The sequence below is a fragment of the Micrasema longulum genome, unplaced genomic scaffold (assembly GCF_059751315.1).
Source record: "Micrasema longulum isolate JH-2025_06_02 unplaced genomic scaffold, ASM5975131v1 h1tg002608l, whole genome shotgun sequence".
Classification (NCBI taxonomy): domain Eukaryota; kingdom Metazoa; phylum Arthropoda; class Insecta; order Trichoptera; family Brachycentridae; genus Micrasema; species Micrasema longulum.
Window position 1 is genome coordinate 15,346 of NW_028279743.1, and position 72,089 is coordinate 87,434.

The following is a 72,089-nucleotide window of genomic DNA, read 5'->3' on the forward strand; positions in this document are numbered from 1 at the left end:
AGTCCTGACATTAACTGCCAACAAACCGTCAGCAGTGGATGACCAGGACGTCAAGAACCTGATGCGTTGTAAAGTAGGCAAGGGTGGTTAAGGCTCTCAGGAGCCATCCGCAGTGTATGGCCTAGCCAACCGTATTGCCTCCGCTTGACGACAGTTGTCACCGGAGTTTGCTACGAACATTCTCTTATTACCCTATTTCTCACAAAATCAAACCCTTTTAAGTCATTTTTTTTTCTTATACAAGGTAGTAAATTAAACAATGTTCTGAGTTTGTTGAAATGTTTGCAGACAAAATGGATTAATTATAAAGTTATTTAGATCTGAAGTTGCAACAAATTTAGATTTAAATTACCCTCCAATGAAGAAATCCAGCCTGTCAGCAAACATTTGGACACACTCAAAACATTAAAAACAAATTTTTTTTCTTGAGTTTTTTTTTTTTTTTGACAAACAAAACAAAAAAAAAACCTAATAACGAAAGTAACGCATGTAATTTCGCATTCATAAAATAAATATCAAACGGGAGTATGAGGAATACTCCCTGTATTTTTAGAAAAAAAAATCATTACTTTTTTAAGTATGGCATGGAGTATTGTGCTGGTGGAAGTAAATGCTTTTTTGGGAATTAGTACTGTACAATTTAATGATAGAAGGTTCCAAAACAAAATCCCGCTTGATAGTATTCGTGTCGGAATCATTGGTCCTTTTTTTAATACACGTCGTACATAATTTTACACAATTTTATACCCCGACTTTTACCAAAAAAAAAACCAAGGTAACCCCTCCGAATTAAAAAAAGTTATCTCTTATTTGTCTAATTTTCACAACTCGCGTTTTAAGCATTGTAATATGTAATTACATATTACAATTACATGCAATTACTTTTTTTTTTAATGCGCTTCTAGACCATTTAAACTGACTGCAGAGCATTGTTTGACTCTTAAAAACCTGAAAAATAATTCCTTTGCGCGTGGTGATGTATCATCATGTTACTACAAGAAAAAGATGGAATATTTTAAAGTTCAGACATTTGAAAAAAAAAACATTGATACAAACTGTTAAATAATCTATGTTCCATTATTTATAATTATAAACATATAATTCAGCCCTGATGTAGAATAATAAATTAAAAATCATATATACGCCAGTTATCTTACGTGCGTGCGTGCATCCCCCATCACTCTCAATAACCGACTGAACCTATATTCTCACAAACACCTGTCACAGAAAAGCGTTTCTGTCTTTCTCGTTATGAATTCTATTTTTGTGCTTTATCTAGTACATATTTTTTTATGTACTGACGTTTCATTAATTCTTCGCGTTACAAGGATAAATATTTTTTGTTTTAAAATCCAGCACAGTTATACAAATTTTACTTTCCAAATCCGATGTGAATATGGATTTCTAAAGGTTAAAAAAAATACAACTTCATCATCATTAAAAAAAAGAGGTATATTTGTAGACTAGTGTGACATCACGGTCACACAAGAGTTAACATATAGAAATGACTGGCGGAACAAGTGAATTAAGTATTTCTAAATAAACCATGCCCCTGATTTAAGGAAATAGGGTTTGCAGGTGAAAAAAATCCGTAAAGAAACAATCCAAGACAAGATGATTACAAAGATTACGAAGATTTCAAAAATTTTAGTTCACAAACCAATTATGTAGAGGGTGCCAAATACATATGGCCAAACCTGTAGTTTCGGTGGCATTTTCAAATTGAACGACTTTCTCGGCTCCATCTTGTGTCATTAATCACTCACTTCTTGCGGGTGACAAATCTTAAAACCAATTTCGTGTAGGGAATTTCATTGAAACTCTCCAATGATAACTTCCCTCCGAAAGCAGAGAAAAACATGGCGACCAAAATAGGTTTTTCAAATATAAATTATTGCGTGTTATTTCTTTGCGGTATTTAGAATTCCCGCTCCGCTTTCTCGAAGATTCCTTTTTTCAATTCGCATTATGTGTTATTAATTCATCGGAATTATTCAGCTTTTTACAAATAGAGGGTAATCAATCAGCTTTGACTGATAATAAGCTATTTTAAACGTCCTATTTTTAGCACAAATCTATTTTTTCCTGTTTTTGATCATCCCGTTTTTCGGAAAAAAAATAGTTGATAAACAGTTATAAAAAAAAAACTCATAATATTACAACAGAAAACATCTTAGAGTGGGGAACATGAAATTCTTGGCTTTGACATGGCTTACTACCCGTCACAAAAAATAAATGCAGTAACAAAGGTTTATTGTTTCGGATCCTGAATAGCTCGGAATTTCCTTTTTATGGGCAGGACCTTTTTGTTACATATATTTTTTCATTTGATGATGCTAAAACAATTCAAGTAAATTCTGCTCATAATGTTTATTACTACAAAATCAAAACGCTAAAAAAAATAACCGAGCATAATTCAAACCAAAAAAATATTATCTCTTAGAAACAATTTAAAGGATACAAAACGTTTAATATTTTACCGTCAGCCTCAAAGCGTAATGGTCAGCGCATTTGCCTACCATGCAAGAGGTCTCGGGTTCGATTTCCGACATGGTTGATATGAAATATTTATTTAAAAGGGTGTTTTCACACTAGAATATTTGAACGTAGTTATGCAGAAAGCAGTCAGTCCACAATTTCGGAAAAATGAGATATTGATGTTATCGGGTGCAGTAATCTCGATTCTACGTTCTGCTTAAAATAGCCAGACCACTCATAAAAAAAACTGTTTTAATCAAATCCGAAAAAAGGTGTTGATCACAATAACGGCATTTCTTAATTATACATTTTTTTTTTTTTTACATTTTTTTTTGCACCACAACAGGCCAGGAGGCCTAATTACAGTGGTGAATTACATCACAGAGCACCCAGGCTTGAGAAAAATCACATTATATTTTTTGTGTTCTCACCAGGAATCGAACCCGGAACCTTCCGTGCGTGAGTCAAGCGTCTTGACTACTACACCACGGAGGCCGCCAAAAAATTTTCAGAAAACACCCAAAAAACTAGAAAAATCTTATGGTACTTTAAAAATCTTTTAAACTGGTCAAATACACAATAAGATTCTTGTTTGTAAATATGTAAAAAAAAACTTATGTAATCATTGTTTATTGTTTGTTAAAGTCAAAAACATTTAATTTTTTGTGTAAATTTTATAATTTACTCTTTTCACAAAATGGCTATTATCTCAGTTTCACTTTTCTATGGCTTGCTGCTTTCTGTATAACTACGTTCGTTTCATAGTCCCGGGACTGGTATCTGAAGCGTAAGACTGATCATCTTGCCCCTATGTAACAACAGTGATCAAGATACGCTACAATTGGTGTACCAATGCAGTGCCCCATGCACCATTATGCATGATGGTGATGTTGATATTTTACCCACCTGCTCACTATCTTCTTTGACGCATTGCAACTGACAGGCGTTGTTAAGTCGGGGTCCAATCATTTTTCTAATTTTTTTGTTCTGTTACATCACCCAAATTAAAATTGAAACTAGGAAATTTGGCGCTTCAGGCCTGGTGTAATCAGCTTTTCGGGTCTCGTTTAACTGGCCGTGTGGGCCTCAGTTGATTTGAAATTTCAGCCCCTTAAAATGTCACCCCCTTGGGCGTCCGAATTTATTTTTTGCTGTTTGAAGCAATCTTAATGTAATAAATAATAAAACTCAGCAAAAATAAAGTGTGGGTTATCACAAGAGCTTTTACAGGACACTGCAGATTGAACAAACACCTTGCTAGAACGAACCTTTCAGATGAAAAAACACCTACACACATTCTTTGTCAATTTGATGTCAATTTGAAGGACTACTGATTAAACCTGAGGATGTTGAAGAGTTCCCCCTGACTAATAGCCCGATACTTTACGAATCTGGATTGAAAAGGAATATTGAGCAAAATGTAAACTCAAGACTTCCACACAGTGGCCAGGTTCTTTAAAGACCTGGGCTTGGAGGGCGCGAACTATTTACGGGACCCGTCACAATAAATCCTTACAGGTCGCAATGATGACGTCAGGCGGTTATTGAGCACTGATCCTCACCTCTAAGAATACAATTTCGAATTCATGAAGGAAATATAATTAGTCTTACGCTTCAGGATCCAGTCCACGGCCTCGGAAATATTATTGGGTTAAAACATCGTTTTAAGTAAATATTTCACATCAACCATATTTATTTTTTTTATTTTTATATCGGAACCAAACCCGACACTTGCATGTCAGGCAAATACTTAATTAAAATGAAAAATAAATGCATACTGCAAATAAATCAAGTTTTCGTAATATCGGCATTTGTTAATTTGGTTTTCCTTTTCTATTTCTTTTATTTTTTTTTATTGGTCAAGTTATAACATATTTATATGTTTTAATAATTTTAAAAAAATGGCAGACTCGGAAGTTTTTGTGGTCATTTTCTCAATTTATGTTAAAACTAAATTTTAAGATGTATTTTTTTTATTGTATTTTTGTAATAAAATTTCTATGTAAATAATTTATGTATGGAAAAATAAACAAATAAATAAATTCAAAAAGAATAAATAATGCACCACTACCTAAATGCCTTGACACACAAAATGTATGAATGTATCGCAAATCCGATAAAATAGAGCGACGAGTAAAAAAATGCAAGGTTTTCAGAAAGGCCTCAAAATCACGAAAACATGTTGCTGAACCATAATATTTTTTTTTACAAAAAAAAACTTTTAAATTTTTAAAGAAAATTTATTTTGTAAAATATTTTATATTAAAAAAAAAATCAAACATGACATTATGTCAAAAAAAAAATTGTGAGTTCTTTTTTTGGAACCAATCAGGTAATGAACCAGTGGCTTAATGCATATGGTAAGGTATCACACTAACCACAACGCTATAAACAAAGGTACAGGGTTGTATATCAAACTACAATTACTTCGTTTAAATAAATTTTATTTTAGTGATATTTTTACCAAACAGTTCATAATAAAACACATAATATTAATTAATATAGAACCTATAATAACTATAAATATTTTATCAACAATGAATAGATTTTCGGTTATTTGGGAATATTATATTTTATTTACAATTGTATTATTATTATATTGGACATTAAAGAGAAATTTTATTTATTTTTATTTACAGAGATAAGATATCCGAAAATAATATATTTTTTATAATTTATTTTACTAACATTTGTCTCAAATCATTAATTTTGTGACACAACTAAATAACAAATGCAGTAAGTTGCACCAATTTTTTTAAAATCCCAAGAAAAAATATAAATAAGTGAACTCTTTAACCTACTGTCTAACGAGCCAAATATTTGATCATTTTTTATATAATTAATTACTTGTGTGGTTTAAAACAAGGCTTACTTTTTTGAGGTTAAAATTATTTGGCTTTATTTTGTCTGATTTTTCGCAAACTGTGGTAACATGTATTTAAAAATATTATCTGCATATCATAAAAACAAAAAATGATTGACACTAAAACTTACAAATTTGGGATAACCAATGATCGGTTTCATCGTCTTCGCGACATCTTCGAGACTGATGTGAATCACTCCTCTTTCATTTTTATAATAAATTGCAATCAATAAATGTTTTGAATATTTGTAAACAACCACTTACTAACTTTTTTATGTCTACCGGTTTTAAGGCGTACCTAACGTACCATTTTATATCTTGTTAACAGTAATTATAATAATACTTAAAATAATAATAAATGGAGAAGAATTATATGCATATGTTAATACTTTATCCATAAACGTATCCATTTTTTTTACCAAATACTGTCAAATTTGCTTTTGATACAAGTAACAGTTATTGGCAAATTATTGCTTTATAATATAATAAAATGTTTTTTCATTAAAAAACAGGTATTTACCAATTAAAATACATTTTTTATCCTTCAGTTAACGTTAGAAGAACATCAAGAAATTTGTATATTCGCATTAAAGAACACATGAGGTGTCAACTTCTCTGATTTTGAAAATCAATTTCAATTGTGACTTTAATAAAAAAACAGGTGTTTAAATCTTACATACAAAAAAAAAGGGTTAAAAGTAAATAATTTTGAAATATTTTGTATTAGAAAAGCTTTACAAAATAATGTTTTTTTTAATCAATAATCAAACAACCTTCCAATATAGTCCATTACACGATGTTCCATTGAAATGGTCACTTTATACCTACTCAACTCACGCCCCTCCCTTCATTCTTTCCCTCTTTTTTTAACTGAAAAACTCCGATAACATAAAATGTTTTCAAAATTTAATCAGAGAACGCAAGGGTTACTTATTAAAATGAATGGCATGTTGGTTTAAAAATTTTTGCAACAACTATGGTGAAGGTTAACAGTGGGTTTTGCATGTCGGTTGAATTGGTGTTCTAACGAAGAAACGGGTACGTCTCGAAACCGGTATACATAGAAAAGTCGGTATGTGGCTATTTACAAATATTTTACCTCATTATCAAAAAATTCATGCTTTACATATCAATAAAAAATTCCATGAACAGACTTATCACAAATAAAAATAAAAGTTTTAAAAAGCCATTGTTTCATAAACAAAATAAGCCACTCATATTCTCGGTTGACTGAAATTCCTTACAAAACAGGAAAGTTTTAAGTTAAAAGTCATCCAAAATGATTTAAATATGTATTTTGTATTTCACTTAAAACCAGAGGTGTGAATTTTTAAATACAAGCCTTAAATATTCCTCTTGTGAGTTGACTGATTTTTTACTTAAGTTTACTGTTTTAACTTTAAAAAATATTTTGAATTTGTAAACATTTTCGTATTTTACTTTGAAACTAAATACAGAGGGCCAATTTCTTAAATTTTAGATTGTAAACATAATCTTGTTTGCCCGCTACTTTATAAAACTAGTTCCTTTCAATAAATGATAATAAATAAAAACATCTTGAATAACAACAGTAACTCTAGTTAAAACAAAACGAGCTTCACAATCACAATATGTTTAACGTTTTCATCAATCAAAAGATGTATCATTTTCCATATTACTCGAAAAAGCATTTAATTATGATAACATCGTATTTTTACATTAAGATAGATTTTACAGATAAAAGTGAGACCTTTTCGTATTTCCAGTTCGGTTCCTTTAGCATTGCGAAAGCAATCAGAACTTTTCATATAAATATACTTTTCGCGCATCACAGATTTTATAAAAAAAATTACGCGATACACATTTTTTAACATATTTTCGCTACAGTAAATACAAGAATGAGTAATATTTTCTGAAAACACTTGAAATTTTATCATGATTTTGTTTTAAATTATTAAAATTGTATATATACACTAGTAAAACAGTGTCACGAATACACATATATCAGTCTTGAATATATTTACACATATATTGATGAGGTACATCACTTGAACTCACCAACCTTAACTGGGAAACGTAAAAACCACTTTGATTAATTAAGATACTATATATTTACATAAGATAACATGATCAAAGTTGGATAAAGTTTTTTCACTAGTTTTAAAGAGGAATGTCTTAGTTTTTTTTAAGGATTGATTTAGACGTTTCATACCAAAACATCAGCGGCGGAATCCACCGCATATTTGTCTCAGACATTCATTTCTGGAATGGTCTGGTTAGTTCTGGGTGTCTTCTGGTTGCACCCTTTTGGATTCTGGAACTTGTGGTTCGGAGCCTGGCTTTGTGTGCCAGGGGGGGTTTTCGACCTCGGAGGGGGTGGGGTCCTAGGGAGGCTCATGTGCATAGCCAGCGAACCGTTAGGTGGATGATTCATCCCCGTAGTTTGCTGGATGTCGGCCAAATTGTGTTGGGTATTGTTCAGGAAAGTTGTGTTCTTTGGCAAGGTCATACAATTCTGGTTATACATTTGATTGCCTTGTTGTTGGTAGCTGTAATTCATCTTTCTAGGTAATGTCATGCAGTGTCCTTGGTTTCCCATTTTCTGCATCTGGGGACTAGATTTCTGCATTAAATTAGTCATCTGCATATTCCCGTGACAGATATTCTGACAGTTTTGGTTTATGTTTGTGAACTCGGTGCCCTGATTCCTTGGCACATTTGTCATCATAATGCTGTTCTTATCTTGATGATCTACATCAACAATGGCGCTCGAGCTTTGAGAATGTCCAATAAAATAATGCGGATGCTTTGTGTTTAAGTTGTCAAAGCTATTATTATGGTTTCTTTTCTGTTGCTGTTGAAGGCTTTTGACTTGAAGCCTTGTTTTGTCTCGTTGGTAGTAAACTCCAGCAAATATCAAAACATTGAGAATCAAAAGTGAACAACCAATTGCTATTGTAACACTCAAAGCTGTGGAGTAGGCTGTATATCCAGCTGCTTCCAGATTATTGGTCGTTGCTTCTTGCGTGACATTATGAACAGGATGGTTAGCGATAAATGTTGAACCTGATCTTACAGAAATGACACTAACACAAGTTGTAACAAGAGTGTCCATTGTTGTTTGAGGAAGATCGAGAGTGATATTTGTTAAAGGTCTTCTGTACAGTTCTAGAGTTGGGTCATAATACGAAGCTCTTGTCAATGGATCAGGTCTGACAAAGCCATCGTATAGATCACCATCATTGTGATTGCGGAAGAGATTGTGTTTGGCGATGACGTCTTTCATACCAGATCGGTGTAGTTCAGGAATCAGACGCAGCCATACAGAAAGCTGGTGAGCTCTAAAATGGTTCTTCATGCGAGGTTTCATCCCTATAAACAAAGAAAAAAAAGCATGAGTTTTAATACAAACTACCGAAACATTTTCGAATGAAGGTATAAATATATTATGTGTAAAGGAAGTCTTCATAAAAATTAACATATAGGTAGACATGTAGGGGATATAGGCTTGGTGAGTGCAGTTATAAAAAATAAAAATACAGTCACTACAGTATTTTAATTTTGTCCAAACGTTTGTAGACAAAAGACTGGATTTCACTCCCTAGAGAGTCACTAAGATTAACAAATTAGAACAGGAATAGAGGACATTTTAGAGAAGGGAATATGGAAGTCTAGAAATTTACAAAGCTTATGACCTGTCTTTGGCTGGTTTAAATGGCCACTTTACACACTGTGTAAATTGGCCTCTCAAAATTGCCAACGACAGGTCATAAGCCCTGTAAATGCCTAGACTTCCAAGTTCCCTTCTCTAAAATGTTCTCCATTTCTGTTATAATATGTTAATGTGTATTTATGCTTTTGAAAAAATCTATTTGTATCACCATCTTGAAACCCTTACCGCATTCAATGGTGCATAGGGCTATTTATTTTGAAATCTAATGTGGAGTTTTTCAAAAGTGGTCGCATGTAGGTAAAGACTCAGTTTTACGCTTTGGATACAGTCCAGGGTCAATAAAATACTTCAGTATAAAAACACATTTAAAAAAATATTTCCATTGACTCTATCAGGAATTGAACCTAGGACCTTACGCACGGTAGGCAAATGCTCCAGTCACTGCAATACAAAGTGGACGTTTTTCCACTCAATTTAGACCTAAAAAATACTTGTCCAGGATTCTGGTTCTATTACAAATACCAAACTGTATTCTGCATCCGCCTGGATACATCTTTACACATAATTATTTATATATTCTAAAAAAGCACTTGTCCAGGATTTTGGTTCTATTACAGATACCGAACTGTATTCTGCATCCGCCTGGATACATCTTTACAAATCACTATTTATATCTTCTTCTTGCGGTGTCTTATTAAATCCCGTGGACGTTGGCGGTCACTACAGCGAAAGTTATTATTATACTCCATAGCTCTAACAACAGCTTATTGAATGTACTTGCCCTGAAGATTCATGGAAAAGATAAACATCATGGTTTCCCGTTGCCTTTTCTGTGAATTTTACTGCCAGGGTTACCCTTCCTTAGCTGATTGGTTCTAGTTAGGCGGCGTCAGAAACTTGCCTTTTATTCTCTCGTTATCTGTTGTGATCACGCCGTTACGAGTGTGATTCCATTGACTGGGGTTCGCGACGTGGACGCTAACCAGTTGGACTAGTCAGTAGTGTTGCCGGTGAAATACAACTGGGCGTTTGCAGCATTTTATAGAATCACACCCTTCAGCAAGTGATTTATATTACAAATAGGTCAAGTCATATTACATACAATTTTCGAGCTGAAATTGAAAGTTTTACCTATTTCCAAATATTTCTGATGAAGCGTGTCATACTCATCCCAAACGATGCTTTTGTATCTGTTTCTCTCACGAGAGATTGGCAGCACTGATTCCTGGCGATGATACTCGTTAGGATTTCTGTAACAACGAGAAAAGTAAATGTTATACTATTTAATGAGTTTTCGTTACCATAATATTTGCAATGAAATCTTGCACACTTCGGTTAAGCATTTTAAAAAATACATTTGTAACATTATGTATTTATTTGTAAAAATATATATATGTAACGTAATGTATTTATTGTAACGTTATGTATTTGTTTATATGGTAGTACAAATAAAATTTGAACACCTATTTAAACCTTAACTAAATATATACAAAAACTATTTAAAATACAAACATTATTATAAAATTCAGACGCTTTCCGATGACACTCTATCTACTAATATGGATGTTTGTTTAAACAAAAATTATCGCCATTCTACAAAACAATGCGATAGGACCAGCATCCTTTATATTTTTTGGCAACTCATCAAACATCTTAAGTCCTTTATGATACAGATTGTTTTGAGTTGCCTGGATTCTTATTCTGGGGAGTCTGAAACCTTCACTTCCCCTCGCAGGATAGCGACGAATTTCGTTTCAAAACTGAACATCACAAAACATGTTTTCAGGCAATGAATTATTTTTAAATTTCAATATTAACATTAGAGTATTAAAAATAACTCTTTGCTTCACCGAAAACATGTTCAGTGCCGTCAACATATGTTGAATTTTCGTACATCTTCCACATCTCGATATTGTCTTCATTCTCCTATTTTAAACTTTCTGCATGATATTATATTGATTTTCAGTACTCAGAAAGAGAACACTACAACAATAATTGAAATGCGGCAAATCAATTGCTGTAAAAATTAGATTACTTGTTTATAAACTGAGATTTTTTCTTATTCTTTTTAAAAATTCTACCTTTCTTGAAATTAAATTGTCGATATTTATTTTTTCATAATATTGAACTTTTATTAGGGACAGAGACACAGTTTATAGCGACACAATCAGGAACGAACCATTCCCGGTGAGGACACAAAAGAATATCATGTGATTTTTCTCAAGCCTGGGTGTTCTGTGATGTAATTCACCACTGTAATTGGGCCTTCTGGCCTGTTGTGGTGCAAAAATAAAATAAAATATAAAAAAAAAAAATTAAATTAAAAAAAATATATTAAAAAATAATAATAATTATAAAAGAAGATAAAATCAAATAAAAATAAAACATTATCTATTTTTGCTCCTAAATATTTTTTTCTTTTACTTCATCTATATTTTGCTTTAAATATTGAAAATTCATAACCTTTGCTGATGACATGAAAATTTACGCCTGCATTAAATCTCACACTGACTGTAAAAATGCAAGAAAATCTCCACAGACTTTTTCAGTATTGTAATAAAAATTTACTGGAATTAAATATTAGTAAATGTCATTCATTTTGTATTTCACGCAAATAAACGACAATCAGCTTTCCTTACTCTTTTAATAATACCGATCTCTATAACAGATAGTCAAATTCGCGACTTAGGTGTTATTATTGATACGAAAATAATGTTTAATATTGAATCAGTCCAAAAAAACATATAAAATGGTCGGACTTATTATGCGAGTATAAAAACCTTTTAAACATGCAAAGACATATGAAAAACTCTACAAAACATTTGTTCGTCCCCAGGTAGAATACTGTACTCCTATTTGGTCACCTTACTATAATGTAAGTATTAATAGACTAGAAAGGGTCCAAAAAATTTTTTTTAAGCAGGTCAACTACCGGTTAAACATTAACTTTTCTAATCACGCTGAAAGTATGCAGTACCATGGAATAAACTGTCTTAAAAATAAAGGAATAATGTAAGACCAGTTATTTTTATTCGAATTAATACATAATAAAATTGATTTTCCAAACCTATTAGAAAGACTTTCTATTCTACCATTCCGTGTGCCATCTAGACCGACAAGACAAAATCTTCTGTTTTACACTGAAAACGCGTCAACAAACTATTTTCAACAATCTACAATACCTAGAATATGCGACCGATATAACAATATATTTACCGAGGCTGATATTTTTTGTGACAATGTATGTAAATTTAGGTAAAAAATTATGGATTTTTTACCTAAATTTTGAGAGAAGCAGACATTTAACTTTATTATTATTGTATAATTATTGTATTAAGTGTAAACATTTTTTGGTGTGTGCATGAGTTTTTTACACTAATATACAAATAAATTGGCAATATATGTGTACATACTGTTTGTTTACTTAATAAAACAAATAAATAATTTTATTTTCTTGGTGAACGTTTAGTTTGTTGCATATTTTACTTGTTTAAACTCTTATAAATTTACATTTTGAAATATAAATTTATTTAATCCAACCAATAAGACATTTGATTTAAATTTATTTGCATCTTTGTGGGAAAATGAACTTTTAAAAAAAATAATTTTTTTTAAAGAAATATTTTTATAATCTATGCAAATATTTAATTTTGAGGGTCATTTTCAATGAGTTGTTAATAACTCACCATAAGAAAATGGGAATCAAGTTGGGGTAGAGTGCGATTCAAACCACGGACCTCTGATCTGAAAGTCCGCAACACTAGCCACGGGACCACAACCCAATTTTTAAATAAGATTTAAAAGGAAACATTATAAAATAAAAAACATTTTAAAAGACTTCATAAAATATAAATGTGCTATAAAGTTTAAAACGTATCGAAATAAACATAGGAAAAAAAGTTGTAAAAACAGAGGAAGAAGTAATGATGATTCTCAAAAATTTAATGAAGTTTGTATGTATGTTTTTTTCATCAAATGTCTAGAATATTCTATTTTATTTGAGATAACACGATGTTACATCACAAAGAATTTTGTAGCACAGTCTCTTAAGAGTTAAGTCAAGGTAAAAATAATTTAGAAAAAATGATAACACGTAAAAAATCATTTGTTTGCAGTAGTTGTCACGTAACTCGTATTTTTTTACCTGTTATACTAAATTCTTTATAGTTAAATTTGGCACATTCATATGAGCCATTCGGCACATTTTATCAATTAGGCTTTGTTTAATGTATAAAAGCTGACCTTTTCTTGTTTGAATGCCTCACGGCTGAGAAGGGGTAAAAAGGTTGTACATTACATAACAATATGCGGTTTACATTAGCTCCCCACGTTGGGATTGTTCGGGGGTTAAGAGCTCTGAGTAAAAAGTGACAACGCCATGGGGGGGTCTAAACAATGACAATAAAATTAATATACACACCATAAAAATATATTTAAAAATGTTTTACTAAGAACATTCTTTATTTTCTGACAGTAAAAACAAGTGAAATGAGTTAACAATGTTAACAAATTACAACAGGGATGGAGAATACCTCAAATAAGGGAATATGGAAGTCTAGGCATTTACAGGGCTTATGACCTGTCATTGGCTGGTTTAAGTGGCCACTTCACACACTGTATAACATTCACCATTTTGCCTGTTTGAACATTCATATTTCTGTAATTCTTCCATTTGTTGATTTTAGTGAAGTATTATTATTCCCTTATTTAAGGTATTCTATATCACTGTTGTAATTTGTAAATTCTTATGACTCCAGAGGGGGTGAAATCCAGTTTTTTGTCTACGAACATTTGGACAAAATCAAATATTGTAATTAACAATGTGTTAAATATATCCGAATATGTGTAAACATATTAGATTTTCTCCCTATATTTAACAAAATATTGTTTAAATCAACCATTTCGTTTTCAGAAAAATAAATACTTTAAAGATAATTATTGAAAACGAATAAGTGAAATAATATATTAAACATAGGCAGAGTGGTGAATGTTACTAATGTGTAAAATGGGAAAACCAGCCATTAACAGGTCGTAAGTCCTTAATTTTGACTTTTAATTTTAACTTTTAATTTCAACTCTTATTTTTTATTTATTCATTTGAACATCTTCTACCTTTATCTAATTAATTATTGTTGGTTGTGAATTTTTACTAAGAAATATAAATGTTTATGAAAACAGAGAGAGAGAGAGGAAGAAAGTAGAATTTGAGCTTTACAGTGTCTTCTCCCTTTTATGTACTTTTTATTTACTTTTTTATTAAAAAAAATAATTTTTTAATTGACTAATTTTTTTCTCCTCGCCTTCTGCATTTATAATAAATAAATGTAAAGTCAGTAATTGGTCTTACAGCAATTGGTAGTAATTGATCTTTTTTTCCTCGTATTTATATAAATACTGTATGGTTTCCTTAATTAATAAACAAGTTAAATACCCTTACGTCCATATTCCTTTCTCGAAAAAAATTTTTTCTATGTGGCAACAAATATTGAATTTATGTCTGCCCTAAAATTCATATCATAGAATTAATTTCACCCAGAAAAATAAGAATTAAGAATATTTCATCCTGATTTCTCAAGGAATCGAACCCGGGTCATTTTGCAATATAAGCGAATGTCAACGACTACACCACGAAACTAACTTATCTCTGATCTATTATTTTCTTCAGGATTCCGACCTCAAAGCGGCCATCGAACCAAGTTCAATCCGGCAAACCGGAGCTCTCACTACCCCTTCACCGGCCATTCTGCAACAGCTTGTACAAAGCAACCCTTTCTCGTTATTTTGTCCGTGTAAAAGACACCCTTATTTAGACATCTTTCAAAAAAAAAACCTTTCGATCCAAAAGAAAATCATAATTCGACCTCTTTGACAAGTTTTATTTTCGTTTTAGGGTTGGTTAACTCTTTGATCCCTGACTATCAAAATTTATCCTGGTGTAAAATAACTGATATATGTAAGAGAACCTCGTATATGAGAATGTTTTTTATGTAACCAATCACTTTTAGTATACATTTGGACGTCTTAAAGTAGTTTTAGCGACGTTGAAGTAATAAATTCAAATAAATTATGTAAGTAATACTTTAGGTAAGGCTAAGATAAGCATTATCGAAAGGAGCTTAGCTTTAATTTTGAAATGTTTAGCAAATAGGCAACATCGAAAAGATTTGTGATGGATGCAGAAATAAAGGAAGACCGAGAAAAATATGGCATGACCAAATCCAACAAATATTTGAAGATGTACATGTCAAAAGTCGGAATAATTGGCCCGCGTGAAAAATAAGATTTATTAAGGTTATTGTGATGATAATGATTTGAGGATGGCCACTGACAAGGCGATATCTGTCACTGCACACTGGAGTGGCAAGGTCTTAAGTCCGGACCCAATATTTTTATTTATTTATTATTATTAGTATTTTTTTATTTTTTTTATTAAAAAGAAATATTTGCGTTCTTATAATTTACGTAAATATTTATTTATTTGTAAATAACTCACTATTGGAAAATGGAAATCAAGTTAGGGTAGAGTGTGGTTCGAACCACGGATCTTTGATCCGTGAGTCCGAGAGACTAGCCACGAGACCACAACCCGATTCTGTAAGTAAGTAAGTTATGTAAAGAAAGCGAGATCTGTATTCAAAGCCATAGAGATATGGAGTTGTTCTATCCTTTCTGCCTACTCTTGCGGAAAATGGTGTGATGATAATCAATAAATATTTTATTAAAAAAAAAATACATTTGAAGCACTAACTTTGTGGTTATTCATTGAAATAAATAAATAAAACATCTTTGTTTTTAACCTCTTTTTTTTTCCGTCGATTGGTTTCAAAGCTGTACAAGCTTCTTTCTCAAGGTTAACCTGACTAATTAATTGTTCCTTTTTTATTTTATCCATGTATACTAAATACCACATGCGTAGCTAATCAATCAAGTATTTTTTTCTTGAAAGGATGGTAATTTGAGATCTATACGTTCTAAACTAGACAGTAGTGGACTAAAAGGAATACTGTTTATTTGGTTATTGATTATTTTTTTCTTATTATGAAAAAGTAATATGATGTTTTAATTATTTTTCTATCCTACTCTCGATATTATAATTCAAAATTAAAACATTCAAAACCTCCACTATCCACGTTCAGGAATTAAAGTGCCAAAATGAAATCGAATTTAAAATTTCATTTAATATGATACTTTTATTTACAAAAGTAGTAAGTTTTTAATTTAAAGTAGTTTAAAATATTTTTTTTAGAGTGCAAAAAAAAAAAAAAATCTTAAAAAAAAAGTGTTAAGACACAGTTAAGGTTTGCATTCCTAAAACACATTGATTTATAATTCCTATCATCTGATAATTTGTGATAAATGAATAAGAAATCTTTTAGTCCTTTCTCCATCCTCTATCAAGATTGAAAAGCGGGAAGAATAAGGAACGTGTCTTTGTTAGTAAACTTTTATTCTAAACATCCAAATACTTCTTTCCAAAAATCTTCTAAGCAGTTCCTTCCTCGGAATGGATTTACAACGCGTGTTTCGCTGGGAAACTCTCAAAAAGTGATCGTGAAAATAAATTTGCTAGGAAAAACTCAACTCGAATGGGGTTTTGTTGATCTTACAACAAATTAAAATGGCAGAAACAAACTTAACTACAATTCCATTATTTCAATTTATTTTAAAACATTGTAAAAAAAAATAAAAAATCTTTACCAATATTCTACTTTCGCACTTAAGATATATCGAATTGATTAAGTAGTGTGTTAAAGGAAAATGTTTGTACAGATCTACCGGTTATGCGTTTGGCTTACCGATGCAGTGCTCTATGTACCATTGGGTGCAAAGCCAGTTAACTATACCACAACTTAATTCCTATTTTCCCCACACAAATTATTCATGTCTTTTAGGAAATATTTTGAAAATTAAAGTATTTTGGTACGGAAAAAACTCCCGAAAAACAAAAAAATTGTTTCTTAAAAAAAATTATATATGATAATATATTTATTTTAATATGGAAACTTGTCTTTTTACATTTAAACACTACTACTACTGCTTCTTTCATCACGCCATTTCCCGTAGAGAGAATGGACCGCCTTACACATTTATTCTGGCATACACTCCTAGCTTCTACCACTTTCATTCATCTTGTCATACATGCCCTTCGGTTCCGCCTGCTTTTGAGATGACCAGACTTGAGATTGGGTTTATCTCATCATGCCACGTCTTCTTTGGTCATCCTCGTCTCACGTAACCGTTCATTTTTGCCAAATATACTTGTATTTCCATTATTTCATCGTCCATTCGTTCTACATGACCAAACCATCTCAGAGACCATTTCCTAATCTTATCAATTATATCTGATTCAGATTCACACTCTCGCCTGATTTCGTCATTTGTAACCCTATCTTACATTGATTTCCTACACATTCTTCAAAGCGATTGCATTTCAACCGCGTTCACTCGGCTTTACAAAAAAGATGTTTTTTTATAAAGCATTTATACATACTCTTTATAATGTGCTTTCAAAGCGTGAAAAGCTTCTGAATGCTTTTGAGAAATTTAATATGTACATCGATGAAAAATGTAGACTTTTCTATATTTCAAGGCCAGTTAACAAAATTATCGAGATTTTGACTTGGCCTTAACAAGGGTATGTCACGTGATAAAGTTGCCTTAAGAACCTTGTAAAATTCGCTGTCTTTTACGAAACGGTTAAGGAGTCTTTAAAAAACATGTGAATAAAAAAAACAGCTTAAGGATTAAGAGGAAAACTTCTAAACAGAGCTTTGTTCTTCTGCATGTCTATATATATTTTTTTGAAAACGAGAATCAATAATTCTCCTCAAATAGTTAAGGGCTTCCATTTGGCGTCTTGTACTGCTCTGTAAGCATTTTTAACGGATTTTTTAAATAATGTTTTGTTTATGTTTATGTAGATACTTGTGGAGTTTATGGTGAGGGTGATAGCAGAGTGGTCCGCTCTCATTCGGGTGATTGTAAAAATATTTGAGTGAGTGATTGTGGACTGCCTTGCCGTCGCTTTTTGCTACGCTGCCTGCGGGTACGATACCCTACTGATACCACACGATACAGATACAACTTGCATCTATCTTGAGACGGGTTTACCTACATAGGTAAATGCAACAAAAAACAAATGTTGGAAAATATACAAAGCACATTGTTACTCTACTATTATTTTTGTAAGGAACACAATAGGCCTTTGAAGCATATAAATAAAATTGGTTATTTTACATATTTTTTATACGCCTCCACTATTTTACAAGAAAATAATTTATTGAGTATCCTTAAAAAAAACAAATTTGTTCTTAAGAGGAAGGAGATAAAATATATTTGGATTGTTTTTCCACTTTATTTTGTTTTATTAATATTTCTTCAATCGTTTTATTTTTTTCCTACAGAATTTGTCAGCCTCGTGGTGTAGTGGTCAGCGCGTTTGTCTACCATGCAAGAGGTCTCGAGTTTCATTTTCGACATGGTTTTCATTAAATATTTTTTAAAAGGGTATTTTTATACAAGAATATTTCATAGTCCTGGACTGGTACCTAAGCGTAAGAAAATTAAGTAATGAATTCCAATATTTTCAGTATCTTATTACGCATCTATGTAGCTAAATTATTTTTTTCCCGTTAGTTAATAGTATTTCCAGCATTTTTTGAGGGCTTATATTAACTTATTTATTTGACTTTAGAATCAAATAAAATGTATTCTGTAAAATTTGCAAAATGGTATTTTAAAAATGTTTGAGGTTAAATAGACATTTTTATCGATCGTTGCGTTGTTGTTGTTGCGATATGGTCGACAGCCCTGATGTTATGATGAGAATTGGTTTGTATGTTCATGATAATTACCTAAGACAGCGTCAGTATATATTGTTTCTTATTCCAATACACAGGATCAACTGATTGTTATGCCTATTGGAAAAGCTATCACTATGCTGAACAACGTCGCTCTAGGTGTTGTCATGTCTCTGAAGGGGTTTTTCGGAACAGGATTCGTCTATTACTTTGACAAGAGTCTCTAATGTATTTTTTATATCAAACATGTATAAATATATTTAACGTATTAAACTTAAGTTTGTGATGCGGATATTATTTATGAAATAAAATGATTTTTTTTTAAATGATTTTTTTTTTTTTTTTACAATAAACATAATAATAAAGCAGAGTACTAAAAAAATAAAGCATAATTACATAGCAATGAAATATATATTAAAAGAAAAATAGTAAACAAAAAATTTCACAAGGGCATGGCCTATACAAGAGTATACAAGTGGGCCTATACAAGTGGGTATACAAGAAAATGTTAATGAATTTTTGCTCCTTGTATAAACTGTATTATTAATCCGCCTGGACACAGACAGATTAATAATAATGTTTTAATGTAATATACATCGAGGAGCGTATTACTCTTATCAGTATCATCTAACTGAGTTTTTTTTTCGATAAAAACAGACACAACGCATGTTGTGTGTATAACACAACCTAATATAAATATTTAAACGGTTAGGTAGTACGATTTTCACACATATTTTATGCTCGGTTTAAAAATTAAAAGGGATTATTTCACCTTTCGCAAATGTAGAATTATTTTTTTCAAACACGGTATGAGGATTAACTCAATTTTTCCTCTTTTTTTTGTATTTTAATGGACAATGTAGACGAGTGAATTAAGCCCGTCATAAACTGTTTAGAAGGAATTTGAGTTTTAAAGACCATTCATGATTTGTTCACAAAGTTTTAATTAAAATTCAAACAAAAAAGGGGTCGTTCGAATTTTGCGAAGTACACGGCAAATGTCGCTTAATGGGGGTGAATTTATAGAAGATAGATTGGATAATGATAATAAGGGTTTTCGGTTTTGTTATTTTTAAATTGACGTAAAAGTTTTTAAATTTCTCCTTTGTGATACACATTTTATCAGAGGGTTAATTAACAAAAAAAATAAATTTAATGTACTTGTATATTGAGAAATTATAAAATAATAATATTGTCCTCATCATCAGCTATACAGCCCTCGGTGGGCAATGGGATGAATCTAGAAGTTTCCAACATTTTCGTTTGTCTGCTGCCTACGTATTCTAATTCGCCATGTGAAGTTTGGATATATCAGCTGGATATATCGCTGACAGAATCCATACTTCACATTTTAAGGCTTTCTGGTCTTTTACGTCCCTGTGGTGCCAGTGAATGTGACGCGTTTTATGGGATTGTCGTCATCTATTCTGATGACGTGACCACCTCAGCTCAAGCATCTCACGTGAATAGAACTGATCACGTTGGAATCTCCATAAGTTGCAAATTAATCTATATTGGTATCTATGTCAGCCATTTTGATCTCTCAGCTGCTCCAAGAATTACAACAACAATTCAAATAAATAAAAAAAAATCCATCAAAGCATTACAAATTATATTTTTTATAGGAGTTATATTGAAAAAAAAATCAATCCAGGAACGCTTGAGCAATGATTTGACATAATACTTCATAAAAGGAAGAATATTTGGCTCTTAAACATAGTTTTACTAATGCCAAAGATTTCGATCTATAAAATGGGTGAATTGCAAACTGTTAGTCTTAAGCGTGCCCAAGATAAACGACAACAAAAAACCATCGCGCCGCTTACCCGAGGAGGTAAGCAGAAAAAATGTAACGCCAAATCACTCTGTTTTTGGATACAGATCTGGCTTCATCTTCATACATCTTCTTATGTACGCACGCTGATTATTCTTTCTCTTGACATGTCCATTTTCAAGTATTTTTAGGATTTGGTCAAACAATAAATTTTTCGGTGATATTTTTTTTCTGCATCCATCAAAATTTGCATCGTTTATGCTTTAAGCCGTTATTTTGCTGCCCATCCGATCTACATGTCCAAATTAACGCAGCAATCCATTCGATAATGCTTGTCTCCGTCTAACACAGTGCACAGATCTCAACATTTGTGCACCTGAAGATGTGTATATGAAGAGGAAACGAAGTATGTCTGTAAAGAAAGAGTGATTTTGCGTTCTATCCTCTCTGCCTACCCCGGTGGAAAAACAGCGTGATGGTTTGTTGTTGTGTTGTTAATGCAGCGTATCTTTGTAATTTGTAAAAAGAGGGAACCACATTTAAAAACGAATATTTAATGGCGGCCCTTCCAGATATCAAACCATGGTAGGCAAACGTGCCAACAACTACCCGAAAGCATCCGCCTAGTCAAAAATACTCGTCCAGACTCTAAACGAATACACAAATTACTCGTACATGAATTATGATGATGGATTCTGCAATGCGATCTGAAACATAGGCAAATAGGACAGACGACGCATAATAATCCAGCAAAATCCAATATACTACGTCGGAACGCAAAAATTGAAAACAGAAATATATTTGAAAATAAATCAAATTTTCAAATTTTCTAATGTTCAAACAATAAATTCAATTCAATGGAAACAAAAGCTACACGAGTTGAACTAAACAATAACAATTTTGACCACTTAATAAAGGTTTGTTTTACTTTACAGTATAAATACAATGTTTACATTTTTAAAAAGAAACATAATTTTGAATGAAATAAAAGCAAAAATTTCCACCCTTCAGAACATGATTTCCACCAAAGCCATGCGTCATAATAATATAAAACAAAAGGCGTTTTACAACTGACACGTATTTTTCATTTTGAATTTATTTTGGCAATGTTTTTCCATCCTTGGATAGGATACTCAGTAACAATGAATTCATTTAACAAAACGGTTTTTTAAGGTATTGTCAAGAATAATTCCACTCAAAATATAAATTTATAAACAGTACATTTTCTGCCTCGTGATCACATGGTCAGTGCGACTAGCACTTGAAAGCAAGAATGATCATCTTGCTTTCGTGTTGCAAAAATGATCAAGATATACTATGGTTGGTGTACCAACACAGAGGCTTTGTACCATTGATCTTTAACATTGGATGAAACTCGAGTTTAAATTTAATCAATACATTCACACGTGTAAAAAACATCTCCACCTTCAATATCACCGTAGTATATAATAGTATTTCCAAAAATACATGGATCACATGCAGATTTATAGAGATGTAAACACCACCATGTCTTAACATGCACTAAGCTTAGTTAAAAAAGATTTAATCCTTTATTGAAGAATTGGTAGGAAGGTAAAATGGAGAGGGGGTAGAGGTGGGGATACCCGATTGGTTAATTTTTAATTCAAATAGAGGGCTTTACTGAAAACCTATTTGATTATTTATTGAGCGAATATAATTTTTAGTGGAGGTGTATTTTAGTATTTGCATGTTGGTGCAGTGAGTTTCCTGACAAAAAGACGGACACGTCTCGAATCCGGTAAACTAAAAAAGTCGGTGAATGGTTAAATACTATTATTACTTAAAATGTTTGACCACAACGTTACTTCTTTAAATATAAAGGGTATATTTTAACTTACTGTGGTGTTACTTGCAAAAACCTGTAAATTGCTAACCTGTTATTTGTTTTGTTTTATGTACGATAAATGTAGCTGTTAGATATCTTAACAAAAAATAAAAAAATATCGGTAAAAAAAATTATAATAAAAAAATAGATGCGAAAAACGAATGTTGAAAAATGAAATGAAATATGAAATATATAAAATTAATCGGGTTGTGGTCCCGCGGTTAGTGTCTCGGACTCACGGCTCAAGGGCCCGTGGTTCGAATCCCACTCTACCCCAACTTGATTCCCATTTTCTAATAGTGACCTATTTACAACTCGCTGAAAATGGCCTTCAAAATTAAATATTTGGGTAAATCATAAGACTGCAAATATTAAAAAAAAAAATTGTATATCATCATCATCTTTCCGTTTCCAGACCTAATGGTTCATAGAACACTGCATTGGTTCACCAATTGCAGCGTATCTTGATCGTTTTTGTAACATGAAGGTAAGATGATCAGTTTTACGCTTCAGGTACCAGTCCAGGGACTATGAAATACTCTAGTGTGAAAACACCCATTCAAACAAATATTTCACATCAACCATGTCAGGAATCGAACCCGAGACCTCTTGCATGGCAAGCTAACGCGCTGACCATTACATCACGAGGCTGACCCGAAAAAAAATATGTATTTAAATATATAAATAAAATGTGTACCAATTATATAAAGTACTACGTTTCTAGATTTACATATGTATTTAAAAAAAATCTTAAGCAACAATATTTATATGTGCAGTTATTTTTATTTTAATATTTGTTTTACATTTTGAGTCCTTTATATTTGGCAATAATTCATTCAATATTTTTGGAGCAAGTACATTATATTGCTTTTTACCAAAGGCTTAAAAAACATAAAATATTTAATTTAATTTATTTTACGAAGAATGTATTTAAACTTTCCAAAATTTATTTCCTGTATACAAAGACAGTATAGCGAACATGTATTATTAATGTTTAATCATTTTATTGAGGTGCGTCCCATTTATTTCACTCTTCCTAGTATCAGAGATAGTCCGTAAAAGCGATTAAAGTACGACTCAATGCGCACATTTGACCTACGTGATTTTATAATACTGAATTCCCCCAAAAAGATAACAGGCATATAGTAACTGTATTCAAAGAGCCAGTTTTACAGCCTAAAATAATAGTAAAAGAGGCATAAAAAACGTATCAAAATGTTTAACAAAGCCTACGGAATGAGCCTACCTTTGCTCCTATTGTTATGCCTTTATTACACGTAATGCCAAAGCATCACCTGCGTTCCTGAAAATTGTGTAAATACAAAGAAACCTGAAAACGAAGTGCTTTGTGAGTATCAAATTGTGCGCGTCACTTCACTTGCTGAAATTTCCTGAATTTCAGGCGGAAACAAATACTATTTGAATTAGTATCAACCGCAGCTTAGAGAATATACGTAAATAATATTTGTGATAATGTTTTATATTTTAAGAGGTGAAATATAAACATTTTGTCATATTTGGATTGAAGAAAATAAATACAACATTAAAATGCAATGTCTTGTTAAAAAACAAACAATATTTATCCCTAATTTGAGTTTTTTTTTCCAAAATTATCCTTGTTCTGCTGTATTGTTAGCATTAAACTCGTCAGCGGGTTCAAATAAGTTCCTTTGATTGTTTAATAAAGTACTTTATTAAAAAAAAAATATGAGCAATCCTTGTCTTCCATTGAAAAAACAGCCGTTCGTTTTAATTACTTGGGTTATTTTTATTTTACATGTGTATTTTTGAAACATATATATTTTTTATTACAAAATTTTGACAAACTCTTCTTTTGTCCTGTCCGTTTTGTTGACTGAAAGATATTGCTTTTAGCAATAAGTCCGCTAAAGTACTTATTTTTTGTACAAAAAGATTGAAATAAATAAATACATTTTAAACCATGCTCTATATTTTATTATATTATTACAAATTCAAACTATGATTAACACAAAAAAACTATTTTCCATTAGCCATAATTTGAGCATATGTCTCACTTCTGTTTTTAACTGACTAATGTAAATCTTGTTTTTTTTCTAAAAAATAGCTCGCTAAGCCTCTTTTGTAAAGGCTTCTCAGCAGGAAGGACAGAAAGCATTTATAAGGAAGTTATGAATTATTCACTCCAACACCTATAACAATTGAGGAAAAAATCTTTGTTGGTTTTTTTCTTTTGCAACTAGCGGGAATTGAACCCACGACGCCAGTTTCACAGTTGGCTGTTTAACCAACTGAGCCATGAGGCTTGTTTGGTATCATGTTAAAATTTTAGGTTTACAACATTGCAATGTGTTTTTGGAATATTTATTACAATATGTAGGAATAGCTTGTCCTTCCATACTAGTAAACCTGATGTTATTATGTACCTATTCGTGTTTTTACTGGGAGTGTGATATGATGTAATGTTATGTTATGTGAGGTAATGTAATCTTCTAAATATTTTACTTTCTGTGGATATCTCCTATTATTGACTTGAATTCTCATAACCAAACAAAAATAAATATTTACGGTTAAATAAGTTGAGATGTGGACTTTCAAACAACGACAAACGATAAATATGTATAACACTTTTTACAAAAGATGTTTAAAGCAGTCCTAAAAAAAGTCAATGACATATGATTATTTGAAAAAAGTCTCGGTTGAGATATTTTGATAGGCTTATTAAGCTTGTATTCTATAAAAATACGTTATTACAACTTTTTTTTTTTTTTTTAAATCCAGCACTTTTTTAAAAGTACGACCAACTTTGCCATCATCTGAATTATTAACACAGAACCCAAGTTTAAATAATTAACTTTCGGAAAGTGCCAGGAAAAGCGCGGTTTTTAGAAATGTAACTTCCGTTCATATTTCAAATTCAAAACATCAGAACATCAAACGTCCTTTGTCTGTTTAAGTACAGCCTTAAACAAGATACACCGCGTTCCTAAAATAGTCACCTACATTTTCAGAGGCCCTAAAAAGACCTTTAAAACGTACCTTCATGAACATTTATGTTGAAGTAACCATAACCCGTTGAAAAACATAAATGTGAAATTTTTACTGAAGGGTTTAAAAACCACATTTTTATAAACCTTTTTAGATACAATTCTGTTAGGTTAACACAATTTTTATTTCACTTTGAATATACTTTGATTGAATTTGATTGGTTAATATTACAAAAGAGCAACTTTTTTTAGAAAATTAAAGATAAGCATTTACAAGGCTTATTACCTGCCGGACTGGTTTAAAAAATTACCTTACACACCATGTAAGATCCACTATTTTGCGTGTGTTTGAAGAAACGTATCATGATTTACAACCCCTGCTTGCACTTGTGTTTAAAAAAGAAAATTGTTTAGTCTTCCACCAGTCTCACGATGTCGGTTGCAGGTAAAAATTTAAAAAAAAAAAGGTGGAATAAAATATACATTTTGTCAATATTTTGACAAACGTTTGTAAACAAAAGACTGGATTTCATCCCCAAGGGAGTCATTTTAGAGAAGGGAATATGGAAGTATAGGTATTTACAAGGCTTATGACCTTTAGTTGGCTAGTTTAAGGGGTCACTTTACACACTATGTAATATTCACCATTTTGCATTTGTTTAAACATCCATATTTTTACAATTCTTTCTCCTGTTGATTTAAGTAACAACCATCAATCGACCGAACACATCCTGTAGCACTGTGTGCTATTGGATGATGCCAGAGATGAGATGGTGAATTGTCTGACAGGGGTCATGCGACCAGCGTGAAATGTGGATTTGATGGCCAACTGTAAACAACAGGGTAAACTCAGACTTAGATGGCTCCGGTGATGGTAGCTGAAGCGTCGGAACAAATCCAACCGACACGGTATCACCCAAAAAAAAAAACAAATTGATAACAGTGACCCTGAAAACCTTCGCACTTATTTCCATATTCCCTTCTCTAAAAAGTCCTCTACTTTTGTTATAATTTGTGTATGATATATTGTTTATTTATATTACTATAAGAAACGTATTATTTATTTTACTGTTTTAAAATCAAAATTAAAAATATTGCTTACTTCACATGGTTTTTATTTCACTGTTTTAATAATGAACAGAAGTTTTTACCTTCAGTTTCCGACTTCCCGTGTTTACGCAGGACCTTTTTGCAAATGAAATCAAACACAAACATTTCAAAATAAAAACAATTAGAGGCTTTCTCTTAATATTTTTAACTTACAAACTACTACTACAACCATCACACCATTTTCCTGTAAGGGTAGGCAAAGATAATGGACCGCCACACACATGTATTCTGGCATATATTCCTAGCTTCTCTCTCATTCATAAATCTTGTAATACATGCCCTTCGGTTCTGTCTGCTTTCGACATGACCAGACTTAAGATTTTGGTTTATCTGATCATGTCGTGTCTTCCTTGTTCGTTCTCGACTCACGTTACCGTTTATTTTCGCCATATACACCTGTTTTACCATTCTTTCATGTTTTACATGCCCAAACCACCTCATAGACCCTTTCTTAATTTTATCAATTATACTTGACTCAGATTTACACACTCACCTGATTTCATAATTTGTAAACCAGTCATACGTTGATTTTCCACACATTCGTCTAAAAGATCGCACTTCAACCGCGTTCACTCGGCTTTCATCCTTCCTCTGCCAGTTCCATGTTTCACTTCCATACATAAGTGTTGGGACTAAAACACCGTTGTTCACTGCCAGTTTAGCTTCGATTGACATATTTTTATAAGCAACTACTGTGCTTAATGCGCCGTTTATTTTGCTGCCCGCTTTACTCTCCTTTCACAATTTTTTTCTACTCTTTCATCCCTTGAAAACATACTTCTCCGATACACAAATTCTTTTTCTTGTTTGAGACGTTTCTTTAATCCTCCAATTGTTGTTTTTTAATCTAAAAGCTAAATCTTTTATTGGCCTGGTTGAGATTCATTTAAAATGGTTAATACAAACCCCCAAAAAGGTCAAATCATCGCAGATATTTGTCAGATAACATAAGAATATTTAAGAATAACCGTTGATCGATACAATATAAACGTGTTTTATAGTATAATACTAACATTGTTTCGAATTTGTTTGTATTTTGATTTTATTGTCAAACAATCCTATTCTTTGAAATCCTCTGACTCTTGTTTTGATTTTCAAAGTTCCTGGCGTCACTTTCTTCCCCGGCGACAAGACAAGAAAAAACAATATTTCTTGCAACATCATAACAAATAACACACCAGAAAAACCCGTCTTCAAAATCAGACTAAGATATTGTGCTTGGATCAATTGAAATAACGTGAAGTGCTAATACAAAGATGGAATGCTATCTTGGAACAAGTGCCAGTGAAAAAAAAACGCAAGTCCTTATTCCTGGATTGACACATTTTACATAACGGACATTGCAAATTTTAGCCTACTCCAATTTTTTGAGGATACATTTCATAAAAAATCATCCTTGTTTACTAGTCCAAAGGAATCGAAGGAATAGCGAAAAAAATATTGTTTTATAAAGCTGCACGAAACTTGCTAACCAAACAGGCTTATTCTGATTTCGTTTCGTAAGTTCGTCATATATCCATCTCAGTCTTACATAATGAAAACCATATTTCGCTCTCGTTCCATCTCAATTTACGAAACGAATTAGCTACATCATAAGGCCACTGGACACCTAACGTTCGTACGAACTCCTTTAAGCCTAACCATTCGTCGATTCGGCGAAAAAATTTTGGGGTGGATGTTTCTAATTAAAATGTATGTTTTTAGTATGTTTATTAGATACATATATGAAGCAAAGATGATATTGAAAAAAAATTTTTTGATCAATTTTGTTAAAAACACATTTAAAAAAAATATCTATCACTTTTGCACTTATTTTTAGATTTTTAAAACATATTTATCCTTAAGTTTATTTACTAAAAAAACTTATAACTTAAGAAGCCTATTTTTCTTTGACAAACTAAAATTATAAGATTTTTACCAAGAGAAAAGGTAAAAAAATATTTGATCAATTTTGTTAAAAACACATTTCAAAAAAATATTTATCACTTTTGCACTTTTTTTTTAGATTTTCAAAAGATATCTTTAAGTTCATTTACTTAAAAAACGAATAACTTAAAAAGCCTATTTTCTTTGACAAACTAAAATTATAAGATTTTCACTGAGAAAAAAGGTAAAAACTAATTTTTAGAAGCTTAAGTTACGAGGAAATCAAATTTATATTCACCACAAATTACGGTGTTCAATTTGAGCCGTAGGTCTTCGTCATGCGCCTTTTTTTATGAATAAAAACGGATTTTTTTCCTTTTCTGATTATTGGAGTCTATGTAGGCTGAAAATCATTACTAGATGTTGACCAACCTTAACCACTTTTTATGAACAATATTTTGAGTTTGTCTAATTTTTTGGAGACAAGGACTGGATTCAACTCTCTGGAGAACGGTTTGTATAAACATATACAACAGAGATGAAGACCATTTTGAGAAGATAATAAAGAAGTCTAGGCATATACAAGGCTTACGACCTGTATTGTTTTATATATATTGTTGATAAATCCACCTGGTTCATGAAAGAATATAGAAATGGAAAAAAAAATGCAGGCGTTAACCAGTATGTAGGTGAAATAATTCAAAATGGTTTTTTCAGAAGTCGGAAAAAACGTTAAAAATAGCATATTTATTCAGAATAGATTTTAACGGTTCTAATGATTTAACTATCGATGTTTTCAAAGGAATTTTCTTTTGTAATTTTCGGGTTTGAACTGAGCGCATACAAAACGGTTCGCAGTTGGCATCACGTCATTTTGACGTCACGCATTATGACTGTCGACTGCGCTTTTAATAGACATCGCGTATAAGTTTGGCGTCAAAACGTCATACGTACCGTTTGTCCTACAGGGCGCGAAACGCCTCGTTTTAGGGTAATTAAAATTATGGATATTTTTAACCATTCTAGAAAATTTATCCGACGATGCTAGAAAAACATATTAATACCGTTATCATTGTAACTTTTTGCTCTTAACTAAAAGTTAAAAGACCCTATTAGATGAATCTAACCCGCATAAATAAAGGTTTCAGCTCTTTTACTTCACAAATATCAACAGATGAAAGAATTTAAGGAAATATTTTCAAATAAAAGCAGAATAGTGAATGTAACCGTGTGTGAAGTGGCCACTTAAACCAGCCACTTTTGATGGTTTGGGCTTGTTGTTTTATTTGTTTTAGAAATCTTCGAATTTGTCCATTTCACGATTTCTTCTCATATCTGATAAGTCACGTATTGGTCAAATAAAAATAATGAATCTACATACTCTTTGTAGCACGAGTTGGTCTTCTATCAACTCGTACAATTTTTATTCCAGGTGCTCTGCCAGGAGTATGCACTTTATTCGTGGCCCAAACATGACGGTTCGTATCATTTTGTGATAAAGCCAAGATTCTTGAATTGCCGGAGACGTCTTCCGATATAATATACTACGATTGCGGTTCCAGCACATGATTCAGTTAACTTAATAAAAATCGTTGTTGAGCATTCATTAGTCGGTCATCTTGAATATCATTTTTACACCATCAACATCCACGTAGTTATCTTGTTAGCTATCAGATGATTTCTTCAAAGCACCAATTTATTTATTTTCTTATAATAAACGCGTCATATCAAACATCAATAGTTTTGAAGCCATAGTAAAAAAACTGCAAAAAAAATACTACGACTTATTACTAAAAAGTGTATACAAACTCTAACCATTCACCAAGAAGAAATAACGAGTAGATTTGCAATATTCCGAAAAATTGTAGACGTACCTATTAGATATAATTGTCTCCCGAAATACCTTGTCGTGAAAAAATGCAGCGTATTTGCTATTGCGTAATCGTCGATACGACGAGAGTTAGGTTTCTATGAATCAAAACGGTCCCAAGACCTTTGACATCACTATATTTGTTTAAATTTTCATGAGATTTTTCTTTTGATCCTATAGACAAGCATTAGAAGAAAGCTTTGGACCCTTTACCAATCCTCAAAGTAACTCTTTTATTCCAGTAATTAATTTACTCTGTTAAGTAGTCCTGCGTTCTAATCCCGAACCCTTAAAGGATTACTGTTTGCATAAAGATTAACTGGGTATTATTTAAAGGATTTAACAGTCCTGATAAATTAGATTCAAGATTTGATCCTAAAATTTGACGCTCAAAAATTTACAACTCTTAACTTTATGGCGAAATTAAATAAATTTTATTGCCATTATTAAAGTTGTCGTTGAATCTGGAATGTTTTCATAAAATTTAACTAAATGGCATTGTAATTAACGGAACAGTATTTGTATTTAAAACCATTATTTGAGATTGACATTTGATTACGAGAGAAATTAACTATTTGTCAAACATCGACAATTGACAAATAAACTTACATAAATATGGTGTAAGGGTGATAGTGTTTTTTTATTCAATAATGTATTCAATAAAATAATTATAAATGTAATATTTAACTTGATGTTTAATTATTTGTCATTCTGCCTATCTTTTTATTTCTGTATCCATACAAACATCGGTATTTATTCAATTCTTCCATCAAGTTGAGGAGCCGAAACCTTTACTGATGTGGTGAGATTTATCTGAATTAATTATTTTACATAATAGGCAATGCTTAAAATACTTTAATCTTTTCAACATCTTTGACCAGTTGGTTAACTTTTCCAATTTTATTTTTAAACGTTGGTCTATATTTATTAATTTATAAAAAAAAAACAAAACAAATGAAAATAAACTAACTGTTTTTTTTAAGAAGCATAACATTAAAAATGAATTTCTCTCGAATATAATTATAACAACTATTTGACTCAATACAAAAGAGAAAAATATTTTAACTTGTGAGCAAACGTAGAACAAAATTGTTGAAAGGTTCTGTAATTCCATAGAATAAATATATAAAAAAATAAAAAAATGACAATAGTATAAAGTTTGGCATTATCATGAATTTTACAAATCGTTTGATTAAATAAAAGGACCATGAAAAAGAGGATTATAAAAAAAAAATATATTTTTGTTTATATTATTGTATTTGGCTTCGTGGTGTAATTGAAAGCACGTTTGCCTACCATGCAAGAGGTCTCGGTTTCGATTTCCGACATGGTTGATCCGAAATATTGGTTGAAAAGTGTGTTTTCACACTAGAATATTTCGTAGTCCCTAGACCGGTACCTGAAGCGTAAGACTGATTATCTTACCTTCATGTAACAAAAATGATCAAAAACCGCTGCGACTGGAGCACCAATGTAGTGTTTTATGCACCATTTGGTGCAGAAAGGGAAAATGATAATATTCTTATAATGTAAAATATTAGTTCCAATATATAATAAAATATTTGTATGTAATTACTGAATATTATAATCTCTTAGCTATTTTATCATGATTCACAAATGTATTTGTACAGTATATCCATTAATCAAACATCAACTATTTACAGATAACCTAAGTTAAAACGTTTTTTAACGATAATGATAATATCATCATAGGTATTTGGTTTAATTTAACAAAAAGCGTACGTAAAAAAAATAATTGTAAATCTATTTCAACTGTCTTTGAGTGGGATCTCTCTTTAATTTGGTTTTGTTTTCATTTCTGAGGATGGTGATCACAACAGACTTCAGGTTTGGCTCGTCTGTGTAGTCTTCCTCCATCTGGAATGGTCTTGTGCTATTTGTAGGCATTTATTAGTAATGGTTTCGATAAGTCAGTGACCAAGCCGCTCCATCTTGTCGGTTGACATCCACGTGACCTTGTCCCTTCGACACTTCCCGGGAGGATTGTTTTCTCCAAACTATCAGAGTTCCCTCCGGAAATAAGTTCAAAGAACTGCAGGATTCTTTTGTCGCGAATGGACGTTTGTCTTTCTCTTATTTCTGGTTCCTGGAGTATAGATAAATTTTTACGTCTCACTGTCCACGGAATCCATGAAACGGAATACACAACCCTAATAAAGCATTCATTGTTTTCAAAGTACCTTGCATAACATTATTTAACCAATATTTTTCTACAAATTCCAACGTAAATATAAATCATTTTAGAGAAGGAAATATGAAAGTCATGGAATTTACATTAATGCTTTACAAATGTCTAGACTTCCATATTTCCTTCTCTAAAACGTTCTCCATCCCTGTTGTAATTTGTTTATCTTAATGACTCCCTAAGGAGTGAAATTCAGTATTTTGTCAACATTTAAAGAAATTACAATATTGTCATATTGTTTTGATTATTTGAATCATTAAATGAAACAATCGATACTAATAAACTCATTGAAAACATAATATTTATGTATTTCAATGCACATTTCGTATTATGTAGTTGAATATAATTTTAATAACTTGATCACAAACATACTTTTTAGCCATATTACATTAATGTTATTTTTAATTCCTCAAGCTTTCGATCGATAAAAAAAACTCATTGAGAAAATAATATTTATGTTTTCCTAGTGCAAATTTTCGCTTTCCCTTTAATCACATCATTAAGAATACTGAATAAACATACAAATCGGAAAAAGTCAATCAATAATTCTGAGATGAAAATAATAACTGTATTATTTCCATATAAATCAAACATCCCCAGAGTAGCAGTATCTACTTACGAGTTATTAATTTGATACGCCCGCTATACATAATGTTCTTTAGTAGACGAGAATTTGATTAATCGTATCTCTAGTTACAAACCCCCACAACGAATGAGGTTCATAATGTAACTTGATCGTGTATATAAACATATAATGTACGTTGTTGTACATAGAAATATATCTTGAATTAGCCAGGCTTTAGACATTTTTACGCAATGAAAAGGCGATCAATTATATCCTAGATTTTGTTATCTCAGCTAAGCCCGTGTTAACTAATTGATACGTGTATCAAGACAAGTACGTGTTAATCGAATTTCTTTATTATTTTTTTGTCTCACCTAAATTATTTATTTATTATTCTAGTGAGGTTAAAAATAAATGCCTTATTTTACCATGCCCTTGAATTTCCAATATAATCTTAATTGTTCTACTAAAAACATACAGTAGAAATTTAGTATTTAAGAACAAAACATTAATTTTATATGCAAATATATTGACTGTTTAATTTTTTTTCTATTTTTTTATTAATTAACTAACTGTTTGTTGATATTGATAATTCAGTTACAATGAAAAATAAATCAATGTTTTTTACATGTATTTGTAATTAATTGGAGATCTTTTAAAATTATAGCTTTATATTTCTATTTTTAATGTGCTATCAATAAATTTAATATTTTGTTTTTTTTTTAATATTTTATTTAATATATTTTTCTATATTACGGCAGGCCAAGAGGCTCAATTATTTATTTCATAATTGTTTGAAAATCCAGATTTGAGAAAAACGACTTCTTTATTTTTTTTTTCAAGCCATTACACTGCGCAGTTCACCAAAAGTACTATTTCAAATATTTTTTTATGTTTTATTGATTAATATAATTACGGAATTAAAACATGTCATTTTTATAATTTGTGAATGTTACAGCTGCTACTTTCCAAAAAAAGACTAGCTCTTGTGCTTGAAAAGTAACTTACATTGTTTTATTTATTTGGTAATTTTAAGTTATAAAGTTTGAATACTCAAGTGAAAATTATCCGAAATAATAAGAAAAACCGAAAATAATAAAACAGTTATAGTTATTAAAAAAGAAAGCTTTTTTACTAAGGTTCAAAAAATTTCTTTAAATTCATTTTGAATTTATTAACTGATATATTGGTTTTTATAGTTATAAGTTCATTATGGAGATTATTGTAATTTTTTTATTCCTTTGAAAACAAAAGTATTCTGACCCTGATTTGTGTGCAACTTATAGAAATTTCGATATTATTTTAGTATTTGAGTGACTTATTCACATTAAATTCTTTTATTTTTTCTTCTTTATAAATTTTTAAAATAGAATATATTTTGTTGATAGTGTCTACTGTGTGAACTTAAAAAAAATGTTTAGAATATTCTGTTGAATGTTTCTTTAAAATAACTTTAATAATTATTTTTTCTTCTATTTTAAGAGGATTCAATATATTGTCACATGCACGACCCCACCCAACAACACCATATTATTATAAAGATTGTACAATTGAGTAATATACTATTTTTAAATGATTGAATCTTAAAATATTCCTTAATCCAATAAATATGTATGTACATTTTCTAATACGTTTAATAAGTTCACTAATATGGTCTTTCCATTGTACGTTTAAGTCTATGTATATATAATTATCATCATTTACTTTCCGCACCTAACGGTGCATAATTTACCAATCGCAGCGTATCTTGATAATTTTTGTTACGTGAAGATAAGATGATCAGTCTTACGTTTCAGGTACCAGTCTAGGAATTATGAAATATTCTTGAGTGGAAACATTAAAAATAAATATTTAAAATTAACCATGTCGGAAATCGAACCCTAGACCCCTTTTAAGGTAGGCAAACGTGCTGATTATTACACCACAAAGCCTACAAACAGACATATAGACAGATTTTATTATTATTTCGTATGTGTTTTTGATAAATACCCAAAGATCTGAAATGTATTCAACCCATTAAAAGTGCATTTTCTTAAAATAAAACAAATAAATAAGTGCAGTGTTTATGCACAAATAAGTGCAGAAAATAAAAGATCATGGGTGATCTTAATTCAACATATATATTCAAAAATAAATAGCCTGGTTATTAAATTTATCAGTTAAATTTATTTTGAAATTGTTTTTGTTATTCTAAGTACGACAAAAGAACATTGACAGGACCACCACCACTCAATAAACCTTTCGACACCCCTGTTGATTCAAATTTATAATAATATTACGACTATATTAAGCTTGTCGCATACAATCTGCATAAAATCACATCATGAAATTCCCATGAAACATTTAACGGTCCTCCTGAAATCCACCCCTAAAGTAACAATACGCCCTTTTCATCATCACAGTCTTCCTATGCAGCCTGTCTATACAAATTACCCCTCGCAAATTAAGCTTCACCCAGCCGTACTGTTGATAAATATAAATACACCAACATAACATATTACACTTTGTATTGAGAACCATATAATATACAAATACATTAATGGAAGGGGTGGTTCCTAAGGGATGTTTTGATGCATATTGTTATTTTGGTAAGGGAAAAGCTAATTCGATTACACTAAGTATGACATATTTAATATTTTGACGTATTTTATGTCAATTATTATCTTAATATTTTACTCTATCCTTTGTTAACATTAAATTGTACATTCCAATTTTCATACCAAAGATAAAAATTAACAATATTTTGAATTCGTCCAAATTTTTGTAGACAAGGACTAGATTCAACTCCCTGGGGAGCTGTTTATATAAACATATTACAACCGAGAAGAATAACATTTAAGAGAAGGTAGTAAAGAAGTCTAGGCATCCACAGGGCTTATGACCTGGTATTGGCTGGTTTAAGTGACCACATTACACACTGTGTAACATTCACCATTCTGCCCATATTTGAACAAACATCAACAGATGAAAAAATTGAAGGAATATAGAGTACAGTGCTTCGATTACAATGTTTCGAGTATGCCTTAATGTTTGTAGACAAAAATGGATCTTAGACGTGGAGTCATTAGCATAGAAATTTACAGTAACAAAGGAAGAAAACATTTTTGATAAGGGGATACGGAATTGTAGGCATTTGCATGCCTTATGACCGGTCGTCGGGTGGTTCACCATTACTTTACCTTTGTTTGAAAATTACTCATAATATTTTCCCTCTCTGTTTCAATAAATGTCAATCATAATTACTCCAGGGGGAGATATCCAGTTTTGTCTACAAACATTAAAACATACTAAAAATTCATGTATACATTATCTAAACGGTACGCAGTGCCATTTACTTTACAGAAAAACATATTTAATATAATATTAACACTTCAATATAATGTGTAAATAAAAATAAAAAAAAAAGAAAGTTACATACATACTATTGCACGGCAGTTTTATATAAAGAACATGCTTAGATATAGATTACATAAAAGTAAAATAAAAATTTGTGCATATAATTTTTTTTAAAGTAAGTTATATTTATTTATTTTTTTAAGAGGATAAAAGTTTAAATATATTAAACACAAAGATCAAAAACATTATTTTTAATAAAAAGAGAAAAAAAAAGGAAAATATCATTACAATTGAAATAGTTAAGAAATGAAGTAGACACGATGATCAAATTATGGTACATTAATAGTTAACTTCACTTCATTTTTTTTTGCGTACATATTTGAATACAATACAATATGCCAGCAATTATGCATACAGTTTATTTGTTAGCTTATTTTGCGCCCCTAACTATGATGTACTGAATTAGCTTTTTATACAAGGTATTATTATACGGGTTAAATAGAAATAACATAATTATTACGACTATAAAACACTTTTATTAAAAAGGGGCCTAATTCATGGTGTTATCTTTCATTTTTACACGCGTCTGTAATAATACCCAGCCATTATAATTTCATCCAACAACACAAAATGTAAAATTAATTAAAATATCATCACAGTACCGCCGGCGACATGAAACCATTTTTTGCCCAAGTGTCGTAAATTTGCCCAAATTACTTTAAAGGTACATCAGCTGAATAAAATGATCTCGTTAGCAGGGCTACACGACAACCCGGGGCGCAGGTGCCATCTAGCGCCCGGCGCGCTAACTGCGAGCGCTTAACGCTCGACAAAATGGCGGAGAGTCGACGCAGGGCACTCTTATACATTTCAGATTATTGCCTGTTAAAACGGCACTGAAGAAGGAATAAAAAAGAAATCACTTTTCAATCCGTATGTTTTTTGCAGAAAGAAATATTTTCCTACTTAAAATGAATTTACCAAAACATTTGAACCACTTTCGCGACTGTAGACAACACTTTTATCACGCGTATTTTGTAGGTAAATGAAAGCTTTTTCTACGGTCGCAAGAGCGTTTGTAAAATCACCCCTGTACGAGTGTTTTCGACTCAACGGCTTCATTATTCTATATCCGCTCCCTAGTTGGAGCACATTGTGTCCACAAAGATCCTCCAAGCATGTCTGTCAGCTGTAAACTTCTGTGCATCCTCCCAAGTCAGGTTCGGGTCCCGAAAATCTGACGGGATGTCGAGAACAGCAAGCGTGGTTAAGGTTTTCAGGAGGCATCCGCAGCTTATGGCCAAGCCAACTGTATCGTCTCCGCTTGATGACAGTTGTCAGCGAAGATTGCATCGTCCGTTCTCTTACTACTTCATTCCTCACAAAGTCTTCTGAGACACCTATTCTTTAAACTCAGAATTTTGCTACTTCGGGCCCCAGTGAGGTGCCACGATTCACACCATTTGGCATTTGATTTTCACTGAGTAAATATCCGACCTCCAGACAGCCTTGATACTATTGAATGTGGTGCCTGTTATTCCTAGCCGCACTCCCAGCTCTTTTTGAAAGTTGCCATTTTCCGTAACATATACTCCCAGGTATTTGAAATTCTCGACCCCTTCGATGACTTTGTTTGACAGAGTCAGGAGATTTTGGGCATCAAGGCATGAAGTGTAACACAGTACATGGGTTTTTGCAATATTATTTTTTAAACCCATGCATGCGGAGTACCCATTTAGGCCTGAAGTGTATTTAGATCTATAGTGGCCTAAAAACACCTGACTGAATCGTCAATTATAACCGCATCATCGGCATACTCTAGGTCGCAGAGTTTTTGGGAGGAGGCGGTGGATATTCCTCGATATAGTAGAATTGACTTCCTTTAGTTTTCTTGGAGTTTTTACTCCACAAGGATTGTAAAAAAAGAACGCTGAAAGGCTTCTCTCAGGTAAAAATACTAAAATAAGAAAACGAGTGGACATAAATCCATCTAAACATGTAGAAGTTAACGCGTTGTCCTGAGCTCATTTCCTAGGAGTACCGAAATAAAAAAAAAGTTTTTAAATAAGTTTTACACCGCAATGTTCTTCTATTTCTAGACTGGCACCTGAATCGTAAGACTGATCACCAATGGCTTAATTTTACTCGCTGGGGATTTGACATATAATTCACTGCACTGCGACGCAAAACAACACACAACATGAAAATTCAAGAAACTTAATACATTTTTACTAACATTAAAAAAAATCGTATTATGCGTATCTTACCATTATATTTGACTTAGAATAATAAATTTCTTACTGTAATTTTATTTACAGAAAAACAAATAAGTAATTACTATTTATTTTAAACCATTTCCACCGTTTGTATTTTTATCCTAATATAAATATTAATATTCATAAAGCGCGCCTGGCGCCTGCGGTGAGCCAAAAAACTAGCCGATTATTCCGGCTTATTTTTTTAAACAAATAAGTATACTATATTTTGAATGTTTTAACCCCAGTGCAGGTTTTCCCTCCTAGATTAAACTTGCAGATTACACAAATTATTTGAAGATTCTTGATTTGGAAAACAGTATTTCAAACATTATTTCTTAAAAGCTATTTTTCTTTGAGATGGTTCTTTTGACATAAGAAGATTTACTTTCATCCGTCATATTGCAGGACATATGGCACTCGACGCGGCCGTTTTTAGCACTATTTATTTCTAGAACGATTCGGCCAGTTGACTTTTCAATTGAATAGTTAATATCAATTAAATTTGTAGTGCAATTTTTTAAATATCTTTAATAAGCTATGTATTAAAATAATGGATAATTTATCCATAGAGGGTGTTTTGTAAACCCTGTCACATCCGAAACCACGATGATTAGTAAAGGAAAGAATATTTATTAGAATATTAAAATAAATATTTAAAACAAAATTTTTTTTTTAAAATTAATAATTTAAAAAAACAAGTGGTTGCTTACTTCTGCAGGAGAAAAGTAAGGGGAGCGCGGCCGTTCGGTTGTAGACGTATCAGAATCCCCCCCTACCCCCCCTCGTTTCTCCCCTGCAGAAGTAAGCAACCATTTGCTTTTTTGATGGTTAATTTTTTAAAATTTTATGCGTTCTAAAAAAAATTTTTAATGTGTCTTTTTGCTTATACTGATCATCGTAGTTTTGGATCTGACAGGGTTTCATAAACACTCTGTATAATATAACATGAAGTTACTTCGTTTGAGTTGATTTCATGGATAAGAGATGTTGTATCACACAGAATCATAGAAAAATGTCAATTTATAGTGTATATAACCTAAATTATTTTATCTACCGTCTATGTGGGTACAAATATATGATTTTTTTATAGCTTACCCGTAAATAAATTCATCATTCACCACTGGAACACAAAGTTAAGCAAACGAGTTAAGAGTAATTCATCAAAAGGAAATCACTATATATTTTTAGCTGACCAAAAGCCCTGCGTAAAGGTGAGACGAAAGATCGAGCAGAATTGCCGCTAGCGATGTCATTTTAAGTATTATATCGATGGCTTAGAACTAAAATATTGTACCTCCATAAATTATAATACTGAGAAAATTAAAATTAAAGTTTTGCACATCTTGAAAGATTAGATTTTTTTAAACAGAAAAAAGGATTTTGTATCTGATGTAAATACAGTATTTTAGCATGGACTTTTGTTTGGCACAAAGATAAATATATTGTTATGGAGATACTATATCTGTGTTTTTCAAAATATTGTCTACAGGATTCACAACATATCCTAATATGTTTATATATTTGGACTGTACGCTTAGGAAATGCAATATTTTTACACATAAAAATATAGGTTAAACTTAATATTTTTCAGTACTAAACTCATTTTCGGCAAAAAACTGATTTACAATATTTTGGTTCTAAGCCATCGATACAGAACCTCGTATAGAGTGAAGTTAGGCTTGTATCAGGTTTGCCAACTAAAAAGGCATTCCAGTATTGGCAACCTGATAATGTCTGTTTAACTACTTCGCTCTAAATTGAACATAGTTATGCAGAAAGTAGCCAGTCCACAATTTTGAAAAAAAAAAAACATATAGGTGTTATTGGGTACAGTAAGGTCAATTATATGTTCTGCTAAAACAAGCTAGAATGCTTTCATTAAATAAACTGTAATAATCTCTTTCTGAAAATAGTGTCGATCACAAAAACGGCATTTCTCAATTTGCAACAAACACTCACAGCACTAGAAAAATCTGACGGTACTTTAAAAATCATTCAAACTGGTCAAATACTTAATAAAATTCTTTTGTGTAGTCCAAAAAACTAATGTATTCATTGTTTATCATTTGTCAAAGTCAAAAACATTCAAATTGTTGTGTAGATTTAATTATTCACTCGGTTCAAAAAGGTGATATTACCTCAGTTTTATTTATCTATGGCTGGCTGCTTTCTGCATAACTACGTTCAAGTGATGTCTGTGATGTGAACTGAGGGACTAGCAAGAAAAGCTGTTTTGGGTCGGGGCATTTATAATGCATTAATTCAAAATATTGACGGAATAAAAAAAATCTTGGATAAATGGGCATTCACTTCGTTGTGATAAATAATTGTAGAAGAAAAATGAACACATTAATATTATGTAGTTTTGACAGCGCACTCTCCATCCATTGACGGGATAAAAAAAAGTTTCAAAAAGTAATTTTCCTATTTTAGTATAGTTAACATTTATCAAAAGATTTTTTTAAATGAGATAAAATGAATTTTGACCAATTTGTTAGAAAACTTTTCTTTTCATCTTTCGATAAAACCATTTTTTATCGCGTAGTTATTCAGTATCGCTTTCAAATCATGTAAAAATCTATAACAACAAAATGTAGCCCGTTAGGGGATGAATCAATCAAAGCATCGCTAAAGTGATGGAATAATCTATAGACACGCCTTTTCACAAAGAATTTGTTAGGGGTGACTCAGCATTATACGTGCTGGCTTACACAGGAAGAAAACCACCCTCAAACCAAAGTCCAGAACTCAAGGACAGAGATTCGGGGCAGAAATAAAAGAATCACTAAGCAGGGAGATCTAAACCAGGGTCGAATTAATGGAATTAATCGTTAATTAATCGAATTAATTAAGTTACAAAGGGTCAAATTAATTTTAATGACCTCGTCGCGAAAAAAAATTACCGGCGTTTTTACAAATAGTAAAAGTAATCAAAACTATAAGCGCCTTAAAAAATTAAATCTTGCAAGAAAAATTTAGTAAAAACAGTTTAAAATAATTCAAAATATCTTATTTTTATTTTATTTTAAACATAGTAAACTAATTTTATACTAATAAGTGGATATATAGATAAATAACACTGACATGTTTCTTAAGTAATAATAGATTTATTAGTACTGTCGTGTCAATAAGATCCCGTCGGAAGATTATCCCGATTTGATATCTCAATTAAATCTCAAATCACAACTAACCAGTTAATTGCAGTTATTTTTAGATATGTAGGTAAATATTATTTAATCGTTCAGATTTTGGAATAAATAAGTTACTTCAATTTTTTTCATCAAATAATCACCAATCATTAAGAAGTAAATAAAAGTATTTCATATTTTATAAATATAAAAAATAATACTTCGTAATATTCAACTTGCGGGGTTATTTAAATTAATAATTTGAGATGAGCATTTAACCTCATAAGTACAATATCTCACAACAAGTAAAATGTAGTCGTAAATGTAAAACAAATTATGCCAAAAATCCGACGAAACGATTCACGATGTGAATTACGTAAATGAAATTTAGTTAGCACTGTGATTTTAAAATAAGAATAACTTTTTTTTCAGAACTTTGAAAATGGAACGTATTCGCTGAACGCTGTCGGACGTGGAAAAGAGTGATCTGACTGGTGTTTTTTATTTTATAATCTTTTTCGGCGTTCAATGTAGTCAGACCATGCATTCCGTGAGATGTTTAGTTTGTATTTTTTTTGTCTATAACATCATTTTTTTGTTTGTATTCGTTCCGGCTCTCTGTATTTTAGTAAGGGTAGAATTTTTTTTTAAATTTATCTGTATGTGTTTAGATATTAATGAAATAAATAAATTTTATCCATAAATTGAGAAAATGTTGAGTCAATATCAAAAAGCTAAAATAAACTTTGAGTTTGAATTGGGTGTATATATATATTATTTTTTACATACTTTGTTAATTTTAAAATCTTTTTTGATTATTTTTTAACTTTATGATGTAATGAAGGTAATTTTGAAGATTTTATCTCACACTCTTTTAGCTTGTAGTATGTTCCAACGTGTAATAATGTTTGAACTTGTTTAAATATTATTTTACTGATTGTATTAATTATATTTTGTAATTTTTAAAAACTTTTTCATACTCTTTTAATTTGTATTTTGTAGTTACATGTTATTTTCAATACTTGATTACATGCATATTTTTAAGAGGTATTTTATTTTTGTTATTCTTTATACCTCAAGCTTTTTTCCGCATATTTCGTATAATATGTATTATTTCATGCTCATCATTACTTGGAATATGGAAAAAAAGTTTTTAATTATTACAACTATTTACGATAAGTTATTGATTTTTCTTTAAACAATACATTTTGTAAATAATATTTTAGTTTAAAATATACATACGTCTGTAAACAAATATTTCAATCTGCATGTCCTCAAATGAGTTTTCACCAATATCTCCTTGGGAACATTAAATGAAAGTTTGTGTTATGTGTTTTTAGCTTAAATTTTAATTGAAAAAAAAACCTCTTATATTTTAAAGACAATTTAAAAAGAATTTCGTTAAAAGAATATCGATTTCACGCACCCAAAATGCATTAAAATCGTATTAATCCATTTCATTTTACAATCTTTGATAACATTTTGCGGGACAAAATAATGCATAATATCACGGGTACGGACTAATATAATATTATTATTTACGACCCCGGGAGGTTTCGACGGGATTCTACGGAAGACAGATAAGGGTAGAAATCAGAATTGGCAAGTCTTCAACGTTTTACTCCGAATCATTCCCCTCTGCCCACCACTCCCACAGGGGTTGATGATTGCGCTGATATATTTTCATTGAACTAGAAATGGAAAACACGCTTTGTTAACAATGATAAAATGTCTAGTTCGATAACCCTCGAATTCAAGTCGTTACAAAAAATTTATTCGCAAGATAAATTTATCATTACTCTTTTGAGTACTCGAAATTTTAAGTCTCAAGTCATGAATGGAAACCATAGTTTTTACGGCAGTAACTTAATACAACTCAAATCGGCTTACTAATTCAATGTCCTGTTTATCATAAATTTTGATTTGAAATGTAAATGTCTTTTTACATCGAAATATCAAAGCATGCACAACTCGAGAAAGCTTAAAAACCTCAAATCGATAAACTCACACTTGGCTGTTTTAAGACTGACAGCATCTCATAAACAAAAGTAACTGACATGCACAGATGCACAATAAAGACATGAAAACGATGCATCATTATCATACACAGACAGCAAAAACCAAATAGGACAATCTCGACTGCTAAACAATGGACTGAAAATATACAATGACCCAAAGCACAGTCTGAAGTCAACTACCATACGGAGATTCAAGACTAAAGTGAGACACATTTTGAAACTTTCTGAAATCACATGAACCTACAATATGCATTTTTTAAAAATAAATACAAACAAAACATAATTTTTTTTTACTATCTAAAGTTTCACTTTTTTTATTTTGCACGGCAGTATGCTTTTTATTGTTTCTACATGTTTACAAAAAAGCGCTGTTATCTTTTAAATAGTTACTTACTATGTTTGTACTTACTTGTATAATTTTTGTAAATGCCCCTTGGGCGTATTGTAGAATTAAATAAAATAAAATAAAAATAAATAAATAAAAAAACTATTTTCTCTGAATGCTCTCAATTATAATTTTATTTATTCATTTCGAAATCTAAAATTTTCATTCAAACAAATACAAACCATTTTGAAAAATCCATAAAATTAGTAAGTATATATTAAAACCAAACGCAGGTATTCATAATATGTTTTTATTTTATTTAATAAATAAAACAATTTTGTATTGAAATACTCCCTTAGAGACGTGAAAAGTATCAATGTCAAAGCAATGCCCTGTAAATATATATTGCGACAGATCCCCGTGAATAATGAGTACTTACATTAATATATATATAAATATATATATTTATTGATTTTTATTACTTTTTTTTACATATTTTAAAATTTGGATTTTAAGCCGGACCGTTCTTAACAATCTTAACAATTTAAGATCGATCGGTAAGGTGGTGCTCATTAAGGTTTTAAAAAAAAAACAGTTTTTTTTTTTATAATCATTGATCCACAAGTCCACTTATATTCACCACACACTCTCGTATATACACAATACTCACACACCCATAAACATATACACACACCTTCACTCACCCTAAATATATATACTAACCTTAACTAACATGTACAATAATAAAACGGATTCACTAAATAAGAGTACGCATTTTTTTATATTTATTTTATTTAATTGTGACTATTATTGCTATTATTTATTGATATACATTAGAAAAAACTTATCTACGAGACTTTATTAATAATCTAGTAAAATTATATTAGATTGTATAAATTGCATCTATCTTGATTACATTTTATTAAAATTAATTTTATATAAATTCTAATAAACTGCTTTTATAACATATACTGAAAACTAAATTTTGAGACACATATAATTTTTAATTTTTCTTTTGTGACTATTAGTGTTCACATTTAATTGGTGAAAGATGTTTAGTGTTATTATTTTTTATTTTATAAATTGTATTCACATTGTGATATCATTTACTGTTTTTGAACTGAAAATAAATAAAAAAAATAAATAAATACTGTTCAACATAGAGATAGCCCTTCTAACTGGCATAATCGATGGCAGGTTGATCCTGTTTATTGGCATGTGGAACAGTTTATCTTGACGCTGTCTAATCTGAAACATAAAAGCTAATGCTCCGCATAATTTCAGGGTTGCCGACAATGCCACGCAACAATTGAAATAAACGGGTAGTAAGATACACAGCCCTTCTGGTCTCAAACTCTTAAAAGACTGTAGTAAATAATTCATTTGCGTGCGGTGATGTAATGTCGTGTTATCATAAGCAAGAGACAGAATATTCCCAAGTTCAGACATTTAGAAAAAAAAAACATGGAGACATACTGTTAAATAATTCTTCTTACCGGCAATAGAGGCGATCATTGATCATTGACCCATTTTTTGAAGTGGCCTTCCAACACTTCTTTTGTTTGCCCATGGTCTCCACATTATTCTGGGGGTCCGCGTGCTAACATGTTGCCTCGCTAAGAGTCCTGCCCATTACCATTTTAATTTTGCTGTACGATCCATGATATCTTTGATTCCGGTTCAGCGCCTTATTTTTTCATTTCTTATTCTGTCTCTTAGACATACACCGAGCATCTGTCTTTCCATGGATCGTTGCGTGCATTTTAATTTATGGCTTTTTTTTTGTGTAACAGGCATGGTTTTTAGTCCATATGACGTATACGTTTAATTATTGCCTTTCCATAATTTATAAATAAACGTATACTTTAGCTCTTTACATAAATAAACATTCATAAATACGCCGATCATAGTACCTGCGTGCGTGCATCCATTATCACTGTCAATAACCGACTGAATCTCTTGTCACACAAACACCGGCCACGGAACGGCGTCTCGGTTTTTCTTGTTATGAAGCTTCGTACTTTCTCTTATTCAAATTTACTGCTGTATTGGCGTTACATTTTTTCCTCGCGTAGCAAGGACAATTTTTTTGTATTAAAATTCAGCATAGTTTTACAAATTTTGCTCTGCCAAATCTCGTGTGAAAATGTCTGTTTGAAGATTACAAAAAAAAAAACTTCATCATTGACTTCAAAAATATCAAAACCCTTTAAACTCTAGTCTGTTCTCTAGTTCGCCCGCACCCAGAGTATTCTTTGATTATCCGGTCTCCATATTATGATGTTTACATCAAGAATATTGAATCAGTTTAACATCGATTTTTGAGAAAGATAGGCTGAAGGTTGGCCTTATCCAGAGACCAATATACGTATCATGAGTTAGAAACTAGCTTAAATATAACTTCTCTTTAAGACCATCAAAATAAATCCGACTTTCTAGTCCTATTGAAAATTATCTATTCATTATTTGATGCGTCTGGACTACTGAGCTTAGTAAAATAAAATATTCCAACTAGAAACCTCAGACAAAACTTACTCTTTCATACCGATAACCATAGAACTAACCATAATTATCATTCCCCTATGCCCAGAACTCGTAGGTTTGCCAACAAACATACCAGTCTTGATTCCTTTGTTAAAAAGTCTTCTTCTTTTAAACGATCACTGAATCAAATTAAATTATAAATACCTCTCTCCCGCTTTCACTCCCACCAAGTATACTGTATACCATTGTGTCTTTTTACTTTCCCTTATAATAATTTTCTACGTACAAATATGTCCTAAAAATGCCCATTGAGCGTATATATAAATATATTATTTTTTTTAAAAAAGGGCAATATATCAAGCCTTGTATCGTATGTAGACCAAAGTGACATCACAGTCACACATGAGTTAAACGGTTTTAACCAAGCAAACCCTGGAAAAACTCAGTCGAATAAAGCCATGAACAATATCCGCACTCCCTCATGTAGAGAAATCTAAAATATTTAACCTGAACTCTCTCCACCATCGTTATGGTTACCCCGTTGGGTTCTTCAACTTACACTGTCCCCAAATCATCGAGCCACTCTCAAGTCTACTTTGCACTTAAGAGTTGTAAAGAATTCTCAGAACTCTTGTAAGACTGAAAACCCTGGCAGAACGTATTACAAATCTTAACATCTTTACTACAAACTGTTCTGATCTGATCATGAAATGTCAGGAAACTCACTAATCATACGATTTCGCCATTTTACTACGTGTGTTTTTTTTAATTGCGCAATAAAAAAAAAACATAAACCTGATTGGCGGCCTCCGTGGTGTAGTGGTCAAGACGCTTGACTCACCTACGAAAGGTTCCGGGTTCGATTCCCGGTGAGAACACAAAAATTAAATGTAATTTTTCTCAAGCCTGGGTGTTTTGTGATGTAGTTCACTACTGTAATTGGGCCGCCTGGCCTGTTGTGGTGCAAAAACTAAAAGATAAAAATAAAAAATAAAAAAAACAATATTTTTTAAAGGTATCTGTGTTAAAAAATGTACTTAAAAGTTTTACACAACTAAAATATAATTACTTTGAGACCAACAGATCAATTACGCCATTTCAAATTAAGACTGAACTTAGGTATCTGGGATCCCAATTAAGACTTAGATCCCAATTAAGTAACAAAAACTTGTTGTAATAATTTATAGATAATAAATTGAACATGAAAGTGGCCGTGGCCAAATTGTATTTTTTTGATTTAAAAAATAAATACAAGCGTTTTAAATCACATACATTTTTGTGCACTTTCCTTTATTTCTACGTAAAATTATACATTCAGTAAAACTTAAAAAAATAAAATTTATAAAATATTTTAGTTGAAACCTTTTTTTTTGGAATTGTATTCTCTTTTTAAAAAAAAAGAAGAGAACCGAAAACGATAAGGGCAGGTCTGAAGGTCATAAAAACGTTAATAAGATGTTGTTATAAATAAAATACTACAAGCAGAATTATCTTCCCATTTAAAAAAAAAATACAATTCTATAAAAAAGTTTTTGACCTTAGTATTTCAACAAAATTTTTTTTTAAATGTATAACCATTTTTTTTTTAATTTTATTATTGCGCGATTAAAAAAAGACATTCGTTTTTGAATGGCAATATTATACATTTTTTAAATTTTGCGTTTCTTTTTACCAGACTACAGCCATAACAGCCCGCATGTGGAAATCTCTGATAACGTTGCTTTTTGCGTGCATAGCTCATTTGTATATGTGCTTTACGCGTCTATCGTGACGTAACTAACGATACTTATCTCTTCTAGTTAAATATACAATATACATCTCAACTCATATAAAGTGAAATACACATCTTAACTCACATGGCGTGGCAGTGAATAATATCGCATCATAAACACGAATACCGCATAATATACATATTTATGAACATAATATAATCCTACTATACGATGGTGTCCCCCACACGCCTGTTTTACCCTTCATCATAGAAAGCGTCTGAATTCAGAAGTAAAACCTACATAAGAGTATCTTAAAAAATATTTACCCATTATAGTAACGAATCCGGTCTCCGATCAGATTAAGAATACAGTTTGTAATGTGTATCTTTATATGAGTAAATAAAAAAATTAAAAAAAGTTGACATGAAATATTTATTTAAAAGTTCGTTTAACAATGCAATATTTTATTGTTCCTGGACTGGATGCGTAAGATCGATCACCCTACTTTCATGTAAAGGATGTTAATGTTCACAAATTTTTTATTCAACTCATTTCACAATACGCCCGAGGAGTATTCACAAAAATAACACAGGTAAGTACAAAATAATACAAAAGTAATAATTTGAAAAAAAAAAGACTTAATACATTTTTAACTCTTAAAAATCTGTGGTAAATAATCCCTTTGCGCGCGGTGATGTAACATCGTGTTACCACTAGCGAATGACGGAATATTCTAAAGTCCAGACATTTGAAAAATTGTGTAATAATTCCTTTTCCATAATTTATGCGAATTAACATAAAATGTTGCCCTGTTATAGAAAAATAAATTAAAAATCACAAATACGCCACACGTGTTACGCGCGTGCATCCCTTATCACTGTCATCAACTGACTGAAGACTGAATATATTTTAGACAACACTCGCCGCAGAACAGTGTCTCTGCCGTCCTTGTTATGACTAATATCTTCGTGTTCTCTCTTGTATAAGCTATCTGTATAGATGTGTTGCTGAATTAGCGGACATTTTTTATTCAGGTCATAATCTCTGTAATTCTATCTTAAATTAACTCTTACTTTATTTTATTAACTCTCAGTTACTCTTTAATAACATTAGCATTCTTAACAATTTTACTTTCATCAATAAGGTAGTTGATAGGTATCCTAATTAAGGTTTTTAAAAAAAATCTGGTTATTTTTGAAAATCATTGTTCAATAAATTTACTTATATTCACTACACATTGTCACATACATACGATACTCACACACCCATACACATACAAACACACTCTCACCCAATATATATGTACTCTTTTTTATATATTTGGACCCCTGTATTTAGTAGCCTTACGTGTCATGTACAAGGCTAAGGTACTCGGAAAAAAAAAAGTTTTTGTTTGTCTTGGAAATGGGATGTTCGATCACTGATTTTGGTTTATGACCTTTATGAGTCCAATCACCATTGTTGCAAAGTTCAAGAACAATGGCGCGCGATAACTACTTTTAACTACAGTGTGGATATCTGTTAAGGATATTCCATCGTTCCTGCATTCTGCTTCAAGATTATGGCGTTGCAAACTGAAAAATGGGCACTGAAATAACAGATGTTTGATACTCTGTGAAGAAATATCATCGCATGGACAATAGTCATCATTCCTTAATTTAAACCTATATAGATAACTTCTCATAGCTCCTTGTCCGGTAAAATTTTGGGTCGTTGGTGATGATGACGGAAGTTTGCTGTGTATATACTCACCCTCAATTACATGTGCAATAATAAAATTTATACACTAAAACTAGTATTTAGCATAAACATTTTTGTGTTATAATTAATGTAATCCTCGTTGTGTAATACTGAAAGTGTTTTGTTTTAATGAAAAAAAAAAAAAATGTTAGATAAACGGCAGAAATATCTCATGAAAATAAATCAATGCAAATCAATAGACATTACAACTCATTTCGATTATAATTTATTTTATTACATAACTTTACCGTCAGTGCAAGAAAATGCCGTAAAATTTTTGAGGACACAACCATTTAGCAAAACGATAAAAAGAATTTCGTCCTTGTGATGCTCAAGTTAAGAATTTTATTACCGGAGTCGCATGGAAAAATGTCACCAAACTGATTTATATCTAAGAGCATAAAGCCTTTTGCATCATCTAGAGACGTCGTATTCTTAATACAAAAACATCGTTTGTTAGTTACTATCAAAAATATTTATCTAATTTGAATTCAACATTAATATGAAATTTACATTTGAAGAACTCACTTTGTGGTTACTCATTAAAATAAAATAAATATAAAACGACTCTGTTTTTTATTTTTATTATTTCTTTCGACCGGTTTCCAACCTGCACAAGCTTGTTTATCAAGGTATGTATGCGCTCCATAATATGGATCAATTTTTTCTTATTTTCCACATCCGCTCCTAAGTGGAGCATGTGGACATCACCAATCGCCTCCAGGAGATCCTTTCGCCAGCCAGCACTCTTGCCTGCTCCCACGTCGATCCAGCGGCCCTTAGTTCCGCCGAATAAAGTCGAAAGATCGTCATCGACGGCCTTCCAGGACGGCGTGAGCCCGCAGGTTAAAAGGAGAGGCAACTTGGATTTAGGTTTTCTTGAGGCATGCGCAGCTTGTGTCCAAGCCTGGACCATCGCCGCATTCTCAAGACGTCCATTATAGAGGGGCTGATCAGGGCCAGAACAGGATTTGTTGCACATAATTTGAGTCTTTGTATTTATTTTAAGACCCAGACGAGTTGAGTCTTCTTGAATGTTATGTTAAGTTATTACTTTGAAAAAAAGGTTGAAATTTGATTTAAGTTATTCATTCACAATTCTAAATGGAATTCCATTGTAACAATGTAATAACTTATATTTATATTGAAGTTACTTATGAAAAATACTCGGTACATTCCATTTTTTTATTCGACCAATTAGCGCTTTCACTAATGGGAATTTTCAGACTGAACCATGTACCAAGTATTTATAATAAGTAACTTATATATAAAAATAATTTATTACATCAGAAGGACAGAATTTATTTTTAAGTATGCCTTTTATTAAGTAAAATCTTGTATAGGGGGGCACGGTACGGTAAGGAATCGAAATTACTTTTATTTGTGTACTTTACTTTCCTCCGGCGAGTGAGGCTAACACATATCGATTATTTTTCGACAGGGTTTTGTCCAGTTTAGATTTGTTTCAGAACAGAAGCGTCATTATATTGGGGGATTTCAACTTACCTTCAGCGAGCAACATTGAAGGTATAGAGGCTGATCTAACTTTTTTGTGCTCATTGTTGAAACTTTCCCAGTGTAATGATGTTTTGAATTCTAGAGATAGGATTCTGGACTTAATACTTGCCGGGAAAGAAGTTGATGTGTTTCGGTCATTGTCACCTCTAACAAGAGAAGACAATTATCATCCCGCGCTTGAATTTTGTATCAGTGTGTCGATTAATCGTCCCCATCGAACTGAAGTTCCCACGGAAGGCACAGTCAGTTGGAGAGGCTGGAACTTCAATAAGGGCAATTTTGACCAGCTATGCTTTTTAATGGCCAGTATCGACTGGAATGAGGTATACGACACATTGGATGTAAATGAGGCGGTGCAAAGCTTTTATTGTATTGTTGAAGGAGTACTTGATTCTTGTTTTCCTAGAAGGTCTCGGACAACTGGAAGAAGGCGATATCCAAGGTGGTTTTCTGGGGCTATTATTAGGGATATTCAGGTTAAGCATTCCTTCCATAAAAGATGGAAAGCTGCGGGCTGTCAGAATGATTATGAAATGTTTGGTAGATTAAGATCTAGCGTTAAACGTGACATTCGATCAGCGTACCGGTCATTTATTTCCAATATGGAAAACAATATTCTCAAAAATACAAATTGTTTTTGGGATTTTATTAAATCTCAAAAGGCAAACGGCGGGAATATTGACACCATGACATGGGGTGATCGAACTGTTCGGGGCGCAGATATTGCGGAAGCGTTCGCAGGTCACTTCAAAAATGTATACAGTAGTGAACCTCCGCTTCTTGACGTTAACGCTGCTAAGCGGTGTACTACGCAAAACGGTGCACAATCTATTGTTATTCCAAATATCAATGAGAAAGACGTAGCTACGATCATAGATAGATTGAATAATACCAATTCTCTTGGCCCAGATTTTTTACCGACGTTCTTTTTTAAAGGATGCGTAGATTTTTTAAAGGGGCCGCTTTGTTTTTTATTTAATTTGTCATTAAATACAGGAGTCTTTCCAGAAATTTGGAAGATATCTAAAGTTACTCCTATACACAAGAGTGGCTCTAAGTCATCCGTAGAAAACTATAGACCTGTAGCTGTACTTTCAGCGCCAGCTAAGGTATTTGAAATTTTAATAAGTAAAATCATCGCTTCTCGAGTCGAGCCATTTATAATAGATGAACAGCATGGGTTCAGGAAGGGTCGCTCGGTTGAAACAAATTTAATGATATTTACAGACTATATTACGGCTGCATTAGATGCAGGACATCAGGTTGACTGTTCATATAATGACTTTGCCAAAGCCTTTGATACAGTCGATCATGATGTTATGTTAAACAAGCTGAGTGAGATCGGTTTCTCGGATGGAATGCTAAAATTAATGGCGAGCTAAACCGAAACCGAAATCAATACGTTTCACATGGCTTGTTTGCATCAAAAATTTTTAATACTTACTCAGGTGTTCCCCAGGGATCCAACTTGGGTCCATTACTGTTCTCTATTTTTATCAATGATATTAAAAAAGTTGTAGTCAAATCGCGTTTTTTATTATTCGCGGATGACTTGAAACTATTTTTGAGGGTTAAAACTTTGGATGATTTTCGTTCTCTCCAAACGGATATATTAAACGTATCTGAATGGGGAAGACGAAATAAATTATTGTTCAATATTTCAAAATGCTCAGTTATGTCTTTCACCAGGGCCCACAAAACGCTATTCTTCCGCTATAGAATGAATGACCAGAATCTTTTGCGGATTGCGAAGGTTAAAGATCTAGGCATCACTTTTGTGAGTTCCCTGACATTTCATGATCAGATCGAAACAGTTTGTAGTAGTTCATTGAAGATGTTAGGATTCGTCTTGCGTACTGCTAGGGTTTTTGGTAGTACACGAGTACTGAGAATTCTTTATAACTCGTTGGTGCGAAGTAGACTCGAGAGTGGCTCGATGATTTGGGGACCGTGTGAGTTGAAGTACTCTCTTATGGTGGAGAGGGTTCAGAAGAAATTTCTTCGGTTTCTCTACATGAGGGAGTGCGGATATTATCCATGGCTTTATCCCACTGAGTTTCTCCAGGGTATGCTTGGTTACAGCAGTTTGAAGACTAGAAGGAATGTGTATTTAACAACGCACTTCTTTCGATTGTTGCGCGGTATTATTGACAACCCTGAAATTATGCGGAGCATTAGCTTTTATGTTCCTGATAATTACCTTAGACAGCGTCAACATAGACTGTTTCACATTCCAATACACAGGACCAACCTGCCAATGGTTATGCCTGTTGGAAGGGCTATCTCTATGTTGAACAATATAACTTTGGACATTGACATTTTTCACGTCTCTGAGGGAGTTTTTCGTTACAAGATTCTCTTACTTTTTTAACATATTATTCTTTGGATATTATGTATACTAATGTGTTTTTTTTACATATACCTAATTTTACCTAATTATTTATATATGTATGAATCAAGATATTTTATTTTGTAATGTACATATATATGAATAAATAAATAAATGATTGATTAAATGATTGATTGAAGAAAGGAGTCTCCACGAATGATAACATGCAAAAAAACACACATGAAAATTATAATAATAAAATAATATAATACCAAGTAACTAAGAAACCCGAAGGAAATCACATTGAATTAACTAAACAATTTGGCGCTCCCTGAAAACGACAGTAGTCGGCCAATCCTTTAACTACCAGACAACCACTCCAAAACTCCAACCAACAACTTCGTCTGAGATCTAGAAACAGTTTCATCAAAGCCGCCTCCGCTGTTGAATCCTCACGACAGCGGAGAGAAGAACTATGTCAACAGGATCTTGGAGCAAGACCGTGGATGGATTCAAATGAGGGTAAGGAGGTGAACACCTACTATACTCTCTATGGATCGCCGTCAATAGACTACTGGTGTTACACGATGTAAAAAAATCTCCAAAGGTGGTACCTCTCTGTTAATGATATTTTGTGTGACCCAGGAAGACAGCCACCTATTGACATGCCCGCTTATGGAGGAAGGCTGCACTCCTGGGGACCTAATTGTGGAAAACGACAAGGCGATATCTGTCGCCGCATATTAAAGTGGCAGGAAATAATCTAACCGGACAAGCTAAGTAAGTAAGTAAGCTTGTGTAGCTTTGCAACCGTTCGGTAGAAAGTGGTGAAAAAGAGGGGAAAAACAAAGTTGGTTCATATTTATTTCATCAACATTAATATTTTGTTTATTATCATCATTAAATTGTTACCTGTTGGTAACTCATTGTGCGTAAGGCATTGAATTAGTATATCGATTGTAGTTTATATTGATCAAATATTATTTACATGTCACATCTTTTGCAATGAATTATTAATGTCTAGATTACTATATTGTCACCAATTAAGTTTTTATATACAACTCATTAGAAATATTGAAGTAATGTATAAGTACATATTGTAATTTATAAGTGGCTCATGGCCTGAGATGCCTATCCAACAAAACCTTTATTTGTAGTTAGATCAAGGACCGTATGTTATTCCCTCCCAAAATAATGTACAGGTAAACGTCGTTTTGCGCCGGTTCGATTTACGCCGATTTACAATTACACTGGTTGGTGCCAGCGTGGGATTTCCCGGTTTGGCCGACACCATACGACACCACGATTTTAAAAGCAGACACGCTTTTACACGTTGCTTTATTCTATTACCAACTTTGGCTCTGACTGCATTTTAATAAATTTTCAAAAAAAAAAACTGATATAAAATATTTTGACTCTCTGAAAATCTTGAGTGAGTAATATTTTGATTTTGTGATGAATACATAATTAAGAAAACAGACGCAGCAAATTGCTGTGACAAATGTCATCAAGTGAAAGCGATACAGTTGGCTGCAGCATATTCTGCCGATGCCTCCAGAGAACGTTAACTACACTCCCCTATTTCACAGGATATCAGTTTCTCGACGTCTCGGGCGTTCGCTGTAACAAATTTGAAAGCCGTTCATGTAAAAACTAAACGCGAACCTTAGGAAGATGCAGCAAAAGAGTTGGCAGCCGACAGAGATGCCCTGAGGTTCTTTGTAGACACCGTATGCTTTTTCATTTATGATTGAAGAAGTATATGATGACTCCACTTACTAGACGAGACATACGACGACTAGACCTTTTAATATCTTTATATATATAATTCCTCTGTACTTGTGATGTTACTGAACTCCTTTTAAACGGCTTAACAAATTTACGTGTGGTTTTCAGAGAAATGTAGATCTTTGTGCTGTGCGTGTTCGTAGATATTAAAATCTTTAATCTAAGGTGTAAAAAAAGAAGTAAAGAGCATAAATATTTTATTCATCGATCTACCAGGGTTGCATTCGAGGAGAATGTATTGACAAAAAAAATGGAAAGATTTTGTTTTTATGTGCATAAAAAAAGTTTGTTTTTGAATGTTTACAAACAGCATTTGTTTTTTATGGACATCAATCAGATTCTTTCCTTAAATTCCTTATAATTTATATCCATTTGTTTATTTTTATTAGGTTTTTGGTAATACTAAAATAATATTCAATTCAATACATTTTTTAAAATCCTATTCCCACATAAGTACACCGAGTACACCCCTCTATTGTGAGAAGACCGGAGTTTGACGTTTTCTAAAATAATGCCATATTTGATAAAATATTTATTTTATGTTTTGGAATTCAACCATAAACAAGTACCTACTTAAGTTTAATATTTAAATATTAACAATTTTTAGTTTTGGAATTTAATCACAAGCAAGTACCTAGGTACCTACCTATCAATTAAAAGTATTTTTCTAAGGCAAGCCAACGTTCGGGCAGGACAACGTCTGTCGGGTCAGCTAGTTTCTTATATAAATAAACTCAAACGATTTTGAAAAAAAAAGTTTTGTTTTAATTACTTAAATGAATTAATTTAATATACTGAAACACGGTTTTGAACAAGTTGTTATCGAAAAACTTTTCCGCCTTTTTAAAGAAAAGCGTGTGTCATTTTTGGTGAAGAAATCCTGTAAAATTATTTTGGAAACAGTTTTGAAAATGTAATTAAGGTGCGTGCTTTGAACTTGGAAAGCAAGAACAAACAATATTACAGCGTGCCCTGGTTTCTAAAACAAAATTAATTGCCTCGAGACATTTCGTTACGGTGTAAAATAAATTTGATAAACATTGTTAGGAGAATATGTCTACGCTTGAGATTAATAATTTTAGAGACTTAACGTTAGATTTGCCTTGAATCACATTATTTAATTATTAAAAACGCAAACATCATATCAAACATATAACAGTTCATAGTGAAAACAAAGTGAGTAATGGTTGTAACAGTAAAATCAAGTAATTCAAAATATCAAAATAATAAAGTTTATATTTTGTTTATCTGTACTCTATATTAATTTGTTAACTTTTATTATTATTATTATTATTATTTTATTAATTAATTTATTTAGTTCTATGTAACATAGTCTAATATATATTTACAACACAATATTTACATCTATACTTATTCTAACATTATTTATCACTATTATACACTTAGTATCCTAATTTATAATATTAACTCTTTCATATGTACATTTTCATCAATTATATTCATTATTTACACTATAAACTACCTAATATTTTTCACATATATACTTTTTACATTTAATTTTAAATATATTTACATTAATTTCATTTTTTATGCTTTCTGGCATTTCTTCAAATAGTTTTATTCCCTTGTACATAAGGCAGTTCTGGGACATTGCTTTTGATTTCTTTTCCAGTCTTATATTTTTAGATCCTCTTGTTGCATAGTTATGAAAGAACTCATTATTTTTTAGTTTATTTTGAAAATATCTCGGAACTATTCCTTTAATAATTTTGTTTATTTCATTGGCAACATTGAATTTGATTCTTTGATTATAATATATTAAAATGTAATTGCCTAGCTTAGAACGGGGTACGTACTCTTGTTAGCTGGGCAAAGTGGCCTCCGTGGTGTAGTGGTCAAGACGCTTGACTCACGCACGGAAGGTTCCGGGTTCGATTCCCGGTGAGAACACAAAAATTAAAAAAATGTGATTTTTCTCAAGCCTGGGTGCTCTGTGATGTAAATCACTACTGTAATTAGGCCTCCTGGCCTGTTGTGGTGCAAATAAAAAAAAATGTAAAAAAAAGTAAACATGGAATTGTATTTTGATAAAGAGTGCAAATAAATAAATAAAATAAATTATCAAGACGCATCGAATTGCTAAGAGCTGGTTACGGTGAAAAAATATTTCTTCTTTTCTTTTTTTTTTCCCCACTTCCACTCCTAAATAAACCATGTATACATAACCATACGCCTCCAGGAGACCCTATTGCTATCCAGCACTTTTAAGCGTTCTCACCGGGTTTTGAACCTGGGACCTTCATTGCGCGTCTGAGCCATTTCACCATAGAGGTCACTTATTTTAATCTAAAGCTAGTACGATTGAAGACCCGTAATCTACGCGGTATAACAGAGTATCCAGTTGGATGGCAGAAAGTGAAGGACCCCTTCATCATGCATCACTCCAATCCATCCAATCTATCGGGTCGTGGTTCCATTTCTAGTGCCCAGGACTCATGGATCAGAGGTCCAAGGTTCGATTTTCACTCTAGTACAACTCGATGCTGAAAATGGTACCAACAAATTGAAGCATTTGAGTAAATTAAAAAAAGAGCGCAAATATTTATTTTTTCTTTAAAAAAGAAACGCAAAAAGTGAAAAATCTTTTGATTCTGGTAACTAGCCGTGGTAAGTCACCGCATTGTCTCTTTCTTTAAAAAATGTGTTTCCACTTTTATTGGGATTTTTGGCAATGATCATTTGACAAACTACAGCTTAATTTTATTCTAATATATTTTTTTTAAATTAAAACATTTTTTTGCATTAGTAAAACTAATTCAATAAAAATGTTTCCCTCAACAATGTTTAAAATGCATTGTTACGGGTAGGAAACGAATTCTCACGTGGATGCGGGGCATGAAATGGCAGGGACAAAGCCATAAGACTTCTACTATATTATTGAACGGACTGAATTGTAATTAAATTTAATGAAAATAAGTGAGTATCCTTGCTATGCGGTATGCAGTGTCAATCGGTCACAACCCCAGCAAATGCGATGGATTAGGAAAATATGCCACTAATCTTATCCTCGTTCTTGATGGACTTGCCGGATCCAAATTGACACTTGCAAGCGGCACTAACACAATGACAGGCCCCGATCTGGAGCTCAACACTGGTGGTTGGTGGAAAAAAAGTTTTATAATGCGGCACACATTCAACGGAATAAATGCGCGATGTACGAAACGAGGTGTAAATGTGGCAGGTGATCAAAGAATACTGAGGTGAGAGGCGATCAGTAGTTTTGGGTAAAAATTATTTAAAAATTGTGACAATACTTGACCCATGCATACCCACATAATTCACAACCATTTATATTTATTTATTAATTCATATTTTTTCTCTTACAAACTATAATTAATAATAAAAATAATGCTACCTTATTAGGGTTACCCGTGCCGAGGACACTTAAAAATAAACGTTAAAAAATATATATTTTTACATTTGAGAATAAACAAAGAAGGCTTACTTTTTTTTATTTTACAAGAATGATTTTAAATAACCTCAGCGCTGTAAATCATATTAGTTGATCACCCTTTATCCCATTGTGACTTTTTACTTTCTTTTATAATAATTTTCTTTGTATACATGTGTCTTTAAAAATGTCCATTGGTAGTATATGTAAAAAAATACTAACGCGCAACGGTTTGATTTACTGCCTCATCAACACTTATCACACAAACCAAAATTGGTGTCAAGAAGCTCAAGAATCATTTTGTCAGCACTTTAACTGGATAGTTTTATAGCATCGGTAGTAGTTACTGTAAAGTATTCAAACCAAAGGAAACAATTTTTCACTCATTTAACAGAAATACTTCATGTTTTGTGAGACCATCTCACTGCGGAAGCAGTAATGTGTGTACAATGTTCAAAGATCGATCATACGCACACGCGCCAAATAGCAACACCAGAAATCTTAAATTTAAGAACAAATAAACATTACTTTTAAAAGGACCGCATGGTCGAATCGTTCAGTTCGTTCATTTCATCGTAAACATGACTAAAAAGCGAACTCATTGCCGCTGGCAGTTTTGTCTAGTCTAACAATTAAAAATTACAATATTAATTCTAATATAAAATAAATTTTAAATATCAAATATCTAGAATGTTTTTAAAAAAACATATCGTCGTTGCGGCCGGTAATATCTGTTAAGTGATATTTCGTTTTTTTTAAGGAGATAATTTAAACAGTGTATCTTTCTCCATTTTTATTTTCCCTTTTTATCAATCCAATAACAAAAAACCTCCCCTGTTCGTACCATTTATATGCCGATGATTTGCAATTGTATATTCATTTCGAGCCCGTCGACATTGTTGAAACACATAGAGTAATGTCACTTGCACTCGACCATATCTCTTCATGGACAAAAAAACATGGACTTCTCATAAATCCAACAAAAACCCAAATTGTACTTGTTGGTAGTAAACAAATGTATTCAAAAGTGAATTATTCCACAACTTCTCTTTTCAAAATAGATGGTACAGAAATTCCATTCATGACTTCAGCCTAAAACATAGGTATTATCATTCATAAGCATTTAGAGTGGCACGATCAGGTGAACGAAGTTAGTCGTAAACTTTATAGAAGTTTGCACTCACTTAACAGATTACAGAATTTCTTGCCAATTAATGTTAAGCAAACATTAGTCCAGAGCGCACTTCTTCCACTCCTTGACTACGCGGATGTATGTTATCCAGATGCTAACTCTGAATTGCTTTATAAGTTAGAACGATTGCAGAATATTTGTATTCGTTATATCTTTAATCTTCGCAAATTTGACCACATAACCGAGTATCGCACGCAACTTTGCACGCAACTACACTGGCTCAGTATCAGGCATATAAAAAACATTCACATTCTATCACTTCTCCACAATATTTTAAATAATCCCACTTCGCCTGTTTATCTGAGAGAGCTCATCCAACCTCTTTCACAACACGGACTATCTCTTCGTTCTAGTAACGAGAGAACCCTTTTAATACACTGTCATCGCTCTATTTTTTTTGCCTCTTCTTTCACAGTAGTAGCCGCTCGATTGTGGAATAATCTACCCACTAATTTTAGAGACGCCCCTTCTTTATTTACATTTAAGTCAAGATTGAAATGTCACTATCTAAATATTTAATTTGTTCCTTTATCCTTTTTCTTTCCTTCCCATCCCCTCTCCCCTCTTCATAGTTTAGTGTTATTATTTTTATATATATATTTATTTTTGTTAATCTTTGCTTTTAATTTTTGTATAAAATTGTAAGATTCAATGTGTTCATGTATTTATAATTTTCTCAAACTGAACGGTTTGGGTAGGTGGAAGAAATTGCCCTAAGGCAATATGCCCACCCTTATATGTATATTGGTTTTATATGTATATAAAGTGTCAAATAAATAAATAAATATCCTTTAATGATGGATGTTATTTTTAAATACATTTTTATTGGTGACATAAAGAAAAAAAACATTTATTTTGACAAAATATTTAACTAAAGTTGTTGAAACAAAATTATTCAATTTTAATGAGAAGTGATTTATACTTTTTTTTAATCAATTAACAAGTATTGCCGGCGCAACGACGAAATACACATTAAATATCAACGGATTTTTTATGTCATCTCCAACTGATGAGCTTTAAATCTAACAATCAACTAAAATTCCACAAATTTTCATTGCTTTTAGGATGCTTATTAAATAACCCAAAAATTAATTATCAGTATAATTTTTAAATCTTCACAGGTTATTTTTAACCCAAATTATTTTAGGTTGTAAAAAAGGAATGATATGAAATTTTATTGTAAAAAAACGATGATGAAAAAACGTTGTTCCTGGCGATAACATCACTTAAACATTTGAATGGCCATCTGGGGTCCATTTTATACGCGCATTATCTATCTACGTGATATTTTCATGGTCGGTTATCACTACAATAAAAGCAGAGAAAAGATTTTGAACAATATGGTAACGGAAATCAAAATTTTGGGACAGAAACTACTATTTTAAGCCTTTTATCAGCCAACTATAAAAACAATTCATTTCATTTACAAAAAAGTATTATATAAAATTTATGTTTGAAACACGAACTTGTTTTAACCACTTTTTTTTTACCGGCCGGTCTTAAAGTCACACAAGCTTCTTTATTAAAGAATAATTTACTATTAAATCTTGTTCCTCTTTTATTTTAACAGTGTCAGATTGAAACCGGTCGGTAGTAAAAAAAATAAATGGGTTCTATTTATTTAAATTGTATTTATTTGTTTTATTTTATAAAATAATTTAACTAAAAAACATGCTTGGAAAAAATTCAACTTGTAAATATTCATACTTTAATTTATTTCAACAGAGAGGGAAAACATTGTTGAGAAGGTAATATAGAAGTCTAGGCATTTACAGGGCGTATGATCTGTCATTGGCTGGTTTAAGCCACTTCACACACTGTGTAACATTTACCATTCTGTCCATGTTTAAACATCCACAATTCCTCAACTCTTCCATCTTTGACTTTTGTGAAGTAAAAGAGCTGAAACCTTTATTTTTATTTACCTGTAAATGCCTAGACTTCCATATTACCTTCTCAATAACATTTTTCCTCTCAGTTGAAATAAATTTAAGAATGAATAACTCCCTAGGGAGGGAATCCAGCCAGTTTGCAAACATTTGTACATACTTAAACATTGTTGTAAATATTCGTTTTCATAAATATTTATCATTCTTAAATTACATTCACGACATAATTACACATAAGCATCATCAGTATTCCCTTTTCGCACCTAGTGGAGCATAGAGCACTGCATTCTAACTCCAATCGCGGCGTATCTTGATTATTTTTTGTTACAGTAACACATGATGATCAGTCTTACGCTTCACGAACCAGTCCAGGGACTATGAAATATTCTAATGAAAAAATATTTTTAATAAATATTACATGCAGATCATTTCGGGAATCAAACCCAAGACCTCTTGCATGATAGGCAAACGCGTTGACCATTACACCGCGAGGCCGACATTTAATTTATCTCTTAAAAATATAATGTTGTATCTCAAAATTTATCGATTTTGAGTTATGAATACAATTAAAACGTGAATCTTAACAACACAGTAAAATATTTGACTACAATAGTCGTAATTCTATCACTCATACCCGATAAGATATACCAATTACTTCACTTTTCTGTATTTGATTTTTTCATTATATATTTTTAAATATTATATTTATTTATTCATTTGTAAATACTTTTACAATGTTTGTATTCCTTTTTTTTACAGAATAATGTTCCCTCACTGGAGTGTCCCGTGCCGAGGGAAACATTTTACAAAAATTGAAACACGCCTAAAATTAGTAATTTAACAAAGTCAGCATAATAACAAAAAATAAAAAAACCTAATTTATCTTTTAAACTCAATGAGCAATATAAACTAAAATAATCATAAAAAACATAATTAAAATATATATATACCTGTAGACCAATTTTCATATACAGTACACACGTTTTACCTATTTGGCTTGATCCACTCATCGATCCGTACGCAGCCCACCTCCACTTTCCACTTCTTAATAGCAATTTTATATTGTGAGTATTTACTAATTTTCCTTATGGATAATGGAAGTAGATTGTACAATTAAACCGAGTAGTAGGCCAATCCTCTTGGACCGAAGGTTGTTTTAATTTCTAATTGTTTTATAATTAATATCTATATTTAATCAAAAATAATTTTACTTTTATTTAATCCTGATGTAACTACTAAAAATACATTATAACTATAAAAAATACTGTTTTTTTTTTATTAAATCACTTTTTATCAAAAGTATTACTTTATGTATAGTGAAACTAAATTAATATTTTTTAGTTACAACAGTCTTTTACTCAGTGCGTAATATAATCTTCTCTTAAATGTTCTTTATCTCTGTTTTCATATTATTTATATTTAAAGCACTAATTTGTAGTCGGAAATTTAAACTTTTGCTATTAAATATTAGTATATAACAACATACCGACTATTTGTATCTACCTTCTCTTCATGAAGACTTTCACTACACCATGCAGCCCACTTTTTCATTGAAAAAAAACAAATCGCGTAATTTACAACCCCTTTGCCCCTCTATTTCCGGATCCCCCCCACTATTTCTCCAACAAACCTAGTGGTATTTAGTAATAAAAATAACAAAATTTTCGGTGCATGTTCAGACTCGATGGTGATTATATATCTGCATATAATTCATGTATTTTTTTTGTAATTAAATAATGTCGGTATTCAAATATTGCGTCGTTTAACGCATTGTTTATAAATTGAATTCCATTTAAGTTGTGTTTACGAGGATAGGAGGCTGTTTTAGTAAAAGATCTTGAAACCGAGTTGAGGGTTGCTCAAAGTCTCACCAAATACTTCGTACAAAGTTAAATAACTCAATCATATACATTGTGTTTAAGCACAAACAAACACATTCATATTATACAGTGTGCAACACAAACACATTATGGATATATAAGATGTGGTACAACTTATGTTGAAATTAGAGAAATTCACCTAAATTGAAATCAAATTATACATTTTTATCATATTTATTAATTTATTTATTTATTTATTAAGGAAATATTTGAAATCAAAATAAAAACACTATTTGTTAACCACACATTCATCTAATTACTGACCGGTTTTTATTTAATTTATTTATTTTATTTTATTAACGTAAACGGCAAATCTGCCGTTTACAAACATTTGTAATACTAACATATTAAGCTTATATATTTTTTTTAAAACATAAATTTCCTTATACCCAAGATTTTAAAAAAAAAAATTAAACCTAAAAACTATACGGCATATTAAGTAGAAAGTTTAAATAATAAAACATTCTACAGTAATAAAACAAGAAAATCATAAGTACTGTTTCATTCAGCTGGGCAAAGTGAACAAAAACTATATATATTATGAAATGCGTGAATAAATAAATATAATTACCATTCACCATCTTTGAAAAAGTTCAAAAGGTTTTTCTAAAGGAACAATACCCTACACTAAATATATCAGATACGTGGGAATAACTATTGCCGAGTTCATGAAGTGTATTTAATGCGGCATTACAAGTATACACTGGCCGTGAATTGTTGCTACGTTGTTGCTGTCTAGTCATTCTTCCAGGCCCCCTTAATTAAATAAACTTAATAAATAAATAGTTAAATAAGCTTTCTCATCAAGGCACAATCTTGTGATGTAAAGTAAAAGGTTACTTTAGTTGTGCTTGTTTTTTTCCAAAGTTGAAAATTCGTATTTTTTTTGAAAGATAATGGTAAAGGTTTTTAAAATAAGGTTCTTAGGTCATTCGAAAGAATTGTTTTTATTCTATAAAATATACTTATTTTTACGTTACATATATTGTTCTATTTGATTACAAGCGTTCAAAATGAAATATCATGTGGACGTATGGGAGTATTTTCGACACCTTTTGTTCGTATTCAATCGAGGAAATAAAGCTGCAAAAGCTGCTTGTGATATTTGCGCAATGTGCGGCAAAGATGCTGTGAATAATTTACTAATTTGTTTAAAAATAATGAAGAAGAATACATTGTTCAATAATTTCTCGGTGTTAAATTAAAATGTGTCGGTTTTTCGCCAAATGAAGAGAACGAGACGACACAAAAAAAATCCAACGAATTAATCAGTAATGAATTTTACTTCTAATAAAGAAAAGTTAATCTTAACAAGAAATGGGTCAATTGTTTAAAGCGTCTTAACCGTGAGCTGCGCAAATAAGATGAGCAGCTTTGAGAGCTTTATTACATCAATTGAACTTGAACAAAAATATTGTAGAACAGAAAATTTACTTTCGAATAACGTACAATTCTATTGAACTGTTTGTGGTCATTTTTAAATTTGTCAAAATAGGCTTGACTTACGTTGACACCAATATACAACCACTTACTGACTTTTATATGTGTACCGGTTTTGAGACAAACCCGCCTCTTTGTCTTACACTAACATGCATATCCCACTATACACCTTCACTCCAGTGGTTGCTCAAAAATATGAAACCAACGTTCTGACAGAACGCATGCTGTTTGAAGTGAAGTGTACATTAAGATGCGCTGATAATCATTACAGATATTGTTGAAAAAATGGTTGAAAATAAGTGTAATAGGTAAAAGGTTACCATTTCAATGAAACATCGTATAATGGGCTATATTGAAAGGTTATTTGATTATTGAATAAAAAAACGTTATTTTTCAAAGCGAAATATTTTCGTTTAATTTACTTTTAGTTCTTTATTATTGTATGCAAAATTTTAACTCCCGTATCTTACTGATATCATTATCATGACATCATTATCATAAAATTAATGAGGTGATTTGCGAATTCGGAGAAATCGTTATTAAATTAAATCGCAAGTTGCTTAAAATAATGAAAACGTATTATATATTTTTTTTAAAATAATTTCATCTATACTATCCTCTCTGCGTACCCTTACGGGGAAATCAAGTGGTAATTTGTCGTAGTTGTTGTTGTTAATGGCCCCAAATATTTCTATTAAAAAGTGCCATTACAGATTTTCAAAATTTTCTCAAAAATGGATATGGGATTCTTTGGCCATTTCTGATACTAAAGGCCTCAATTTTAGATATTTGATGAAAATCAAATGTCGTCTGTGATACTGCGTAGGTACCACTATGTTCTTTGTCAGTGTTACCATTCACGATTTCCGTCAAAAACGTTATCGAAAATTAATTGATCTCCGACGACATCTCACACCCAGTTTCGTTATTTAATTGTCGCAATATGTATAATAAGATGCGATAAATTTCAAAACGAATCAAAATTATTATACTGATAGACATTGTTTTAGCTTTTAGCAGGTTTCGGCTTGGACCTTGGCATCGGCGTCGGCTTGTCATGAGTTGGCACGGCGTCACGCGTCGCGACGCCCGCACCCGATCGGTTCGTGACGTAATTTACATGCTGAGAGCCTCTGGCGTGGGAGTCATCCCCTCAGTGCCAGAATGATTTAAAAATAAACCCATAAAAGTTGAGATATTTACTGAACGTGGTTCGGATACAATAATACGTTTATTTTTGGTACATGATGTAATACTAATTTACTATCGAGAAAACGTACAACGCTGAGATTGCGATAGAAAAAGTATATTATTTTTGTATAAACAATTTCGAGACAATGTAGATTGGAGATTTAATTGATTGTTGGTTTCAGATTGATAGTTTTTTTATTTAAAATAAATAATTTATTTAAACTTCATTGTTAACTTATTTTTCAAAATCTACTTGTTTTTGTAATTCCATAGTTTTAATTATAAAAAAGTATTCAATCAAATTCATTAACATTAATATTTAACTGTGTAAACGTAAAATTATAATAAATTCGTTATAAAATTGATATTGAAAATTTATTTTAAAAACATTCAAGAATTAACGTATTACAACAGATATAAAAAACATTTAAGAGAAGGTAATATAAAAGTCTAGGCACCTATAGGGCTTATGACCTGTCGTTGGCTGGTTTAAGTGGCCATTTAACACACTGTGTAACATTCTCTATTCTGCCCTTATTTGGACATCTATTTTCCTTTATTTTTTTATCTGTTGATGTTTGCGTAGGTGAAATAATTAAAATACATGAATCTCACCAGCTTAAATGAAGGATTCGGCTATTTTACTTCACAAACATTAACAGGTTAAAGAATTGAAGGAATACCTATGTTCAAATATGAGCAGAAGTTTTAAATACCTGATCTTAATTTGACGTAAAAAAAAGAGTAATGGGATAAAAAAGGTTCCGGGTTCGATTCTCAGTAAGAACACAAAAAATATAGAATGTGATTTTTTTCAAGCCTGGGTATTATTTGCTGTAATTTATCACTGTCATTGAGCCTTCTGGCTTGTTGTGGTAAGAAAAAAAAAACAAAGAATTCAATTTTAGTTTAGCTATCAGACTATTGAATTCATTATATACAATACTAGCGGACCCGCCAGACATTGTCCTGCCCAAACGTTGGCTTCCCTGTTATTAGCCTGGAAATAGACTCTTCATTGATAAATAGGTACCTTACTTCTTGTTTGTGATTAAACTCCAAAACTTAAAATCGATAAAATTAAATTATTTCATTTAAGTAGGTACTTGTTAATGGTTGAATTCCAAAACATAAAATAAATATTTTTTCAAATATGGCATTCTTTTTGCAAACGTCAAACTCCGGTCATCTCACCAACAAAGGGGTGTACTTATGTAGGAATAAGATTTTTAAAAATGTATGGAGTTAAATATTATTTTAGTTTTACCAAAAATCCAATAAAAAGTAACAAATGAGTAGAAATTATAAGGAATTCAAGGAAAAAATCTGATTGAGATCCATAAAAATCGTTTGTAAACATTAAAAAACAAACTGTTTAATTGAAAAAAAACCACATCATTCCATTGTTATAGAAGATAGAATAGACTAGAAATGTAAACTCCAGATGGAACATTTTTACTCAAACTTAAAATATAGGAACGTTTTCTTCTACGAACGAACATTATAACGAATTTATTACCAATGCCTGTTTCCGGTAATATTTCTAAGTTATAATTAAGCGTGTGATGGAGACACGTTGAAAGGTTCCGATCCGGTTTCCGGCACAAATAATATCCTTTACAGGATATCCGCACTAATTAGTATGCGCGAAGTCACATAACAAAGGGCGAAACGTGACTTACGCATCAATTACTGTACCCAGCGTATGCGTTAACGTACTAGGGTAGGTCCGAAAATTCGCGGAATGAAAGGATTTCTAGGGGGGTTGAGGGAACATATAGGAACATACAGTGTGACATATCCATAATACATATACCAAGTATTACCAAAAAATAATAACTAGTGTCCAAGTTACACCTGAATGACTAAAGCAATCTGAAAGAAATGTCGCGTATGGATAAAATTAAGTTTTGACCGGCCATCAAATGTTTACTTAAACGAATAAATCACAGCATATCACATAAATTCTTAAAAGACTGTGGTAAATAATTGCTTTGCGTTTGGTATTGAAACATCGTGTTACTGTCTTCCTCGTTATAAGTCCTATCTTCGCGCTCTCTCTTACACAAATTTATCGCTGTATTGGAGTCACGTTTATTCTTAACACTGTGTTCCGGAGCCGTGTTTTTACGTGATTATTTAATCACACGTTATGTCCCGGTCCCATGTTTTCACGTGGTTTACCAGCTGTATAAAAAAGTGCATTTTATTGACAACTAGTGACTTTTATTAGTACTTTTTCGCTGCTGGTAAACCACGTGAAACACGAAACCGGGACACAACACATGGTAATTGTAACCACGTGTTTACACGACTCCGGGATACAAAGCACAAAATAAGAGTAAAACCCTGCGAACATTGCAATGTGGCTCTCCGTAAAGGCCAATATTGGCAAACTATCATACAAAAAATACTTATTAAATTGTTTCAAATAAATATAAGTTTCAATTGATTCAACCCAATATTTTAATAATTATGACAATTTTAGAAACCCTTCACAAAACTTGAATTTTTACAAAAATAGGCCGGGCATAGGGTAAATTCTATGTGTATTTGGCCGGTGCTCAAATTGTTAACGTAGCAAGAATTATTTTTTTGTTCTAAAAGCCAGCATTGTTTTACACATTTTACTGTCCAAACCCGGTGTGAAAATGCCAATTTGAAGATAATAAAAAATACAGCTTAATTATTTAAAAAAAAAGATAAATAAATCAAGTATTGTGTCGTATATAGACTACTGTGACATAACATCCACACAAGGGTTTAAATATGTGTCAGCAATAAACAAAAATTCTTGTTTTGGAAAAATTATGATTAAAAATAAGATCGTCTTTTAAAAGATGGCAGAGAGTCGAAAAGGATGACCGTCGTTCTGGACAGCCTATTGACGCACTTTCAACATATTTTATTTTTAAAGTTGAGAAACCTATATGAGAGAGTAGGCTTCTGAAGAAAAAAAGGCAGAAAAAATAGTACGAGTATCCTATTTACCTATTTTAAAAATCCTAGACGGCCATCTTAATATGTCAAAAATCAGTGTAATATGGTTCCAGATAATATTTTGCCTCACTTCAGCTCGTTAGTTCTCGTGATTTTTTAGACCTCTGCGGAGATAATATGGGTAATTTTCTGGATCAGACTCTTACCGAAGATAAAACTCGGGCTCATTATTATGACCCTGAATTTAAACAACATTCCACGCAGTAGTATAAAAAGGGTACCCCACATCTCAAGAAGTTCATGGTATTCCGATCAGCCGGAAAGATCATGGCTACTTTATTTTGGGATAAAGAAGGTATCCTGTTGATTGACTACACAAAGTAAACATTTTTTTTTATGTTTATCTATTAAAGTAATTAAAAGAAGCTTTAAAGGAGAATACGAGAGGAAAATTGACACAAAAGTGTCTTAATTCTCCAAAACAATGCGACCATTTACAAAAACATTTTTTCAGTGACTGCTCTTCATAAACATGGCTTTCAAATACCTAGCTACCCTACCAACGTTCAAGACCTAGTACCATTCGATTAAACTAATTCTCAAGTTTGAAAAAGAAAAATTCTAAAATTTACAAATTACGAAAAAGTAGAGTCAACAATTTCAGCCTATATTCAAGACAAATTTAATACAAAACATTTTTTCATGGATATAAATATGTAGGATTTTGATTGTTAAAATTTTGTAGAGCTCCTGCTCTAGTTAGAGATTGAGAGAAGATGCAAGGTTGATGTTTAATGCGTATTTATTACATGATAAATAATACGTGAATTGTGTTGAGAGAGTGTAACGGCGATGATGGGTTGAAGAGACTGCTGAAGAACTACATGCTGGAACTGAGTGACTGCGTCGAACAGAGTCTTGGGGCTTGATGGACTGACTGAACTAAACTGCTGAGAGTTACCGTGCCCTGTGGTCTCTTTATAGGCCACGTTCCTTTTTTGTTCCTATCTCAATGGTAGTGATGATGTTAATTGTCTTTTTCCCCCAAACCAATATCGAATAAACTGCTCCACCATTATTGTATAGTTTACATTGTGTTTTAATTATTTTATTGTACGTTTTCAATATAAATGTTATCATTTGTATTCCTTTTTTGCGCCTAATGGAGCATAGGGAATTTAATTGGTACACCAATCGCAGAATATCTTGATCAATTTGTAGTGTACTAAATATTATAGGTGTACATAAATGTAATTTTAACTTAATTTTTTTTTTGCACCACAACAGGCCAGGAGGCCCAATAACAGTGGTAAATTACAGCACAGAACACCCAGACTTGAGAAAAATCACATATATTTTTTCAAGTATTCTCGCGAGAATCGAACCCGGAACCTTCCGTTTGTGAGTCAAGCATCTTGACTTAAACTTAAAAAATGTTTTTATAAAAATCTGTGTACACTAAGTCTTCTTTGTTTATTTTCACAAGTAAAAATATTTAAAAAAAAATAAATTGTTGATTGTCCTCAGCACGGGTAGCCCTAGTGAAGCCAAGTTATTTTTACTATAAATATTTGTTTATAATGGGAAAAAAATTATTTTTTTTACCTCAAAACGTTAATCTTTTGTGTTTTGCAGAAAATAATGAATTGAATTAACTAGGAAATGCTGACCTGCTTCTTGAAGTCATCGCTCTATTTCAGGTGAAATATGTTAACACGTATGTATGTCATTGGTCATGGACTATGAACCCCACAAATATATTAATTTAAATGTCTCAACAATAAATACTTGTTGAAATAGAGTTTATTTAAACGAAAAAATATCACCATATTTCTATTTACCCCCCTTTCTCTTCATTTTGTGAATTAATAGACCTCTCCTCATACTTTACAAATGTGAAATTGATTATATGCATCTTCTGTTTTTACAAAAATGCATTTTGTGTCTTTTTTTCCATAAAAGAAGTTACGTAAGAATACTTCTAATGGAAAATTGTTAAACATAATGTGTCCCTTTTTTTACATACTGAATTATAAACATCACTGAATTTTTCTGCAATTTGATAGCATTTTTGTGTAAACTTGCCATGTTAAAAAAAATCTTCGTTAACTTTTCTTCAATGCATATGCTTAAAAAAGGATTAGGTTCATATATTGTTCAATCCTTAAAATTTGAAAGAAATAAATTTCTCTTAACTTTCAAGTATTGTTTTAAACACACAAAATGTAAACAACAGAATGCTTTAAAATTTCTGAAAAATCAGGTGATGTTTCATTGATGGGCGGACATAACAGTTTTACTGCATTTGGCTAACTTTTTGATTTATATGAGAAAATGTTTATTTGTATATCTGCATCGATGGTATTAACATTACTCTTGTACGACTTCTCAAAACACGAATAAACAGATTTGTGCCAACAAAATTATGGTTTTGAAAACATAGGTATATGTATTTGTCATATTTTCTGTTGCACAAAAAGTACAAGATGACCTTAGTAATATGAGTATACTCA

General features: G+C 31.6%; 1 protein-coding gene across 1 annotated transcript; it reads right to left on the reverse strand.

Annotated features, from left to right (window-relative positions):
- Positions 1-5,929: 5,929 nt before the first annotated feature.
- Positions 5,930-37,201, reverse strand: LOC148271884 (uncharacterized). The gene is made up of 3 exons (XM_088240802.1): positions 37,050-37,201; positions 10,125-10,243; positions 5,930-8,692 (listed from the first exon to the last, which is right to left on the reverse strand). The coding sequence occupies exons 1-3, from the start codon at positions 37,199-37,201 to the stop codon at positions 7,569-7,571; spliced, it is 1,395 nt and encodes a 464-aa protein (XP_088096928.1). The 3' UTR covers positions 5,930-7,568.
- Between the last annotated feature and the right edge of the window lie 34,888 nt (positions 37,202-72,089).

Bases quoted from the DNA above. Each gene is read 5' to 3' on its own strand.
- LOC148271884 (XM_088240802.1), bottom strand. From the start codon at position 37,201: ATGTATAAGAGTGCCCTGCGTCGACTCTCCGCCATTTTGTCGAGCGTT. The intron at 10,244-37,049 runs GTAATTTGGGCA...TCGTTGTTACAG, and splicing joins TCAGCTGATGTACCTTTAAA to AAATCCTAACGAGTATCATC. The intron at 8,693-10,124 runs GTAAAACTTTCA...CTTTGTTTATAG, and splicing joins TCAGAAATATTTGGAAATAG to GGATGAAACCTCGCATGAAG.